This window comes from Lissotriton helveticus, chromosome 9, assembly GCF_964261635.1.
Source record: "Lissotriton helveticus chromosome 9, aLisHel1.1, whole genome shotgun sequence".
Taxonomy (NCBI): Eukaryota; Metazoa; Chordata; class Amphibia; order Caudata; family Salamandridae; genus Lissotriton; species Lissotriton helveticus.
The window spans coordinates 1108938522-1109010610 of record NC_136070.1 but is presented as its reverse complement, the minus strand read 5'-3'; positions in this window follow the sequence as shown (position 1 = coordinate 1109010610).

The window sequence follows — 72089 nt, the reverse complement described above, 5'->3', positions numbered from 1 at the left end:
AGAGTGTTTTCAAGGTCTGAGTGATTCCGCTCCCAACAGCGGTGCCTGTTGCTTTTTATATGCGGTGAGCGCTATGTATGGGGAACAAAAAGTAAATTTAAAATATTAAAAAGACAAACTTTTAAAAAACGCGCTGAGCGCCGCAAATTGCACAGCGAGCGTGCCTGTGAGCTCTTTGCTGCAAGGTTCAGATGCCTTTGTTCAAGGCCGATTGTGCAGGACTGCTCGCCTTAAATAGGGGCGTCAAGTCCTGACTGCGAGGCTAGGGCGCTGGCCGAAATGGCTCCGCAATGACTCCCTGCCTGACCCAAGATGGCGGTGAAAGTCGAGGAGAGTGTTTTCAAGGTCTGAGTGATTCCGCTCCCAACAGCGGTGCCTGTTGCTTTTTATATGCGGTGAGCGCTATGTATGGGGAACAAAAAGTAAATTTAAAATATTAAAAAGACAAACTTTTAAAAAACGCGCTGAGCGCCGCAAATTGCACAGCGAGCGTGCCTGTGAGCTCTTTGCTGCAAGGTTCAGATGCCTTTGTTCAAGGCCGATTGTGCAGGACTGCTCGCCTTAAATAGGGGCGTCAAGTCCTGACTGCGAGGCTAGGGCGCTGGCCGAAATGGCTCCGCAATGACTCCCTGCCTGACCCAAGATGGCGGTGAAAGTCGAGGAGAGTGTTTTCAAGGTCTGAGTGATTCCGCTCCCAACAGCGGTGCCTGTTGCTTTTTATATGCGGTGAGCGCTATGTATGGGGAACAAAAAGTAAATTTAAAATATTAAAAAGACAAACTTTTAAAAAACGCGCTGAGCGCCGCAAATTGCACAGCGAGCGTGCCTGTGAGCTCTTTGCTGCAAGGTTCAGATGCCTTTGTTCTTAATGGAAGGAACATCCATCTTTAATTTAAATACTTGTAAACATCCGTACAAGAAGGGCAAAGAGCAACAGTGGCATTTTTTTAAATATCACAGTGAAGTTTGAGTACAAGGTGGTAACATATGTTGACTGAAAAGAATGAAGTTTCTGATCCACCCATAACCCCTTGAGTGCTATGGCTTCCCCATACCTCCCTCTATGCTGAGCCCTTTTTTAAAAATATATTTGTGCCAGTTCATATATTTTTTATACAAGGTATCCAGAGCAAATTTGTATTCTTTTTCCCGCAAATTGGAGATTTTAAAGGTATCGAGGGTCTGTTTACTAGTGAAAGTAACTGACAAAATTGCTGAAATTAGAAACAAATAATTTTTGGGAAAATCAGGAAAATAGTGCTATGCAACAAAGTGCATGGTTGTTCCTAAATTATCTTCAGTAAGAGCATTTTTGTGCTATGATTACCCTCTTGCCAGCTTTCACTGACTGACTGAGTTGTCAAAACAAATATTTTTTACACCACAGTTTTTGCAGTTTGCTAAACTATAGTCAATATTTTTCATATTGCTGGTTTATTTTACTTGAAGTTTGTGGAGTAAAATAGGTCTTATGTTTCGTCAATTTATGTATCATCAAGGCAACCTTTTGACTGGCCCTCCTGTCTGGCAGATCCTTACGTGTGTGAGGAGCTTGGAATACATGTTTAAGCTTTTACATTCAGTAAAATATGTATTACTTCTAAATTATTGGCATCTCTATATGGTTCATAAGCTGTTCAGTCACATAGCTGGCTTAATGTTCCTAATGTTGTGTCATGGAAATAACTTTAATTGCCCAGTGATTATATGTAATTGTGGCCTAGAAAGTGCATTTGTACGGGTTGCCTTGTAGTTTTGAGTATTTGTCATGAGTAAAGCTGGACAACTGTACATTTCTGAAAAGCAGGCGAAGTTCAGTAATGGCTCATTTGTGCAGATGGTTCATAGTTTTCCCAATAAAAATAAGCTTTAAATTAAAAATACAATAAAAACAAGCTTAGAAAAAATGAAAAAGGTAACAGCATTTCCATCTGTAATTTTTTGCCACGATGAGAGGTTTGCTACAGTCACAGACTGTTACATCTGTCAGACTCTTCCAGTGTCAGGGATATATAGTGTTTGCAACTTTTTGAAAACATAAAGATTTTTCATTACGTAATGGTCATGCTTAATATGGCCGGGATACCCATCACCCCCTCTCAACACAATTCCCAAGAATGGGAAGACGGAAACAGTTCTTGAGCTTTTGGAAGGCGGGAGGGAGTTACCCTCCCGGCCGTATTTATTAAAGTATGAAACAAAATTAAAACATTAAAATAACAGTTTCATATCATGTACAATTTCATTTACACATTACGATGTTTATTGGCTAACCTTAACATATCTCTAATACAAAGGTTCTCCTAGCCGATTCTAAAACATCCTGTAAATGCATTTCTCAAAATTCAAATTGTACATCCTAACATTACGGGCCAACGGCAAGGTCGTAACCGGTGTCAGATCCCTAATACCAGAACTCCCCCCCTTACTTGTGAGGGGCGGGCGCACAGAGGACTGTACCTCTGTGCCAACTTCCAATTTCCCTTGTCTTAACGGGGGCCCCATATTTACTCGACGCCATCTTGGTGGTCGTCCGAGGACTCGTGTGAGGTGTCTAGAAGGTAGCGTAGACCCCCCTCCCACCCCACACTGCTTACCACATCCGCCGTCGCGGATGTCCTGGCCCCGGGAAATTCCCAGGAGGGGGCCCGTAGGCCCTCCTCCCCAGGGAGGGGCCTATGACCGCCTTCCCTTTTGGCGGCCCCATCCTTAGAGGGTCCCGCCTCCCCGTGTGAGGGGCCAATGGCCGCCTCCCCCCGGGCGCTCCCATCCATAATGGGTGGCGCCCCACCTCTAGGGATCTTCCAATTACTGCTCACCGATCATGACCTTACCGCCCGACCAAAAATAAATACGACATTTTTTAATCTAATGAGGACGGAATAAACAGTTATACTGGACATCTTAAAACATCTCACTATGCAATAACAAAAACCTCTCTGAACTCAGCTGCGATACTTCGCCTCACAAAGAGCAACCATTTTATTGTCACATAAAAAACAATCCAAACTTTATTCAAAACAACCTGAAAAGAGATAATATCCTTGTTAATCGACTTTATTGCAATACAAATCGCTGCCATCAGGGGCTGGTGGGTGGGTCAAAATTGGCTCTTTGTTCTGTCTCGGGCTCACGTGCAGCGAGGAGGTGCAGCTTCCAAGCACAGGAACAAGAGGATGCTTCCTTGGATTGTTGCTCCTTTTATTCTTCTTCGGGGGGGGGACGTGGACCCTCCTCCAACCGCCTACGGGGCGGTTCCAACGGTGTGGGTGTCTAGGGCCACCCCTCTTGGGCGGGAAAAAGGCGCGCCCCGGCCACGCCTCTACAGGCATACCAGCCGCGACGCGCCTCCCGCCCAAAATGGTTTTCCCGGGGGGATTGGGGCACCCAACCATACGTTCGGGGGGACCGAGTGGTTGGCTAACCTTAACATATCTCTAATACAAAGGTTCTCCTAGCCGATTCTAAAACATCCTGTAAATGCATTTCTCAAAATTCAAATTGTACATCCTAACATTACGGGACCCCTTTCCATATGGCCGGGATACCCATCACCCCCTCTCAACACAATCCCCAAGAATGGGAAGACGGAAACAGTTCTTGAGCTTTTGGAAGGCGGGAGGGAGTTACCGATCATGACCTTACCGCCACAGGCCGGATAGTTGACCGGCTATCCGGACCCCCACCAAAAACTCCTACTACAGGTCATGGCTACACAAACTTTTTAACCAAGCTATGAAGTCCCCTATGAGTAAGACATTTCCCTCCCGGGACAAATGGACCCCGTCTTCCCGGTACATATGGTCCCCCCGGATACATCCATGTGGAACACACTGCAATTTCCTTGTACGAAACAACCTACACAGTTTGTTATTTAGCTTCTTTACCGAATGATTCAAGGCTGACCCAGAGAGGGCCCCCCGCCACACCTTCCGAGGAATCATGTGTGACCATGCAATCGTGCACCCCGGAACCCTTCTCGCCAACCAACTTACTGAGGATAAGATTAACTCGAGAAGTACTCGCCGACCAATGGTCACCAAATCATTGCCCCCAAGATGCACTATGATTACAGACGGCGGTGACCTTGTCCGCCCTAACAGTCCCTCCATAAAACCTTGAAACTGGTCAATACAGAGCCCACCCCTTCCGTGGAAGGTCACCCTGTACCCGTATTCCCCAGCCACGTGAATCATGTCACCTGCCTTGAATACGTCTGCGGCGCGCCTCACGTATGAGTGGCCAACGACCCACACCACTCTTTCCACAGCCGGTGATCTTTGACCGCTGCTCCCCAGGTGTCGGGTCAACTGCACAGTCCGCCCCGCAAAGCCTGCTCGCGAAACTGAAAACCAAACAAAAAACAAGAAGCGTGAGTGCATGACATTGGCATCACAACATGTGCAACCGCACATACCTTTTATAACAATTCGAGGACCAACGCCCAATTGTTTCACATTTTCCACACTCAGACCCCTGGCTGTAGCCTCTGTAGCAGCCCCTATCCGGAAGGAATGGGTCCCAAAATCGCTCGGGTCCAAGCCTGCTGCTGCGATTGCCATTGTGAACACCCGCTGAAACTGAAACCTAGTCAGTGGGGTGGCGTCGGTGTGCCTCAGCAAGGTCCCCCCCCATGATGCCGCCCTCTGCGCTAAATACTCCTCCACACATTTTACCGGGCACATGGGAGACCCCGGGGTCCGCTGAACTACCACCCTATCCCTGATGGCTCCCTGATCGGTCTTGGACCTGGCTATTGTGACTACCATTGTGTCACCCTTGATCAGAATGTGTTCCCGACACAGACCTCCCCCCGTATCCTGCTTATTCCTCGCCACCAGCTCGCTTACCCGCAGAGCCCCATGAAATGCTAATGCAAAAGCGGCCCGGAACAGCACCGTCTCTGATTGAGATGAACAAGTCGCAGGGAGTACGGACATTAAAAGGGACAACCTTGCTAGATCTATCGGGTGCCTCTCATCCACTCTACGGCCCTCAAGGCGTTGCCAACCACGCAGTGCCTTTTTTACGAGAAAGGACGATGTGGGGTCCTGGATGCCATGCGCCTGCGCCATAAAGGCAATGGCGGCCCTGTGCCTGTTGGCTGTTGCCAGTGATCGGCCCGCCTGATGTAGTGCTACCAGAAATTTTAGGACATACTCCTCCTGTCCCCAATGCTCCCCCCTAGCTGAACCCAAAAATGACCAATAGGAACGGAACGCTCCTTCATATGCCTTCCTTGTCCTGGGCGCTAGACTCTCTCCCACGAGGTTTTGTAATCCGGGGCACCGAGAGACCAGAGAGCTTCGGGAAATGGTGCCGCCACCAAGTCCGCTGAGGGCAGAAAACCCCGGAAGGCCTGCATATGGGAACGAGAGAGTGCATCAGCTGCCTGGTTCAGTACCCCCGGCACGTGTCTTGCCCTAAAGTGGACGTTTAGTTTCATACATAGCAGGACAATTTCTTTCAGCAATCTCAAAATCCATTTGCAGCGTGCTGCCTGATTATTGATACATTCCACAACAGTCATATTATCCGACCAGAACACCACAGCGTGATCACGAAACCCCTCTGGCCATGTTTTCAAGGCCACCAGAATGGGGAACAGTTCAAGAAACCCAATGTTGCCTGTGAGCCCACTATCGTGCCACCACGCCGGCCATGTTCGTGCCGACCATCGATTACCAAAGATGGCGCCAAAACCCACACTTCCTGCCGAATCAGTCCACAACCCCAGCTCCTCAGAGGAAGCTGATGGTTTGTTCCACACGACGCGACCGTTGAAATCCGCCAGAAATGCCAGCCATATGCGCATATCCTGGCGAACCTCTGTTGACAGTCTTGTGCGGTGGTGCCCTTCCTTGAGGCCCACCATGGCCTGTGCGATAGAGCGGGAAAAGGGGCGAGCCATCGGTATCACTCTAAGGGCAAAGTTAAGCTGACCCACAGCTTGTTGCAACTGATGGAGAGTTACTTTTCTCTCGCCAAGGCATATTTCAAGTGAGGCCTTAAATTTCATTACCTTCTCCTTGGGCAAACGGAAGCACCCCTCTACTGAATCGAGCTCAATTCCCAGAAACTCGAGTGAAGTAGATGGCCCCACTGTCTTGCCTGGTGCCAATGGCACGCCAAATCTGTTTCATGAGATTACAGAATTTCATCAAAGCCTGTTCACATTCCGTGCCCCCGGCTGTCCCCAGAAACAGAAAATCATCAAGGTAATGCATAACCTGCGTGAAGCCTGTGGCTCTGGTGAACGCCCATTGCAAAAAAGTACTGAACTTCTCAAAATACGCACATGAGATGGAGCAACCCATCGGCATACATTTATCCATGTAGTAGCGTCCTTGAAACACAAAACCTAAGAGACGCTGATCCTGTGGGTGTACCGGGAGCAACCGGAACGCTGACTCGATATCTGATTTAGCCATCAGCGCTCCGGGCCCCAAGCGATTCAACATGGCAACGGCCTCATCAAAGGATGCGTACCGCACCGAACAAACTCCCGGGTCAATCGCATCGTTCACCGAAAGACCCCTAGGAGCGGACAAATTATGGAATAACCGAAACTCACCTGGGTCCTTCTTGGGGACTACTCCCAACGGTGAACAAACAAAGTTAACAACAGGCGGGTTCACATACGGTCCCGCAACCCGACCTCGGGCCACCTCTTTTGCAATCTTTGCCTGAACCACCGCCGTATTTCGTTGAACAGATAGTTGATTTTTACACTGTGCTTCCCCCCGAAAACCCCCCGCCGGGATGCGGAAACCATATGAGAAACCGTCTCGTAACACCCCAGCGGAGGCATGATCAGGGTATTCGCTTAGCCAAGGGATCAATGTCATGATGTCAACGGGAGTAGGTAACGGTGCCCCTCCGCCGATGTTAGACCTGTTTGGCCCCTCCTCTACCTCCTGTCTCACCATTCTTGTCTCTGCACAAACTCTCGGGGTGTGAAGACTGTCCACACCCTGCACACTCATGCCTGAACTTGCATGTCCTAGTGCACTTGCCCCCGTTAAAGCTCCAACACACCCCTTTCTTACCCGAGTTCCTATTATTCTTTGTGTGCTGATCCCCGTTGGCGCCTGCCCGAAAGGGCGCCGCCACATAAAGGCGGGAAGGCTCTGCACCATTCCCGCCAAGGGAAGACGACTTCGCCGTGTTCGGCATAACCTGCTTCTGCCAGGAAATGGAGTCGAAACAATCCCACGTCAGGGATGAGTCGTGCTCCTTGGCCTTACGAAATTTGTTATCATAACCCATCCATTGATTGCCTTCATATGATTCATAAAATTCCATAATACGTGTTTGGTAACAGGCTAATTCCGACAACACTTCAGGCCTACGTTCTCCCATGATTGCTGTGAACATTCCAAACGCCCTGGCCCAATTAGCGATTGTTTCATCTACTCTGAAACCCGCCATTTTTGCCCGCCATACACTCGGATGCAACAACTCCTTCTGATTTTTAACGTGCTCTATCTCATAGTGATCGGTCAACAGTGAAAACATGTTCACATATTTATCAGCCCAAATCCTTTCTTTCACATCCATCGGGATATGCTGAACCACCTTTTCCCTCCTCGAGGGTAACGATCCCTCCCCCGCTATTGGCAACGGCCGCTTACCAGAACCAGTAGCTGTATCTGTCGTTGCTGCTGTTCCAACGCTCAACACCTATTTTTCCGAGGAAACCTGCGGGGAGACAAGAGGACAAGGTGCCTTCGCAGCAACTCTCGATTGCCGCAATTGTTTCATTATTAACCTGGCCTCTTCAGCCGTGTCTCCTGGTGCCACAGCACTCTCGGCGTTCTTGCCTAACCACGCCGCCAACTGGGCGGCCAGTTCGGGAGGCATATTCCCCTCGCTAACGGGTGTAACTACCACAGGGATCGGCTGTCCCGTGTTCGGGATCGGAACTGGGGCCTCCACCGGACTGACCGGGCTCGCCGGAGGTGACTCGGGAACCGGAGACTCCCCCCCTGCCGCCCTATTCCTGGCCCTTTTACCTCTCCCGGCCGGGACAATTCCCAGCAATGCTGGTCTGATGACTTTCTTCGGTCTACCCGTGTCATTCATTGCCGCCATTTGCTTCTTTATGTTCGCCATGTCCTTCACCAGCATGCGAAGCATTTGTTCAGTCCCAACCTGCTTACCGACCTTCTTACCAGGCATCGTTCGCGGATATCCGATTCGAGGTCCTGGATCCAAAGCTTCGGACTCACTGAAAGAGAAACACAAAAATTACAAGTTCTCAAAATTGGCTCTTTGTTCTGTCTCGGGCTCACGTGCAGCGAGGAGGTGCAGCTTCCAAGCACAGGAACAAGAGGATGCTTCCTTGGATTGTTGCTCCTTTTATTCTTCTTCGGGGGGGGGACGTGGACCCTCCTCCAACCGCCTACGGGGCGGTTCCAACGGTGTGGGTGTCTAGGGCCACCCCTCTTGGGCGGGTAAAAGGCGCGCCCCGGCCACGCCTCTACGGGCATACCAGCCGCGACGCGCCTCCCGCCCAAAATGGTTTTCCCGGGGGGATTGGGGCACCCAACCATACGTTCGGGGGGACCGAGTGGTCGCCCCTTTCCAATCTATGAGGTAAAATCCATTGGATGAAAGATGGGGTATGAAAGAAAGCTATTAATTTTTCAACACCCCTAAGAATCTGAATTTAGGAATGATCATTTTTATCTTCTAAATTTAAGGTTCTCCATAATATCGTGTAATTCAGAGGCCTCTTTGCAAATGTACTCTTTCTTCCACACTGACTTACATTTGGATGCCAAAATAGTGTGAAATTCAAAACATAATAAAGCATGTACTACACTTCTGTGTGCCCACAATGTGGGTTAGAAATTCACTCGCAGCAGGAAAAGCTCCCAGCTGCATACAACCTAAACAAACATAAAGATTCTTCATTGGAATTTCAATATTTCTGTTAATGTGGGTATCACCTTTATTTGGTTCCAGGGCTTGTTGGCACCCAGATAGCCTGCCAAGTCAATTTCTGAAAAGTAGTGACCTGTGATTACACCGCTGTGACATAGCATACTTAGATTCCACCACTTTTCTTACCCAGAATTCACAGCAAGTATCAACCTTTGGCTAAAATGACAGATTGTCCGATCTCAGAGATGGAAAGTTCTGGAAACTGAACAAAAGTCATATCAAATCAAAACAATGTTTATTCAGTTGAGAACAAATTATAAAAGATGAACAGTTCATGCAAAGCTATTATCAGCAAATACATAATTAAAATCAATTTGCATCCACATATTAAACCTTCCTTCATAAAGTGCAATAACTTTAATATCTGGACATCCGGTCCCAAGACTATCAGCCTGATTCATGTACATGCCGTTTTGCTTGTCCCTAATAGCGAATCATAGCGATTCGCTATTGAGGACACGCAAAACGGCATTCATGTAGGAATTGCTACTTAAATAGCGATTCCTACATGTTCTTTATTTGCGAGTAGCAATTTGCTACTCGCAAATACTCCCCATTCATTCCTATGGGCCAAGAGGCCCATAGGAATGAATGGGGATTTGCGAGTAGCAATTTGCTACTCGCAACTAAGATAGCGATTTTAAGGGTGCCAGGGGTGTCCAAAGGACGCCCTGTAGCACCCCTAAAATGCACTTTTGGACAGGTGTTGCGCACACACATGTCCAAAGGACATGTGTGTGTGCTACATGCAACTTTGAAAAATGCTTTTAAAAGCATTTTTCTGAGTTTTTGCTATTTACCGACAGGTCTGACCTGTCGGTAAATAGCGGCCCCAAAAGTCCAAAATCGCTATTTTGTTTTGTGTCATGAATAGCATTTCAGGAATCTCTATTAGAGATTCCTTAAATGCCATTCCACGCAAATATGCGAATTCTTACATAGCGATTTTTGCATTTGGTATCATGAATACCAAATGCAAAAATCGCACTCGCAAAGGGCCAGATTCTCAGAATCTGGCCCTTTGCGAGTGCAATTTACCTACATGAATCAGGCTGTATGTGCCCAGCTCAACAAATAACTTAAATTATTAACCTTGAATTAACAACCCTATGTTGATTTCTTGCTGTTATCCGTTATTTAAAAAAAAGAACATACTCTGAAACACACACCCCAGTTTCCTAAATGCTAGAAATACAGTACAGCTTCGATACAATTCTTTAAAAGGGAGTCCTTTAGGATTGGTTTAAAGAATTGAGTAAAATATTTTCAATAGGATTTACAAAAATACAGAGACTGCTGCAAGACTTGGAAGAAGTCAAGGCATAAGGGCTGGTAGGCAATCTAGATTTCCATTGATAAATATCCTTCTGAAAACATCAAACTCTCCACACTGTGCCAACCCTAAAACAGAAAAGAAGTGATTTTTCCCATTTGTTCAGCTCCAGGGTGAGATACAACATTTGAACTAGCAATTCCAAGGTTATAACATAATACTTCACAGAGCAATTGGTACACTTTTGGTCCAGACTCTGATTTAGGATAAAATCCCTAATACTGTTTTTCACCAGTGATTTATCTGATTTTAACTAAAGTGAGAAGTGCATGGAAAAGGTTAGAAAGACTGTGATCATTAAAAGATCTATCGAGTTGGAGGCAATCAAAAATTACTTCCCCATTAAAACTGGCCTTAGTGTTGGTCCACATGCTAACCCATAGCAAGAGCAGGGCCAACCTGATTCTTTCAGAAATATACAGTAAATTCAATTCAGAGACTAGGATAAAACATGAGGCAGAGGGCGGAAGTTTAAAAAGGCACCTGCAGATATGGTTTTCTTCAATCTGCAGAACTGATCCCGGCATCATGCATGGCCACAGGGATGCACTGATGAATATACTTTAAAAAAAAAAAGGTATGTTGATTCCTTAAAGATTGGATGTGGAAATATGTGGGGATTGTATGACATGACTAAACATTATAAAGTTCACACATATTTGAAAAGACAATGAGTGCATTTTGCACTACTGCAAGAGATTCATCTCTCAGTAGCTGAAAGAGAAGAGTTACATAAGAGATGGCGGGGCCGGTTGTATGCCACAGCATAATCTGCATTTGATATGGGCTCACCATGGTGTGCCTTTTTCAAAAAACACATTAAATAATTGATCTGGAAGAAAGGAATGTGGTGGCATAGGGGCGTTTTGCTGGGCAGGATTTAATCATTGTGGGCTGTCTATGCTCTGAATATGAATCAGGGAGGGTTCCTGCAGGAGTTGGTGTGGAAATTAGCACTATATATGATGCATAGTATCCTCCTGCTTGGTGACTACAACAGTATCACTGATCCAGACTGTGATAGATCACATCCAGCCCTGATGGATTTCTCAGTGCATCATGTAGCTAGACAATTTAGAAATTGGAAACAAAGATGGGGGTTAGTGGAGGTGTTTGTATTCAGATATTAGAGACTACTCATACTTTACAGGTCTACGTGATCTTCATGTGTGATTGGATACTTTTTTTGTGGCGGCCTGTAGTATTGGTGAGGTCAGAAATTTGGAGTGCTCATGCAGGATAACCTCTGACTATAATCCTGTGCTACTTTCACTGGGGTGGAATAGGGAGCGGGTGCAAATACCGGACAGGTGTTTGAGAGTTGAGGCATATGAAGACCCTGTGTTTTGTAATGTTGTAGAAGTGGCAGTTGGAACTCCTTCAAGGATAATGTTTTGTTGAATGTCCTGTTGTTTAAAATAATGTATAACTGTTGGTATGTGTACCTAATCTAGATTAAGATTTGCATGGAGTGAGGTTACTGAAGAGAGATTGTAAGGAGCTGTAGGGCTTAGACTACAAAACGAAGTGGGAAGAGGATAGGGGAGAAGATGTCGGGGGTCACAAAGGCAGTGACAAAACTGCGTAATAAACAGTCTAAAGCTGGGACGGAAAAGGATTTTTTGAAAAACAGTCAATCACCACCTACACCAGTCCTAGCGTCCAAAGGTGATAGGGGAGGGAGAAGAAATGCCCAGCAAAGAATGGACTTAAAGGCTAAAGTGCTGACATTAGCTGAAAAGAATAAACTGCTTGGACAGAATGATTTTGATAAAACATTGGAGGAAGAGGTTGAGGAAGAGGAGACTCTGTCAGACCTCTCAGCCGATTTAAGCACGTTGGCTTTGGGTGGGGAAGAAGGAGACGGTGAAGGAGGAGGAGGAGGAGAAGGGGATGGGGTAGGGGATACATTTAATGGTGAGGATGACCGCTCAGTAAAGCCCAAACAGTATCCCCTCTTCAGTAAACTTCTCGCAATACATGGGAAACCTACTAGTACACCACAACCAAATAGGGAAGAGCAAAAGGCGGAAGATGAAACATGCCTGCAGAACATGCAAGGCCAGGATATACTATCTCCCCGGCTCATGCCCATGCCCTCCCAGTCCTGCCGGCCAAGCTACAAACCCACAGCCCATATCGAAATTTCACTTAGGACCAGAGCCCCTAGAGGCAAGTACAGCTACAGCTATAGTTACAACTATATATGGGGGATTACCAACTAGCCAGCCACTGGTCAAAGCAGCTCAAGCGCCTGCACAGATATTGCAAAAAGAAGTTGGGAAAGAAATATTGACAGATGAGTTGGACTCTGTGTCTGAAACAGAATTTGAGTCAGAAAAGAAAAAAGAAAAGGAAAAGGAGACACTACTCACTTCAAGAAACAACAAAATTCTGGGTAATAACAGCTCTGACCAAGACACCTCAATACAAGAAATGCTCACAACTATATTGCAGGAATTACAAGACCTGAATACTTCACAAGCACTCGAAATATCACAGTTGCATAATAGATTGACAAAGATGGAGGAAAGTCTAGCCAAAGGAGTTAAAGAAGTAGAGGCTCGTGTCTCAGCCCTGGAAGATAACATCATCACCATGCAAAAGGACCTCCAGGTGTCGAACAAGAACAAGAGCCAGATGGAATCAAAGTTGCAAGATTTGGAGAATTATAACAGAAGATCCAATCTTCGCCTTGTGGGAATATCGGAGGGTCTGGAAACCGCGGAGATGGTGAAATGGACTGAGTCTCTGTTGAAAAAGGCAATACCGGAATTGCAAGGAGACCTCACAATTACGAGAGCCCATTAGGTGCCTGCGCATAAACACGCAAATTCTAAATACCCACGAACCATCCTAATAAACTTTTCTGACTATAGAATTAAAGAGAAAATCCTAAATCTGGCAATATCAAGGAGATCATTTACCGCCAATGAAATCAAAAACTTTAAAATCTTCTCTGATATGCCGGCAACCTCTGCCAATAGACGTAAGGATTTAGTCAAAATGATTGATTCTTTTAAAGCTAAAGGGGCACAGGCGATGATTTTGCAGCAATCTAAATTAAACGTCATTGCAAAAGGAATTTTTATTATTTTCACAGAGATACCGGAAGCCCAAATTTTTTTGGATGCTCTCATAGCTGTATAAAGGAAAAAGAGACTCTGTGATTATAAGGTGGATGTAAGGCAAATCAGGGGACGCCACAAGATGCAACAAGATGGCATCCAGTACAAAGTGGGAGGAAGAGAGAAGGACAGTGGGACACGTTGGGAATTTCCTTCTTTCACGGAGGGTGGGTGGTGGGTGGTGATGGGGGTGAAGTAGTTAGAAAAAGAGAGCTCACAGTCAGAAATATGTTTCTTCTTTTGAATAAGATAAGGAAAGGAATACGGAATGCTGCCAAGGAAAGATATTGTCTTACATAATTGATTTATTGCACGTATTGCATATATTGCACATAGAACATTGCACTTCAATGCATAATTGCTATAATTGTACTGTATTACATTGGTCTGATTGGTCTAATAGCTGCTTGATTTTGTACTTTAAATAGCTTTTTGCACAATTGATACAAATAGTACTGTAGCATACTGGGCTAAATGTGTGTCTCGTATTCTTGGTTATAATTTGCACAAAGGTTATACTGGGTATGGCAGACTTGGGCAATCGGTACAACTTAATGTCAAGTATTGAGAGAAAAGGTTTGATAAAGCAAGTTTTCATATATCTATGCAATTTGCACATTTGCACAAGTTGCACTTTAGAAACGCATTTTGCACGTATAGCACAAGCTGCACTTTAGAACGGATGTCCGGGGGTATGAATAAAGCAGGCCATATTTCTCTATTTTTAGTTATATTATGAATAGAAGTAAACTGTCAATCCTGTCTCTGAATGTTAACGGGTTGAACAATAGGAGTAAAACTTGCGCAATAGAAAGCTGGTTAAAAGGTCACCATCCAGATGTGATCTTTTTGCAGGAGACGCATCTACAAGCCTTAGCACATGCTAGTAAAATGTTTAAAAAATGGGCGGGTTTCCATTGCTCCGCTGTGTCAGGGACAGCCCAGAGGAGTGTGAGCTTCTATATTGGCAAGCATGTCCAATTGCAGGTTGAAGCATCTCACTCAGATATGAGGGGCAGATGGACATTCCTACATGGGAAAATAAACCACATAAATGTAATACTTTCTACAATCTATGCACCAGTTGTGGACGACCCGCTCCCCATTTTACAGTTAAAACAAGCGCTGTCAGGTATACCTGGTCAGATCATATGGGGAGGCGATTTCAATTTCTTGCAAAATCCAGTGGTTGATTCTACAAAAAAAAGACAGAAGACAAAATAAGCCCCAAGTAGCCATAGCACTCTTGAGTTGTAAGACAGACTTAGATATTTTAGATAACTGGCGGCTTAACAATCCGACCAAACGTGAGTATTCTTGCTATTCGGCAAAATATGACTCGTCATCAAGACTAGACTTTTTCCTAACCTCCCATAATTTGGAAGTCCGCCAGATCATTCCTTGCAAGATTGTGACCCAGCTCAACCCCCCTCTTTTTGCTGAGGTCCTCATAGTTATTAAGATCCTTGGTTTCCAGATCCTCTGAACATATTCTGAACTTAGCTTTAAAAGAACCATAAACAATGTACTTTGAATGTGCTGCAACGTTGGCCAGAGTTGTTTCCAAATTACTTAAAAAGCAGGACAGTTCTCTAAAATAGACACAAGTAGAGTTAGAAAAATAAATATTATAAATATGAATCAAATTGAAAGAAAAAGATTATCCTTTATATGTAAAACTTGGAAGGAAACGCTACCAGAGTCAATCATTGTCACTTTAAGGTTAAGGCTCAATTTAGGCCAAATTGAGTGTCCTCCCCTGGCTCTACCATGCATAGAAGGAGCAACAGGGCTAGACTAAAAAGCAACACCCTAGCATGAAGGAGGTGAGATGTCCCATGTCTCCTGGAAGGCTGTGATATCATAGTCTGCTATGAAGTTGAGCCAGTCTGGGTCAGCGCCTTTCCCTTTAAACCTGCACCATTCCTGCTCATGGGTATGTAGGGACACCTGCCACCAACTGATGCCCTAAAGCCTGTCTTTTAAGAAGCAGATGTTCCCTTATTGGTCTCTCTTGCCGGGGGCAATAAAGGCCTTTTTCGAGGTCAATCAATATCCGACAGGGCATCAAACCAATTTGTAACTGGCACCCAGTACTGGAACCTTGAATAATCTAGTTCATTATGAGACAACCCAACTTGCTTTGAGGATAAATCATTAAAGATGGGTTTTGTGAAGGGTTGAAGCCCCCTTTATTGGGCTTAGTTACCTGGTGGGACTGAAGTAGCATCATAAGCAAACAGTGCTTATAAAAGATTCTGGGGCATATTACAAACAAGTAGTGATATTTATCGCTAAATAGGCTTAGCGACGATTTTTTAATCGCTGCCTATCACTGGATATGTAGCGGAGAAAACATGCTGTTAGCAACGTTTTTCTCCATTGTGCTAAAATATCCAGCGATAGTGGCGAAATGCGGGAATATCGCTGAAAATACAGTGATATTCACGCATTAGCGACGAAATGCTCTTAGCCATGTTATCCACCTCCCATTGGATAACATGGCTAAGAACTGGTCTGAGCAGGCGTTGGTTTTTGGCGATAGCAGGAATATTTCCATCGCTACGCCTGCCTTGCTAATAGGCGATAGCAACGTTAGCGACTGCTTTTAGTCGCTAACCGGTTGGGTACGCCCACTTTGCATGTCATTAGCGATAAATATTGCTGACATGCAAAGCGGGCCCCAAACCGCTCGTTATCGCCTAAAAGCTGTCGCTAACATCAGTTAGCGGCAGCTTGCTAATAGAGCAATAGAATTATCGCCGCTTAGCGGCCGAAAACGGCCGCTAATCGGGCGATAATTGCCTATCGCCACCCTTGGTAATATGCCCCTCTGAGTGGTAGCACAATATTGGAGCACCTCCTATGAACTTTACTCAGCTCGCCAAACAAAAAGCTCTGCACCAGCTGCAGGGATCTGAAATTGACAATGACAGAGTCCCCACCGGTTTGTGCACAGGCTTGGCAAAACCAGCCAATCTTACCGATCATCAAGATTTCTTCAACCAGATAAAATGGGAAACCACAATGGCAAACAAACCAGACTAAGACTATGTTAAATAAGAGTCCACCTTGTTTTCTCATAGTGGGTGTACTCCAACGAGCACACACACATTTGGGCAGGCTACGAGTGGGAGGTTGATATGGAGTTGGCTCAGAATATATGAACTCTTTCCTCCTGAGCCAGCCCTATCCTGCAGTCCTTAAAACTGCCCCAGCTTTGATGGATTGCTACTAGATTGTTGCATGTCAGTGCAACTAGTTGTGGTTGAGCCAACCCCTTGAATAGACACCAAGTCGCCCTTTTTCCCATCACTGTTAATTAAACTACCCAGGTTGGATTGGGATTCCGAATTTCCATGAAAGGCAGTAGGAACTCCAGCCAGCCTCATAACTCTGGGAAAGGGAAACCTCAGTGTCAGCAAAGAGCAAACTCTGATTCTATAGCCTCTAAACAATGACACAAAGGAGATAGTTTGCTCTGCAGCAGTTCTTTCATTTTTAAGAAGCAACTCTCCATAAACTGCATTCTCTCACTGCATTTTGTCTGCATGCTAGCTCCCTTTGTGTTGGACTCAATGTGTTGATTTAGTCTTTTACTTTTATCTACCTTAGCAGGGCTACTTGAGGTGGCCAGTAATAAGACTCTTGTTAATGTTGTAGCCATCTTTAATATACTCACTGAAATACCAGGGATGACAATGTCAAAGGTGAGGGTGCAAGCTCCTCTGCAGGCAATATGTCTAAATGTAAACTAGAATTCAGGGAGAGTCTTTTCTCCATGACTACAAGTCTCAGTCAAATAACGTCATCTGCCTTTTGCAATATTCTGTTGATAGAGGAACTCTTGAGTGCCCAAAAAGGGAGCAGGTAACACCATGTTAAACTTCTTTTCCCCATCTTGATTTAGGAGCGAAAAATTCAGGTAAATTCTCTACTCACTAAAACTCCAAGCAGTCCGCACAATCATCATTGGGACTTTCAATATGCTAGACAGAGAAACAGATTGGGAGATTATTATCTTTCAAGAAGAATTTAAAAAGAAAGGAGCCCAGTCTCTTTCGGGCTCTGATGGGCATAGGCAGACCTGTCCTTGGCCTGTGCTTTACCCGTGTATGACCAGAGCTGGGGGGCTCTGGTTAGAACTATAAGCACTTGAGGAGTCGTTCTGCTCCAGGTCCAAGGGCAGACTGGAAAGGTAGTTCCTGCTCAAAGTAAATGTTTTATTTTATCGTTTATTACCCTGATTGCCCTTCAAATATCAAAGTTTACTTAAATCACAGAAGATCCTCATATTTCTGCAAACAAATGTTTTGGAGTCTGGGGATTTAAAAGCCATATCATTAAATTCACACAATTCTTCCGAGAAATAAGTACCCCACTTGCTTGGGTGGACCAGGAATAAGACAAACCATGAACCATGGAAAGGTAATACAGGGCCAATCAGATCATGACATGATTGCTGTTTTTGTAAGTTCTTATAACCAGCGTTAGGTCCATCCACACATGAAGGGCAATGTTTCAGAAGTGAGAGTTGTGGGAACACACAGACGCAAGACTTTGGCCATAAGCTGTCTAAGTCTTCTGTCACATAAATATTGGAAAAAGTTTATTTTCCCCATATTGACTGATGTTTGAGAATAATTCAATGTACGATAACTTGTGGGGATCGATGCACCACTTCACCTTGAATTCTCTTGGGATTCTAAGTTTCAGAAGTGGCCAGGATTAGTAGAGTTCGCTCAATGCTGACTGTGCCCATTCAAGATTGTTACAGCAATTCCCTAGGGAAAGATAATGGAAAATGGACGTTTACTTATGTTAATAACATTTACGCAACATTCTCTGTAAGAAGATATCCTGGAATTCATGCAAACCAAAACACACTGGATTTTCCTGAGTCTCTAGGTTTCTGAAATGCTCAGGTTTGGTTGACAGCTGACCCAGAATACTGCAGCCAATCCCCATGACGTGAGAGAATATTGGGATTCCTTTGGGTGTAGTTTTGACATACGGGTAAGTAGGGAGGGGATGAACCATGTTTCTGCTTCCCCTGGGGGCAGGTATACTGTCTGGTGCCCAGGGGTGGGATGGGGCTAAGGAGAGCACATTGGTAAACGATAGGGCTACAGGCTGAAACTGTGTCTCTTTCTTTAGTCAGACCAGCCTAACTTTGAGGTTTGGGATGCTTGGGTGTTCCTTTGATCACTGTGTATTCTCCCAAATAGGCACCATTTGGGGAAACATTTGCTATGTGCCTCCAAGCAGGTTATTGCCTTTATGCCCATGTCTTTCATACAGTGCGGGTACAAAGGTAAAGTCCTCGGAGGGTGCTTTCTGCTTCCATAAAGGTCAGATTTTGGTCAAGTAGACTGTTTGCAATATATAGAATTGTGGGAAAAGCAATCTGTAAATAGTATAGTGACCCTGGTTTCGCACTTTTACAATGAAAGAAAGTAATATCCACACAATTAGCTGTGATCAAGATGAAGTTCTTTATTTTTCTCCTAATGTGAAATAGGGATACAGCCAACATGTTTAATCTCGAAGACAGCAGGACTTCTTCAGAGCTGATAAAAATATATTAACATGGCAAAAAGATATAAAAATCACATATATTGAAATGCTGTTACAGTTAAAACCTATTGACACATACAACTACAAAACACAAATAGACACATGAGAAGACCAAGACATGTGCCCCATAATATCTAAAACCCATGCAGCATACATATGTATATAAGGTGTGTATTACAGGATTCAGTACAACTTGAACATACAATTCATATTGGCATTCTCCTTATACAATATTATTTCGGTATGCAAGTCTCAGTTTCAACTCTATTCTCTTACATAATATTAACTAAATCCTAATGGGAGAGATGACCAACCCATGTTACTAAGACAACTCATATTCGTGCACATACATGTATATTATGATTATGAATTACCATAAATCACTGATTCATTCAAAAAAAGATGTTCCCAAACCCTCATCAATTTGCACGATCTGAGTTTTCATTGGAATTTATTAAACAAGATGCACAGAATCATTCTAAATGTATATAATAGTAAAAAACGAATTTCATTCTAATCAAACGATAATTCACATCCCTGGGTGGATATTTTCCCCCAAAACCCCTTACTTAGATTACTAATTCTGCAGACAGATGTGCTATATCTATGCCCCATCCAGCTTCAATATTCGATTGCGTCATAGATTGCTGTCGCAGTCCCTTTTTTAAATAAGCAATACCATAGAAACGTATTTCATTCAATTCAAACATACATTTTTCATTATAAGGAAGATGATAGTCATCGTCCACAAAGATATCAGTCACCCAGCCATCATTTTAAATTCGCGAAAATGAAGTGCATGTATTTCCATATTTTAAAAAAAAAACAGTGTCCACACACGTTGAAGGCATCAGTACTGAAGCCAGTGTCCCAAGCCATCATTCAACAACAAAATTCATCATAGAGCCGACATTTTAAAACAGGAGCTATCAAGTTGTTCAGCAAGTGAAGTACTGGATATTCCAAAAACCTAGCTCTCCTTTGTAGCACCATCTTGAAATAGTAGATATCACATGGCTCAGCAAATGAAAAGCTGGGGAATCCAAAAAGCAGGCACTGTTATATAACAAATAAAATCAGGCCCACATCTAACTTCAACAAACTAACTTTAAATGTAAGTGTTTTTAACAGCTAACGAACAATTTAAATATATCTATCTAGGTGGAAAACAAAGTTAAATTTAACTTTTAAACGTTTGAATTAAGGATTGTCATGGAAGACGGGGAACATCCTTTACAACGCAACTTTTACCACGCAGTGCCTTTACAATGCAACTATTACAACACATGTTATTACAACGCATAGCACTGGAGGGCGCTCTAGGATAGGGAATAGATTTAATTTACTATCCAACACCTTCCCTACTATCCACGGGGACTGGAGTTGGAATAGTAAATTAAACTATTCACTATCCAGCACCCCTTAACGTTATGCGTTGTAACAGCATGCGTTGTAAAAACTGCGATGTAAAGGCATGCGTGGTAAAACCACGCGTTGTAATGTCATACATCCTGGAAGACTGTGTACTCTAGGGAGGGAGGTAATTGCCCGTAGATATGGTGGGTAGACCCCCATCCCTGTCTATTTTGTAAAATGCAATCCCTGGTGTTTAATACTCTTTCTGCCCCACGTTTGGGGTAGAAAACGTAATAGTCGCTAAAGGTTAGGGATGCGCCCCAATATTAGGACACATTTTAAAAAAAAATGAAAAGGCTATCCCTAGTGCATCTGTGCATTCTGCCCCATGGGATGGAGTAACCCCACCCATCTGCCTCGATGGGACACAAATCTGTATGGGCACTATGGGTGAGAGATGCTGCCTGATGTACAGATGGGCTAGTACCCTCTCCATCCTTTTTTAATCTACAGCACACATGCAGTGCTTGCCCTATTTTCGGTAAATAAACACATTTTAAAATGTTAACAAATGCTTCAAGGAGGCATTCATTTTTGACAAAAAGCTTGGCTGGTTACCTTAGTACATTGGGCTTGGCGTCAAACCCATCAATAGCTTCAAAAACTGCCACCAATAGGCCCCCTACAATGCCTTCTTGACTCAATGTGACACATAACAGAACAAAGGTATTTTTGCACTAAGAAAAGGGCTCCTTTCCAACGCAAAACACCTTTCACGCTGGATAACAATTATTCTTGTGAGCCTTTTCATCGCTTTGTGTAATTTAGCATTGTTTTTGGTTGGTGCAAAGCTTTAGTCAACCTAGGCCTTTGTATCATGAATCCAACACTCCTTCCCAGAGCCAGAATGCATAATTAGCGTGCTATCAACTTTGGCTATTTAATTTTGTATCAACTATTGTTCCAAATTCCCAGTGGTGGCTGTCTCAGATCGGTGGTCGTGGGGTGAGGGGGGAATGAATGAAAAAAGAAAAAGTACTTTCCCTTCGCCTCTCTTCCATCCTCTTCATCTGCACTGGCCGCACCAAAAGCAGACTCTCCCAGCCAATCATGACTCTGCATGAACAGCATCGTGATTGGTCTGAGTGGTCTGTTTGGCCATCTAGGCACTGCCTGGGAGGCTCAACATATTCCCCATTGAGTTGTGCAACACAGCCAGGTGGAGAACATGGTAAATACGCATGAATGTTTGGCCAGCTCAAGAGGGCCAGCCAAACATTCATGCACACTTAGGGAGTGCAAACCACTCTTCACTGTGCTCAGCCCTGCCCACCCCTACTTAGTTCCAGTCCAGCACAGAAAAATTAAAATGATAATAACGTCTTGTTTTTTTATGTTTGCAATGCTCAAATAGCAGTGGGGAGACACTCCTACCCCTTAGCGGAGGAGCCGCGACTGCAAATTCCTACATTGTTTTAAACAATTGGCAATAAATTCAACTTTCAAACATACATTTCAAAATTTCATTTCAAAACAAAGTAGCAACATATGTACACGCTAGCATTTTAAGAAAGATGATTGTGGAAATTTCACAATATTTTACAATTTCATTAATTTCAAGCTTGTTTATTATATCCTTCAGAGGGGTCTGAAACCTGATTGATCATGTGCTTAATTCAGTAAGACCTTGCTCCCAAACTTTATCACAAGATGAACATTTCTTTTTTTAATTGTTTGTGTTCTAGCACATATCAATTACAAATTAAATGAAGGACATTTAACATATTAAGACCTTGTGGCATGTTATGGAAATCATCAAAATCCTTTGTTTTACATTTACTCCTTACATGCAATTTTCTACTTTCAACCTGATATGCAAATTATCTGGATGACAATTATGTCAAAAATGTACCATATGAAACTTATTTCATTCACATTCTGCATTATCGTCTTCATTTTATAAATTGTTGTGCCTCTTAATTTTTCGCAAACACATCACTTGAACATATAGACCATAGAAACGTCGCAGTTGTTAAAAGGTGGGTTCTAACCCACCACCCTTCTAGCCCCAATTCTTTTTCTTTTGGATTTTTGGAACCGCTAGGTTTTTAATTTCAGCTGTAAGTGTCAGTCCTCTAATGGATTTTCACCATCTGCAAGCTTCTGTGTAAGTGGTTTTGAGCTGTACCCATCAGTGACAGCCTAATCAAAGAAGGTATGCTGTTGTGCAGCTATGGTCAGAAGGCCTGCACTGTTATATGTGAGTGTATGTGCACACACATTTCCATACAAGTGAGGCTGCTTGAGCAAGAACATTATCTGATTCAGTTTAGTATCTGAGCACAGGTAGCACTGTCACAGACAGGGCCCAGATTGGCTTGGGCCTGTGTAGGATTTTTAATTTAGTCGGAAATCCTAAAAGAAATGACACCTTTCTTTTTTAAGCTGGCCAGATGGCTGCTCAGTGTCCTCCTGGAAAATAGGTCTATCTGGGAAGGTCTTGCCTTCACCCCGAAAGAGAAAAACAGAGATGAATTGGCAGAGGTTGACCAGCTGACACACTCTTCGAAGCCTGAGCATGTTTTCTCACAGGATCAATGTTGGAACAGGAGAACTCTGGCAGCAATCACACTTTGGTTCCTCTTTAAAGTATTGAAAGGAAGACATGCTAGTTTTGCAGTATGCAGTTGGATAGAGCTAAGCTCAGAACAGAGGTCTTGAAGACCACCACTAGACTCTACTATCCTGAAAAGTCTCACAAGGCTATGCAAGGTGGGTGGACCATCCTATGAGCTGCTCTCAAGAAATGTCATAAGGAGTGAAAAGTTATATGGAATCTATGAAATGGGTCGAAACGCCTGTCTTGTACAGCTGCCACACTAAATTATTAAATACCTGCACAGGGATAGATACTTAAGAGAAATTGAAACTGCTGAAGAGAAAGTACAGGCTGCTGCCTGGAGTGGGACACAATGCTCTTGTAATTCTTGGCCTCTGTTGGGCTATGCATGGTCTCTCGATCCAATACATTTTAAATGTATTGGTACACAGAGGCCGACAGTAAGAGCTTGCTGGAACCCATATAGTACATTACAACATTTGCATATTCATGGCATGCTGCTCCCTGGGGGACAGCGATCATGACAAGACAATGTTGAGGTTCTAGGGGCTGCCAAAATTGTGGAAGGCCCCCACCAGAGTCCCTGGTTTATTTCCAAATTGTCACCCTAAGCATCTTACAGCATTAATGCAACCCCAGTAGAATATTTTTCTTATGAGCAATCACTTCTGAAGAGGTTTTTAGATGCATGTAGCTTTTCTGTTAGATTCCTTTTGGATGTGTTATAACCTGGGTAGAAATAGAAATGAGACTTATGTTAATATTAAAAAAAGTTGATGTCAATATGAATAGTAATACATTCATCATGTATAAAAACTTTAAAGAATTTGCATCTTTATTGATGAATTTGCCCGTTGTGAGCTCCAGGTCAACCCCAACTCATAAATACATGGCTAGGCAGGCTCTAAGAGCCAGGGCCAATGTCACTGATTGACAGGTCACAGGTGAGGTGGCATGTAGCCAGCAGACAAAACGGCCAAATCATAAAATCTCGGATCAATCCCAGAGATAGGTGCAGCGACACCATAATGATCCAGGGAGATTCGTCCTAATAAAGCAACATGGCTGGAGGTGTGCGTGCATTCCCAAAAAGTCAGATGCCACATAAAGGTAGGAAAACATAGACAATCAGGACACAGCAAACACAGTACATGCAGTGATCAGGCACTCCCCAGGCTGGACATCTGGACATGTTACCCACTAGCCGCAAAATTTCCAGGCAAAGTCAAGGCCAACTTGGATTCCTCATCCAATACCTTAATTTATGACTACAAAAACAGAGTTTCACATTACATAACAAAAAGGATCACCAGAACTATTTTATTGCATGCAATGAACTGTATAAAAACACATATTAGACCAATTGTAAATTGAGACAGTCATCAGACCCTCTGCCTGTGACTGTGCTCTGGGACTCATTGTTTAATTATACAACCTGTTCCTGTTTAGATAATAGCTTCTTGTCTTTTGTTTTTTCGATGTATTTCATGTTCAACCAGCACTTATGAATGAAATGTTTTCTGTTTACAAAATGCTATGTTGCGGTGAAAGTCTATGTTTCAGGTAACATCAGAAATATCCATGGTTAATATTAGGCCTGGGCGGTAAATGTCAATCCGCTCGCGGAATTTGTGGAATTTGGGTAATTTCGCGTTCCACAGGGAACGCGAAATTGCCCGAAATTCTGTGTTCTGCATCTTCGGGAAATGTTTTGCTTGTTCGCGTTCTCAAATGCGTGCTCGTGAGATATTTCCCCACGAGCATGCAAACAGCAATTGCGAACAGTAAAAAAGCATAGTGAACAAGCGATTCCGCGTGTACGTGGAGATTTTTTACCGTTTCGCGGAGATTTGCGTAACGCGATTCCGCAAATTCCGCCCACCCCTAGTTAATATGTTTCTTTATATTTAAGGCTGGTGTCCTGTTATTGAATTATACTATGATACACCGACAAAGTCGTTAGGCCTAATGTTTTATTGATGTAACTCTTATTGATGTGTTAGGCACATACTTGTAATTAGTTTCTATGTGTTAAGTCACTCTAGTGTGAAAACTGTTAGAGATGTCCCCGGCATAGAAAGTTTAGACCACACTTAAGGCATTACAAGCCATGTGTAATATTTAATTGTTGAATGCCCTTGTAGATTAGGTGGCCCTTTAAAGGTTGTCCTATTCGTGTTTTCCACCAATGAGCTTCTATATATGTGTGAACTCAAGCATAGCATTTGGTAGTGTGCGCAATACCATAATTTTCATTTTTTTTTAATGCACTGACTGGACACAGATTTATTAAAAATTGTTGAGTGGGATGTTGAATTCTGAGTCTCTAGCTTACAGCACCTCCTCTGAGTAAGCCTTAGCTTACTCTGCCTCTCTACTGTGAGGGGCATTATGGATTTCCATTTTGTTGTTCCACAGAACAGGGGTGCCAGGCCACCAGAAGAAAAAAACCTTGTTTCTGAATTTGAAATGTCTGACTATACTGTGACCCTTTTGCACAATAAATTGTTCTTTCCTAATGTGTAATGCGTGTATTCAGTCTGCTATGTCTTAAGCAAATATGACTCTTAGAGTCTGCTATTTGTGCCTCTATGTTTGTGAGGCAGGATCATGTTTCATATTTATTGAATAAGGAATTATGCAGTTTTTCTTTGTACATAAATTTACCAACAATTAAAATACTTTTGGTATGGGGCACACCTATATGTTAATAAATCTGCTCAAAGAGACAAGTTGTGAGTGTTGCAGAGTGGGAAGCCTGCAAAGGGTGGTGTACTCTCAAAAACCTCAATTAATCAATCAGGCAGTAGATTTGTAGAGCGCTTCTTATCACCCATGAGGGTATTCAGGGACTGGCAGGGTCCCGCTAATTAGCCACATGGCCAGTTCTTAAGTGACTTTCGGAAACTCTTGAAGAGATAGGTATGTCCATAGATGAAAGAGTAGCTTGTTCCACGTCTTTGCTGCTAGGCAGGAGAAGAAGCGACCTCCGCATATGCTACATCAAATGAATGGGGTGAGGGTTAGAGAAGGGAACGCGTAGCAGAGGTGTCTGTTGGTTTGATGGCAGTTCAGCAGGGGTTCAAGTAAGCAGGTCTGTGGTTATGTAGGGTGTTCTATGCATGGGTCAGTAGCTAGAACTGGCACATTTTCTCTACAGGGAGATAGTGTAGTTCCCTGAGGTAGGGGGAGATGTGATTTTGTCTAGGGAGGTCCAGGATGAGTCTGGCTCTGGTGTTCTGTATGGTTTGCAGTCGTCATGGGAGGTGAGCTGAGATCCCTGCATCGAAAGCATTGCCATAATACAGTCTGCTGGAGATGAATGCCTGAGTGATGGTGCGTCCTGAGCTTTGGGTTAGCCATTTCAATATCCTACAAAGCATGCAGTGGATGAAGAATCAGGAGGAGGAGATGGAGTTGACCTGAGTCGTCATGGTTAGCATGTTGTCCAGGATGATGCCTAGGTTCCTAGTATGGCCAGTGGGGGTAGGAGGAGGTCCAAGTACGGAGGGTCACCAAGCTGTGTCCAAGAGGAGCTTTTGTTTCTCAAAATCAATACCTCTGTGTTGTCCGTTTTTAACTTCAGGCAGTTGTCCTTGATCCAGTTGGCAGTGTCTCTCATGCAGGTTTTAAAGTTGTTGTTGGTGTTGGTGGTGTCTTCAGAGAGCGTGAGGATGAGATATGTGTTGTCAAAGTAGGATATGATGTTGAGTCCATGGGTTTAGCCAATACTGTCCAGAGATGTCTATATGTATTGAAGAGGGTCGGGCTGAGCAAGGATCCTTGGCTTACTCCACAGATGATTTCCTTGGGCTCAGAGGTGAAGGTGAACTTTTTTAATTTCTTCATGTGAGGAAATAGGTGATCCATCTGAGATCGGCTCCTTTTATGCCTATATTGTACAGCCCTGTGATGAGTGTGTGGTGAGAGACCTTATGGAAGGCTGCTGAGAGACCTAGGATGATCAGAGTACCAGTCTCTCTTTGGTCAAGGAGGGCTGCAATGTTGTACATAGCCGCAATGAGCGCTGCCTCCTGAACCTAGTGTACAGATATTTTTTTCCAGAAAATTTACATCACATATACACATATGTCGACTTATGCCCTGTGAAGAGCATGAGGACAATTGTCTCAGAGTTAGAAAGTGAAAGGGAAAAGAACACACAAACATTGTTGGAGGTGAAGAGGCATATATTTCACAATGTAAAATAAATTTATTTTCAATTAAAAGATTTAAGGAACAATAGAAATAATATGTTCAAATGCTATTGAGCGTGGCATTTCTATATACGGAAATGTGGACCTACTACATCTACAGTATGTTAAAGAAATGGTTGTGGTTGTTCCTTTCTAATTTATATGTATTTAGGCAGACATTAAAACAATTCACCACAAAAACGTCTGATTTGGTTCAAGAGAAAGGACATTTAAATTCCATAAATAACACAGTCATTAAATGCAATTGTAAAGCAAAGCATTAATGGTTCGATATAAAAATAGATTGAAAACATTCATAGTGCATATGAAATTTACAGTGCTCTCAATGCGACAAGAAGAAAGAAGGGGGGATTGGGTAATGGTAGTGAATTGGTGAGTGAGGGACAGGGTAAAGGTATAGTGACATGGACACAATAACTAATATGTACAAGAAGACCTTTCCAGCCTATTATAGGTCAATTCCCTTATATACATAGCTCATAGATACATGTTTGAATAGGTTATTCTCATCCTATGAGCTTGTAGGTATGCAATAGATGGTCTACGTTTCAAACCCTGGGATATGGAGGGTGATCGGTTCCTCGCATTGGGGTCTTCGTCAGGACTGGATTGGGTTAGAGCACCTAGAAGTAATTAAAATGGTTCAGTGTAGTTGCATGTTGAGTATCTGTGGTGAATGATCATAATGGTGATCGGAAAAGCACCAACTTGTAGGGGGAAGGACGGACAATGTACAATTCCAAATGGGCTCTCAAATGGCTCCTGAAAATGTAAACAGAGACACATGGTCTAAGAATCAGCATGTAGAATGGGAATTCTACGTACAACAAGTATCAAGAGAGAGGTCAAGAACTCACTCTGCTTTAGTACTCGCATGCGGGGTAGTGTAACTCCTGATGCAATTCTATTGAATGTTTACTAATCGAGTGCCCTAACATGAATGAGCCGGACACTCTTTCTTACACAGAAGATGATATCAGGAGTCTGATAGAGGGAGAATCAGGGTTGACATTCTTATCATCTAACACTCCCAATATTGACTTTTCATTAAATGAAAAAATAAACAATTTGGAACGTTTGGAAAAGAAACTGGTACGCACCAGACTACACAGACATTTATTAACACAGTATCTCCAAGCAAATATCATACCCACTGGCCTACAAGTCCGCATTGAACCTGTGATATTTGTAGACAACCCTAAATTCAAGGAAGGATTAAGCTTTGTAGCTAGCAACTGTTCATGCCACTGGATGGTGTTGGGGGTTGAAACAGCACTGGAACAAGTCGAGAAGCTAACTAAGGAAATTAGGGAACTCAGGCGAGAGATAAGCGGCGACTCCGCAATTGCTAATGCCAAATAGAGGTTAGAGAGGTTGGACAAGACATTGAAGGACTTTGATGTAGATGCAGCACAGGCCAAGAAATTGGACACATTGGCAAAGGATGTACGCTACTACGATAAGAAGAACACATACCCTTACCTGCAGGAAGACTATTTTAAGCAGGATAATCAGGGAAATTTCTTCAACAGAGGAAGAGGATACCAAGGTGGGAGGAGATTTACCAACTTCTAAGACTCATCTTACATCACAGGAAGAGACAGAGAACAAGCGGGCCCCAGCAGTGGATACCAGTATCAGGATCCATGGTACCAACCACCCCAAGATCGGCACACTGGTCCACAACCTTTTTTAGAGGAAACCAACTGGCGACCACCAAGAGGCAGAGGCGGCTCCTGGAACAGACATCCACACCATGGACAAAACGAACAGAACTGGGACACGGGACGCCAACAGGGGCAGAATCCCAAGCAGGTGAGATTCCAGCCCGAGAACCACAGGGAGATCACCACCAGGTGACCGACTTACAGATGGTGAACAAAAGGAACCCTGTCAACAACCTATCAACCCATGAATAAGGGTCTGTCTTTTGTGCCAACTTCCCATGTGAACCGTTTCAATATTAAGGCTGAACTGTACAGATCCTTCTGCAAGATTCGACTGAGGCATTTCTTTAAACATGCGTTACCAATGTCATCGTCATCATTCACAGGGATGCATCCACCTTTGACGTTCATGCCTCAGGCACACTCGGTATCTCAAAATATTCTAACATATGAGAGCGTGGTACTACGTGACTCCATGAAGATTTGTACTAAAAGACCATATGCGAAACACAACATCACCAAAGGGGAACGAGAAACCCTGAATACCCTGAAGAATAACAGAGCAATTGTTATCAAACCGACGGACACAGGGGGAGCTATTGTCATGCAAGATGTTCAGGATTACAAAGCAGAGATCTACTCCCAACTTAAAGATGCGATCAGCTACACATCCATTAGCGGTGATCCTACTAAAGAAATTCTGATGAAAATCAAAAGTATAATTTAAAGAGGAAAATAAGCGGGATTCATCTCCAAACGGAGTATGAATATCTCAATGTGAACCAACCTCGTATTCCCACCATCTACACGTTACCTGAAGTACACAAGGACCCACTCAAACCTCCTGGACGACCAATCATCTCCAGATGTGGATCGCTCCTTGAACCGGTCTGCAAATACGTGGACTTCTTCCTCAAACCACTCGCTGAGACAACTAAAACATACTTGTGAGACACTATGGAAGTCATTAATCTGGTGGATGACATGGGATTTGACAAGAATAAACAGCTATTGGTAACCATGGACATTGTCTCGCTCTACACCAGCATTCCCAAATCACCAGCCTTGGAATCTATGACAAGAGCCCTCGACAAAAGACCGCTACCCACTAACGTCCCCACTGAATTCATAGTAGAACTGCTGGAAGTGGCAATGACTAAAAACTTTTTTGTGTTCCAAATTGAATTCTTTATTCAAAGCAGGGTTGTGGCGATGGGGGCAGCCTTCGCCCCAGACCTAGTGATCCTCTTCATGGATAACATTGAGCAAAATCATATCCTATCACCAGACAACCCATTCAGGAACAACATCACTAAATGGAGAAGATATATAGATGACTTTCTCCTCATATGGACCGGTGAAGAGGATGAACTAACAAACTTCTTCATTTGGCTAAACTCACGGTATGATGACATCAAGTTCACAATGCACTTTGACAGGCATACCATCGATTTCCTGGACATTAGCATACAAGTTAGAAATCTGCTATTAAGATACACAAGTCACCACACAAGAGGACTCCGAGATAACCTCCCTTTCGGCCAGTTTCTCCGTATTTGGAGGAACTGTTCACTGAAAGAAGATTTTTTTTTAAAGAATTAGACAACCTGATCACCTGCCTTATGGAAAGAGGATATCCCAGGAGGCTGGTAACAAGAGCCAAGAAGTGAGCTTAGTACAACGATGGAGACACCCTACTAACGCCCAAACAACGTACCACAGGCCAAGACAGAATGATATGTTTAACTGCACACTGCACACAGAGCAACAACATCAAAAGGATAATTAAGGGCCATTGGGAATTAATCTCAGATACCATAGAAATAATGGAGCCTCCCATGCATGCTTTTAGGACCAAGGACTTCTAGACATGCCAACAAGTCCAACGATTCAGACAATGTGGAACTTACCAGAAGTGGTAGGACATTACAAATGCACAAAATGCAAGGCATGCTCAATGTGTATTGAAACCAAAATATTTAGCTACAAAAAGCATACCATTAACCTGAAAGCACACCCAAACTGCAATACCTCTGACGTAATCTATGCCATCCTTTGCCCCCGTGACCAATTATACGTGGGCCAAATTAGGCAGAAAGTGGAAACGCAAATCCTACAGCATTGTAGCAGAATTAGATGCAAAACAGTGGGGCCCCCCTTGTGGAACATTTCACTAACCATATGCACACTCCTGAATCTATCAAATGGTTTGTGCTGGGAGAAGGTGTCCCTAGGCCAACGGGGTGGTGACCTATGCCCCATCCTTAACATCAGGGAATGCAAGTGGATGCATTCACTAGATACAGTAATAAATGGCCTCAATGAGCAAGATGCCATCTATGCCCAAATGTTGGTCTACAAGCAGAATAGGAATGTTCACACTGACCATTGTATCCTTTTTGAGAAATGTGCACACAGGAATAGATGCATGTGGTATTCACTTCCCATACCCAATTCATTGGTTCGCCTTCTGTGAAATATTCAAGGTTTTGTATAAACAATCATGGCACCAGATGAGAACTTCTCTCTGTTGTACAATGTTAGATCCGTACTGTTAGGCCACAACTAATTTCGCATTGGAGGGTTTTGAATGCACAGCATATTGTATGAACTTTTTTCCTTTTTTTGCCTTGGTTACCATTGTGACCAACCATGTAAATATTATGACTGTGCCTAAGCATTTATAGTATTTCCTGTGAAGAACATTCCTATGCCAACACTGCAAATAACTTGTTCAACCATATGTTTGTACTAACTGTCTCTGACCGATAATGTTCATATTGTGACTGTACCTAGCATTGATAGCTTTGTCTGTGGAAAACATGCCTAGGCTTCACTTTTACCAACTCTGTAAATGACTTTCCAAACTGTATGCCTGTATTAACTGTTTCTAAATGACATACACACAGTTAGCGTTGTATACACGGTTTCTGGCCACGGATACTCATCAGAAGTAATGATGCTTTTGGGTTCTATCATTGTATTTTTCAGATTCCGGCAACCCGTTTTTATGGCCACATCCGTTGAATATAAGTGATGCATGCACACAATATTCATTTACAAACCTCCATGACTAGCGCTTACAGCCAAATACCCAATAGATACGTCACCCAGGGAACGTGCCAAGTCTTACTGAAACCGTGAACCAACCCTCTTTTTTCATTGGCCGCACGTACGGCGAGCCCCTGGGAACCATCGAGCAGCTGCACCTCGCGGTGCACGCACGCTGACCTTTTTCCTTCATCTAGTGTGAGCTCTTTTGAGCCGACTGATCGACAGAGCCACATAGCCTGTTTGAAGAGTTGAGTCTTAGGACATTTTCTTACACCGACAGCATGAATGGTTTGTAAAGACCTAACCCAGTTTTGGCTAGTGCTTCTACGCCAACTTTATTCATTACATGTCAGCCAAGTGTTATTATCCATTTTGTGTCTAATTTTAAAACGCTATGAAGAATCAAGCTTTGATCAGTGCACCTGAGATCCTTTCACCATTTGTCAGACAGCGCTCGACTATTGTGTGTCAGCGCCAGTTTCCTTTCCGGTTTATTCATTACATGTCAGCCAGGGTAAAAGTGTTATTATCAATTTTGTGTCCCCTTTTTTTAAACACTATGGAGATTCAAGCTTTGAGCATTGCACCTGCGATCCTTTCACCACATGTTAGACAGCGCTCGACTAGTGCATGTCAGCGCCAGTTTCTTTTCCGTGTCCGCAAACAACTTGTTTTTTTTTATAACGCTATTGATGTCCTCTTTTTAGAATTGATGCAAATGCGTTCATATTGTCAAACTTTTGTAAATTATGTCCGAGCTTGACGATTCAGTTTCTTTGGAGACGTGTCCTGTTTTGACCTATATCAGGCTTCTCAGCATCCCAATGCGCACACTTGTGAGAATGTGGCCAACACAGCACACCACTTCTCTCCTATGACTTTTGAGTTTATTTGACAGGCACGCTGATCGATGATGCCACACATTCTTTACCTTTTTGAGAGGTTGTACCCATGCAAACCCCCCCGTGTTTCTCCTCTACAGACCCTGTCCATGATTGACTCAACTTTGCATTGGGGGATTCACTACCCCGCATGTCAGCACTAAAGCAGAGTGAGTTCTTGACCTCTCTCTTGATACTTGTTGTACGTAGAATTCCCATTCTTCATGCTGATACTTAGACCATGTGTCTCTGTTTAGATTTTCAGGAGCCATTTGAGAGCCCATTTGGGATTGTATGTTGTCCGTCCCTCCCCCTACAAGTAGGTGCTTTTCCGATCACCACTATGATCATTCACCACCGATACTCAACATGCAGCTACACTGAACCGTTTTAATTACTTCTAGGTGCTCTAACCCAATCCTGTCCTGACGAAAACCCCAACGCGAGAAACCAATCACCCTCCATATCCCAGGGGTCGAAACATAGACCATCTATCGCATACCTACAAGCTCATGGGATGAGAATAACCTATTCAAACATGTATCCATGAGATATGTATATACGGGAGCAATTGACCTGTAATAGGCTGGAAAGGTCTTCTTTTACATAATAGTTATTGTGTCTATGTCACTATACCTTTACCCTGTCCCACACTCACCAATTCACTACCATTACCCATTCTTTCTTCTTGTCACATTGAGAGCACTGTAAATATCATATGCACTTCGAATGTTTTCAAGCTATTTTCATTTCAAACCATTAATGCTTTGATTTACAATTGCATTTAATGACTGTGTTATTTATGGAGATTAAATGTCCTTTCTCTTGAACCAAATCAGAAGTTTTTGTGGTGAATTGTTTTCATGTCTCCCTAAATACATATAAATTAGAAAGGAACTACCACAACCATTTCTTTAACGTGCCGTACCACTGACCCAGGCCGGGTACAGATATACAATTTGCTATGCATTTGAGTACTCCTGGAAGTCAGTACAGTTCACATATTTTCAGGTCTGCTTCAGGAATATTTTGAGAATTCTGGTAGTCATATATTTCCTGCAAAAGAAAGAGTAGTCCTATGGAACAATTTGCTCACAATACATCAAGAAAAGCTTAAATTTGCTGATCACCTGAATGTTGTTATTGAATATGAAAGTACATCATGTTTGGATATTGTCCTCCCAGCTTTTCCTAGCTTTACAAACTATGGGCCATATGAATGATTTCTGACCGAAATGCTATCACAAAATATTCACATTTTACCATCTGTTTTAAGTAGGTGGTAACTCATTTGCAAATGTGAAGGGGTCTGTTGGGGTCCCAAAAGGACCACTTCCTCTTTGGGAATGATAGCTGAAACATTTCCACTGCCTGCTCTAAAAAACATGAAAAGAATACTTTTCAATTTTCTTTTGTTAAGGAAAAGAGGATGCATCAAAAAAAAGTTGCATTATGTAAAAGCAATCACATACATAGTGGTCGCTGACACCAGCAGGCCAACATTCCCTTGATTTTAGTATTTCCCAATTTGTCGCAAATTGCAACCTACCTCACTATTATTCATGAGGTAGGTCGATTTGCGACCAATTACGAATTCCTAAATTTAGGAATAGCGATTACCTAATTGTGATTCACAGAAAATCGCAATTAGGTAATCGCTATTTCCGATATGGATACATGTGGCCCCATGTGTGTAACTCTGATAAACCATGTCACAGCTAGTATGCTCCCCCTTTAAAATACATGCTCTCTGTTGGTCTAACTTAATTAGCATATTAAGCCTTTCTGTAGGGCCGTGGTAGATAATGCAAAATGTACCAGAGGTGTCAAATGTGAGTTGAAGTTTGCCTTTACATCATCCTCATATATGGCATGTATGACAAAAGTACATGACATCAGAGAGCACCATTGTGGTCTGGTTGAACTGCAGAATAATAATATTGCAATTTCACGACAAAAGGAGAAGATTTTATGCCATTTATTTAAACATATCTTTATATATTTCTAAGTCACGTTAAAGTGTTCCTTGTAAAACCATTGTACTATGCAGCCACGGTCAGTAGTGGGAGTACCTGCCGGGTGGTGACGTGGGGAGGGGCAGGGTGGGGGGTTGTAAACTATGGATTACGGAGGTATACAGGTAAGTAAACATATACATAAATAAAACGAATTTCGTTGCATGCACTGCATCCCCAAATGCGGTGCAGTGCGCGCAACGAAATTCGTTTTATGTATCTGTATGTTTACTTACCTGTATACCTCTGTAATCCATAGTTTACTATCCCCCACCCTGCCCCTTCCCCTCCCCACGTCACCACCCGGCAGTTACTCCCACTACCGACTGCGGCTGGTACTATGCAATTAGTATTGGGCAGAAGGCATGTTCGATTGTAAGGTAAAGTATGTGTCCACAGCGAACAATTACACAAAGCTGTCATTTGGTTGGTAGGTCTGAATTTTCTATGAACAGTATATGTTACGATCAAAATCCACTTTATTATTTTCATTGTAACTGATTCACCTCACGATTTTGCTCCAGCTAGAGATGTTTGTTTCTACCTAACTAGTTGGTCATTTCATAAATGTCAGAAGGGGGATAGATGTAATTCATCTAGTGGTGTTCGAACCTTTTACAATGGGGTAAAACACATATCTATGGAATGAAAGTATAAATCACCAAACCACCAGAGGCCAGAAAATTTAACATTTTCAAATCATCTATGTGGTACTCCTACATGTGGTTAAGGTGCAACTCACTCGAGGATGCAGAAAATAGGGAAACATAATTATTTGTATTATAAGAAGTAAACACTCCACAGTTATAATGATTAGTTAATAATATCACATTCTGAAACATAATAATAAAGGATTAAAGACCAAATGAAAGGAAAATCAAAAGCCCTAAAGTACTATATAAAACAATACAGCCATGAGTCTAATCTATTTAATCCAGACTGTGAAATTGTGTAGGTCCGAGGGTGTTTAGAAACAATCCAAGCTTGGACAAGAGGATGGCTTGGTCAAAGCAGGTGGGTTTGGGCGTGGCTTGCGCGCCACTAAAGATGGCGGCGTAGCTGCGGAGCTCCTCTGCCAACCTCCTCTCTCGCATTGATTTCGGCAGCATTTTCGGGTGTTTCCTGATGGCGGAACGAAATTCTCTTGTCTAAAGATGAGGTGAGCCCAGCGCTTTGTTTCTCAACTCATTTTGACATCTCCTGCACCTCAATTCCAGCGCAACTCGGTGCGCCCGATTTCGACCACCATTTCTTATTCCGTTTCGCGCTTCTCCTGCCTCAAGCGCAATGCTTTGTGGAAAGACTCTCTCCTTCTCATAACTGGCCCTCACTGCCTATTTTAATGAAGCAACGCTCCATTGTTCAGTTCTATTTCTCCCTTCAAATGCTTTTTAACTAATTCTTGCGCAATTTCCTCCTCATAATAATGCTCTCTCTTTTTTGACTCTTGTGCTGCTGCATGTTTGCATACCCTCAATGTCCTTACTTCTTACAAATAACTTCCAAAAAACTGGCATTGAGTTGTAGTTTGAGTCTTGTTTTGGAGAGCCTCTTCCATACAATTTTATATGCTTCTTTATGGGGGAACTGTGAAACCGTAAGCTCTCTGCCTCTGCCAAGCCTATTTGTTCTAACTCTGACTCCAATTTACACAACATGGAGGACATCCCAACGCAGGAAACTGATTCTCTCTCAGGAGCAATTTCTAAAACGCAAGTTTAAGGTAAACTTCCAACAATGGCAGCGTCTTCCAAACGCTTAAAGAAAGACCCTCCTTCGCCAGGCTCTTCTTCGACCTCGACCTCTATTGACCTAATTCTAGAGGAGATTTGCGCTCTCAAACCGTTCATGGAAGAAACCACTAAAACTTTGCAATTTTTACATGACAAATGGTCCTCACGGGAATCTCGTATTCTTATTGTGGAACAATCTACAGAATCTCTTCAGTCCTCGTGCTCTCGCATCTCTTCTATGGAGGCGGATTTTTTGCAACTCAAGAGGCAAACACAGGATTAGGAAAATTGGAATCGTGGGAATAATCTTCAACTTTATGGACTTCTAGAACATTCTGAAGGATCCAATCCTACTGCCTTTTTTTCAAAAATTCTGGACTTACCTGCTTCTTCCTCCTTCAACATTCAAAGAACCCCTAGACTTGGACCTAAGTTATCTAACAAACCCTGAGTTGTCATTATACTGTTCCTACAATATATTGATCTCCTACAAGTCCTATCAGCCACCAAATCTAAAAAGCAGATCACGTGGGAGGGTCATCGTCTCCTTCACTCACAGGACGTGGCTAATGCAACAGCTGATTGTCGGAAAAAGTTTCTGGATTGCGTCCACAGCTAAGAGCTCTTAACGCCAGATATGGTTTGCTTCATCCTTGCCTCTTCAAGGTTACCAATAAGTACAAGACTACCACATTTGAAGATTCAGTGGCATTAGAAGAGTTCCTTCGTCATCATGAAGCGGATGTTATGGACACTTCAAGACTTGTTTAATCTGTTCCCTATGGCTTTGGTCTTTTAGCTGTTTTCTTGTCATGTTTGTTTTTATTGATTGTCGATCTATGCAATTTTGTTCAATTGCACTTATTAAGGTTTTTATGTATTCCTTTTTTCCCATGTTTCCTTTCCACAATTATTAACTTTCTTCTTTCTTTGTACAGGTGTTGCGCTCCCTCTTCCTCTCCCGATGTGTCCATTATGTTATCTGAAGTTCTGATGCTCTTGCAGCGGTTGTTCAGTGATGTTTGCTCTCGCTGTTGTCGTCGTCATCCTATTGCGCCATCACCCTCGTTTTCATTTTGTATTTGTAGGTATGTCAATCAGTCGTCTGTATTTGAAATGTACTGTCTTCTCTTTCATTACCTTTTTCTCTTCGTTCTTGTTTTCTCAACTTTTCTCCTCATTCTACTTTCTTTGTTGTTACTTTCTCTTCTCTTTTATTCTATCTTTTTCTCCTTACAATTTATCTCTACAACTTTTCTTGGTTGCTCTAGTAAGCATATTTTATGTTCATACTTTCTTAATGATTTACATTCCGAGTTACTACCTGGAACGTTAAAGGTTTAAATAACCCAATTAAAAGGCAGCGGGTATTGTCTCATTTAGCCAAGCTTAAAACTGATGTTGCCCTACTCCAAGAATCCCATCTTTCCGAGAATGAGGCCTCGATACTTAAACGATGTTGGGTGGGACATGTATTTAAATTCCCTGCTATGGGTAAGAAAAATGGCGTGATTTTGTGTCATTAAAAAGTTAAATGTTTCTACTGTTTCTCATGACTGTGATATTGATGGTCATTGGGTATTTGTTAAACTCCTTATAGATAAGATTCCTATAGTTTTCTTTAATGTCTACGCACCTGCAGGTGTTGATAAATCTTTTTGGCCTAAAATCTCTGAAAAATTGTACTAACTTAATGATGATTATATTATTTTTGGTGGTGACTGTAACCAAGTCCTTGACCCCATATTAGATAGAAATTCCAAAGTTAAATTCTGTACAACCAAAATGCATTCTGAAATTACTACTTCCATCCATCATAAAGCTTTAGTAGACATTTGGAGATTAAGCCATCCAGACCTTAGAGAATATATTTTCTATTCTCCTTCCCATCATTCCCAATCCCATATTGATTACCTTTTTCTCAGTAAGTCATTAGCCCAACATGCCACTTCCTCCAACAATGGTTCCATTTTAATTTCAGATCAGTTCTTGATCCTATTTTTTCTACCATATTCACCGCTTTTGCCAATGAGTTTTTTATGATCAATCATTCCCCAGACTCCTCTTTGTTATGGTTTGGGATTCTTTCAATGTGGCTGCTAGGGGTTTTATTATCAATTTTGTCTCACTGAAGAAAAAGCTTATGGAAGTTAAATCGACTCAACTTCTTGATAAAATCAAATTCCTTGAATATACATATTATCATTCCAATACTGAATCCTCTCTTAAGGACCTTATTGACGCCAAATTTACTTTTAATAAATTAAACACAGATGCAGCCTCCTATTTCTAATTAAAATGTATTTCCCGCTATTATGGAGGACAAAATAAAATGGGAAAATTACTAGCCAATTATCTGAAAGTAAGAAAAGAACGAACAAAAATTGAATCTATTCAAAGTCCTACAGGTGTTTCCGTAATCAAAGACAAAGATGTTCCAAATAAATTTGTTGACTTCTACAAAAATCTCTATACTCCTGAAACTACTCCAGATCTGGTTGATCTTCTTTCTTATTTCTAATCTATACCCTCACCTCCCTCCACACATGTGGATTTTGGACCCTTGGAATTGGACATCTCGCTTGCTGAAATCTCCCATGCGGTATCGGTCTTACGTCGTGGAAAAGCACCCGGTCCGGATGGTTTTAACATTGAATTTTATAACCATTTTGCTTCATTTCTCTAACCAAATCTTTTACTTTTATTTCAATCCTTTCTTGATTCAGGTTCTTCACGAGGCACGTTTCAAGAAGCCTTGATTTGGTTAATTCCCTAAAGAAGATAAGGATCATTCTTTATGCAAGAACTATCGCTCTATTTCTTTGGTAAATACTGACTATCAGATTTTTGCAAACATTTTGGCTCTTAGGATGGATCCACTTTTACCTGACTTAATTGGCCCTGAACAATCAGGTTTTGTCAAAGGAAGACTTTCTTCTGATAATTCACGATCTTTTTCAATGTTCTAAGTAAAGCTTCTTCGCTCAATATTCCTTTGGCTGCTATCTCTTTTGACGCAGAGAAAGCATTTGATAGGATTAGCTGGGATTTTATGTTTAATGCTCCTAAATGGGCTGGTTTCCCGCCTAAATTTATCTCTTATATCTCCTTACTTTATTCCGGTCCTCAAGCATCGATATTTGCTATTGGTATGGCTTCTGATAATTTTTCTTTGCACAGAGGTGTTAGGCAAGGTTGTCCATTGTCACCTCAATATTTGTATTGGCTTTTAGAACCTTTTATCACTAACATTCAACTTGACGATAATATCTCTGGTTTCCATTTTGGTTCTCAACAAGTTAAGCTTTCAGTTTATGCAGATGATATTCTTTTATACTGTTCTGATCCTCAGTCCTCTCTTTCTTTCTTCCTTCAACAGGTTTCTACTTTCTCTAAAGTTTCTGGGTATCGTCTTAATGTTGACAAATGTGAAATCCTACCTTTAAACCACATGCCAAAAACATATTTTCGAAAATTCTGGTTTCTCTTGGCAACCTTCTAAGATTAAATACTTGGGAATTTGGTTCACTCCTCTCTTGTCTGACACTCTTAAATTACATTTTGATTCTATAACCAAAAAATCGAATAATGTCATTACCCTTTCATTTCCCACTCTCGTAATCTTCTTATCCCTTTTTTGTCCTCGTCTTACCCCTCGATTACTTCTATTAATTTAAAGCCTATTTGGCATAATAAACATCTTCGGATCCGTAATCGTTCCATATACTGGAAGTTTTGGTACTCCAAAAGTCTACGATGGATTTCCCAACTTCTTACCAACAGCCAATCTCTTCCCTTCTCTGATCAACAATCTCAATTTTCCTTATCTTCTTCATCTGGTTTACAGTATAATTTGCTTTGTCCCATCCTTCTTCAATACCTCCAATCTTTACCCATCACCAATGATATCCCCACTGCATCTCAAACTGTATCTTCTGCGTTAGACCACTCTCCCTCTGCATCTTTTCAATATAAATCCCTTCAACTTTTATTGGACAGATCTAAAACTAAAATTGAATTGGCTTGCGAAAAAGATCTTTCTCAGGATTGGCCTGTTCCTCTTTGGGATAGGATATGGTTAAAGATTCATAAGACCTCTCGAGCCGCTAATACCATCCAAACCCTTTTTTTCAATTATAATCGGATTTTATTTACCCCATTGATTTTGTCCACTCTTTTATCTAACACTCCCTCTACTTGTTGGTCTTGCTCATGCTCTGCTGCTGATTTAAAGCATATGCTATTTGAATGTCCTCCTATACTCCAATTCTGGAAACTTATTTGGTCCCAAATTCAAACAATTTTTAATGTCCAAATTTCTTATTCCATTACTCATATTTTCCTGGGTACTCTTTCCCCTCTTTGGCCCCAATCTTCACAACAATATAAGCTCCTCGACCTTTTGATTGCTATTGTTTTACATCTCATCACCTCCAATTGAAACAGGCAAATAATGTCACCTTTCGCTCTTGGTGGAATGCAGCTTGTTTCCATCATCGCCTACATACTAATTATGTTTCTCCCATTTCCCTGGCTATCAAAAGAGATCTCCTCTGGCTTCCCCTAACCAATTACTTATCTTTAGTGTCTTCTTCGTCCACTACGTCTAAATTTAATTCAGATGACGTACAGAAACCACCTTGTATTTCCCCGCTGCCTTTTACCACTTTTGTTAGCTAATTACCAATTGTCTTTTGATTGCTGTTTTAATTGATTATTCTTATTTTTAGATATTGTTATGTTTACGATGATATTTCTATTGGTACATTTTGATTGATTTTCTTCTTTGCACGTCTATATTTTGAATTGCATTTGCCAGTTTATAGTTTCCTTTATCGTACAATATGCATGGATGTAACATTTTAACTGTTTTCTTCATTTCTGCTCTGTTTGTTTTTCAATGAACTTAAACTTTAAAAAAAGCAGGTGGGTTAAAAATGGAGTAGAATAGCATGATTAGAAAAGTGTTAAAATGCAATATAAGAAATTTCAGAATAAGGAGAATGAGAACATGTGATTTTCTAGAACATACTGTTTCTTGGGAATTGAACACTTAGACTAACCCTGGGCGTAGTGGGGCGTAGTGGGGCTCCGCGGAGCTACGCGGAGAGGGCGAGAAGCTACGCCCACTCCCACACTCCGCGTAGCCCCACTACGCACCTCCCTCCTGCTCTCCCCTACATACTTTATTTAAGCAATTACACGGATTAAAACAACTTTAAAGCACTTACCTTGTCCGGGGCTCGTCCGGGTCTCCCTCTTTGAATAGCGTCCTTTTCCTGGATACCAATGCGCATGCGCGGGCGGCCGCGCATGCGCATTTCTCCCGAGAAATGCGCATGCGCGGCCGCCCGCGCATGCGCATTGGTATCCAGGAAAAGGACGCTATTCAAAGAGGGAGACCCGGACGAGCCCCGGACAAGGAAAGTGCTTTAAAATTGTTTTAATCCGTGTAATTGCTTAAATAAAGTATCTAGTGGAGGGCGGGAGGGGGGCGGGTGGCGGCCGACTCGGCTACGCTCACGGAGTGGGCGTAGTGTTGCCGGCTACGCTGTCTACGCAAAATGCGTAGAAGGCAACACTACGCCTACTCCGTGGGCGTAGCCGATTCGGACGCCCACCCTTAACTTAGACGTCCTTAGACGTCCTGAGAGAATTCCGTAACTAATCTTTAAGCACTTGTTTCCTAATTCGCCTTCATGTCATGTAATTTTCTATGCACATCTGTTTTATTGATGCTTTTAAAATATATATTATGAATATCGTATTGCTGTTATACAGTACCCAAACATGTACATTCACTCTTCATTTTTTGTTTGAATATCTTTTATTGCTTTTTTTATGTTGCACATAATACAGATCATAATATCTGTAATGGAACTACAGCATTGCATGACATAACCATGTATAAACAGTCAGTCAATAGTGGCGATATAACAACAGTAATGATTCTTCAGTCCGCCGCAGCATTGATGTACCTTCACTCTTCATGAAGGGTTTTTGCTTCGGAGCAGCAGATTCTTTCACCTCTCATAATTGCTCATGCGGGATGGGGTATTTCAAATTATGTGGCAAGCCTTTACTCAAGTGCATGTTCCTAATGAAATTGTGTCTCCTTAACATACATGAACAAATCAATATTTCAGCTAAAGCAAATCTTGATACCCTTCCCCGCTTTTATGTTAACTTCCAGTAAAATCTCTCTAACTTGTCTGCTTTTTCATGGCTTTTTAGGTCCAGATGAATGTACAATGGATTTGATAATAGAGGTCCCATTTTGTGCCCAAATTTTACTGAATGCACTGGTATTTTGCGAACCAACACACGTACTGAAAGGTCGGTTCACAAAACCGAATCCTACTGGTGTGCAATTTGATCGACTTTAATAATGTTAATGAGATCGGTCGCAAATTGCGATTTAGTAGGCTTCAATGCCATTTCAGTGATGGTGGCCTTGAGGGGTCAGCAGTTTACAATGTCTGCGATTGTTCCTAAATTAACCATATTTTGTTTAATTCAGAGCGTTTTATTTTTTGCTTTACTGAAAAAATTAACATTGTTACCAATATTTTTGATGACCAAGCAGTTTTCCCATCGATCACTGCTTACTACTAAAAAATGTGTTTGTCATCTTTCACAAAGGGTAATGGGTCCCTCTTTTGACTTCAGTTGCAAAACATTAATACATACTATAAGGAATCAGGGATACCCTAAACATGCCCCTTTTTAATACCATTTTGCTATGACTTCCTAAAACCATTACATGATTTGGAAAAGTTTTTCAGAATCTTTAAATGGATTAAGCACATTTGAAAAAGGGTTTTAGTATTCCAAGCTATCTGATTTACTGAATCAGAGAGTCTGTGAAAGCTAAAACTCCTTGTAAATCTGGCCAATATATTTATTTTATTTTTCATAGTTTTTCAAATGCAGTTATATTTTATTTTTGTGCTGACATTGCCACATGATGCTAGCCTACACAACATTTGTATGTGCAAAATATGTTCATTTTGTGATCCCCTATATCAGCCCATGCTTCTAGTGAAATGTTATTTCATGAGTAAACCAGCCTTACAATCAGCCTAATGAAGCCATGTCTGGTGCAGCTCTTAATCTTCCCTTACTTATGAATTTTAACTTACATAATGTTTTTTAATTTGAGAGTTCATTCTGCAACATTTTTTGTTGTCCATGAAGTCTTCCAGGGTCTTGGTCTAGTGCACTCCTTTGATAACCCTGGATGTGTACTTCCTTTTGTATCATGTGGAATGTGTATTATATTTCTAACAACTCCATAGACCTACATATAATTTTCCTTTATGTTTATACAACACCATCCAAGTAAAAATTAACAAATGGAGCAGTGAAGAGGCTACACACCAGGTGTACAACAACAATCACTTTTATTGAAGGGTTGTAGGAAGGTAGGATCTGCTTCTATGATTACCCCCATTTTTTGCTTAATGTAATGCTGTTTCGGACTAGCCTGCATTTAGTGAATACCTTTTAGTTATGGGCACAAACATGTTAAATCATAAAAGTATACATATAACATTTCACACTATTTGAAGTAGAGCAGGAATAAAGAGAGAAAAATAAATTACATTTACACAGGAAATCCTACTTACTCTTGCAGATTTCTCCAGTATGGAGAAGTCCACGCAACAGAAATAGGAACCAGCTTAAAAAGTCAGCTGACATTCCCTTGGGTATGTCTATAAACATTTTCGCTGGTCCAGCTTTCCAGGTATACCACTAACAATGTTGATTAAGGGTGGGCGTAGTTCGCGAAGTAGCACTACGCGAAGCTACGCGAAGTGCACTTCGCAATACGCAAACTTCACGTAGCACTACGTGAACTGCGGAGTAGCATGTTCGCACTGTGCAAGATGCGTTTTCAATGATTGCACAGTGCGGACAAGCATCTGGCACTGTGCAATCATTGAAAACAGCATCTTACACAGCGCGAGCTGTAGTTTTCTGCTGTACGAGTAGATTTTTACTCAAACGGCAGCTTTCTCAACGCGGACTGGTAGTTTCTCATCGCAAGCGGTCGCGAGCATGCACGACCACTTGCAATGAGAAATCTGACCTCCCCGCATTGAGAATCTCGCTGGGATGTCATTTTGCTTGCTCGCGGTCGTGAACATGATGTTGAGGACCGCAAGCAAGCAAAGAATGACCGCTGCACTACGCTACGCTGCGCTACGCGTGTTCGCACTGTGCTACGTGCAGCTCGCGTAGGGCGAAGTTGCGCAAACTTCGCAAACTACGCGAGCGTAGCGTAGTGCTTCGCCCAGGGTTGATGCATACGACAAACTATGAAAGGTACCTCAGCAGAAGACCAGTTGGGCCTGGTCCACTTTCTTTTCATCAGGCTAAGTATTGGTAAGTAACAACACAGTTCACTAAGCATGACTCCTAATAGCTATGGCACAAGCAGCTGGCAATATCCCAGAGAAAGGTAGGATTGGTTCAAGCAGTACGGAATTATAATAATGTTAAAGCCACCACAAAATCCTAAATCGATAGATAACCAAAATCAGAGAAAAACATTATAAGTGAATATAACACAAAAATGGTTACTATGATTTAGAGAGGCCAGTGATATGTGTGTTAAAGTTTAAAGGCAAAAAACATCCTGAAATGGCAAAGCAAAAATTATTGCGAATGGTCAAGATAGATAGAGACCTACGTGCATTCTCTAGCTGATGTCGTATATTTCTCTGGAAGCTTTTGTTCCTTGTCCAAGTCCTCCAGAACCTATGAAAGGAAAGAGTTCGAATTTGTTATTATTCTGGAAAAATCCCTCTCAGGTGCTCAGAACATGCTACTAAGGTTCAGGTCTTTCTGTAGTCAGGGCTCCCACTGGGTCTTGTATATTGTGTGGTCTTAAGTTGGCGAAACAAGGATAAATGCTTGATTTCTCCTCGTTTTTGCTTTTTCCATGTATGCTGACCCTTCCTGCACATAAACAATCTTTAAAAAAAATGACATTTTGTGAGTTCCATGTGTGCTGCACTAAGCAGCACACATAGAAGTGATACATAGAAGTGATACAATGTAATTTAAAGATTGCTTAGGTACAAGAAGGGGAACCTTCCTGTACATAAACAATCGTTTCCCTACACGCAGACACCCATGCACTATGGTGCACTGGTGCTAGACTGCTAAGTTCAGCACCAGTGCAGGTGGAAACCCAAGGCTGCACCATATATTCACGTATATATGGTGCAGCCTTGCATTTCTGATGTGGCGGAGTGAGGCGTTAAGCCTTGATGGCTAACGTCTCACTCCGTCACTTCAGTTTTCCATATCCCCCTCTGTTTCATCAGTTTCCGGTTTGCTCAGGTGTATCTTTCTCATAGGCATGTATTCAAGCTGGGATATGTCATGATCCTCCTAAGAGATCTAAGCCTTCTCTTATATCCACCGCTATAAAAATCATGAAATATTTTTCCTAACCTGGGAAAAGCGAGAAATAAAAGTCCCAAGAGCTCTATGAATAGATATTTCTGTCATTAAGTCCTCCTTATGGCAGTGTCATGTGAATAGGAAGGCTGGTGCTGTGATCTTCTGTTCCTATCCTCTACCAAACAGCCAACCTGAGCTAAGTGCTCAGTGTTCGCAACAGAACAATCTTTCTGGCTTCTGGAATCAGTGGATAAGTTCCTTGGAAGACCACAATTGAGGCCTCATTTGAAATGCTATTTGCAGCCACTATTAAGAATAAGCAACCAAAATGTTTTAAATCCTGCTTGACTTTCAGCTTCAAATGTTACTTTTCTACTGCATATAAGGAACAAAATTGGTCACTGTCAAACTAATTCTTGTTAAATTGTTAAACATAACTTTTAACCACTCATTTTCCCAGGTTTTTTCAATAAGGCTCTTTAGAAAAATGTACATTTGAGTACAAAGCAACAAACAGATTTTGGTAATAATTCATTGTTAAAACATATGTGTTTTATAATGTTTATCATATCCCAATGTTATCTAGTTGGTTGAAATACCGGACATACTTAAGAGTGGTTCAGCTGATGTTCAAAAAATGTTTTTTCCAAAATAGCAGAATACTTTTCTCTGGTATGTTTTACTCGCATTTTCAAAATTGCTGCCCGTTAAAAAGCAATGGTGTTTCTCAAGCCATACATATTACTAATAAAGAGGGCTCGATAAGTAAAATCTGAAACCAGCATCTGAGATTTTCATTCCAATACACTGGAGCAATTTCTGTGCACCATTACTATGACCATAATAGAAAATAAAATAGCCCTGTAGCTTGTAACCAATTTTTCATTGTGTTATGTTCAAAAGGCAACTTTTCTTCAAAACCTATGTGACAACTTACAAGAAAAGCATCAAGACAATGCTAGTGCCACTACCAAAACACACATAATGACAAATGATTTACAAACAGTAGAGACACTTGCCATGAAATAAACAGCATACAAATCTATGGTTATTTCCACTTTCATTTACCAGGTGATGGATTTTCCACATCCTAGCACCAACAGACAACATAAACCTAAGAGATACTGGGGCATATGTGCTAACATTTCACACAGCTCTGGGCAGCAAGCATTGTTTTGTGAAAGAGAGACAGTAGAAATGCGGCATATGGGTGTCTGCATTACAGGCAGGATTGCTTTTGTGAAGGAAGGGACACCTTTATGAAAAACAATTCTTAGAAGCAGATTTACTCAACTTTTTAAAGTTTGGGATTGTGTCATGGCTGGATGTGTAGAAACACCCATGCATCTCCCATGGAAGCCCTCTCTGATGCAAAGTGATGCAAAGCTGTGCCATGCACTGTTTTGCGTTACTTTGGGGTCTATTGCGATGTCGGCCAGACCTGAGGTCCTCCTCCTGTTATGTATTATGTTAGGACCCTATTGTAAGTTTCCCGATTTATGCCCTTATATAGGGATAAATCAACATATCCTTATATAGGCATAGAAATCATAACCATATTTAGGCATAGCTCATGCAGTCCAAATACGGCAGGGCTTGTTCCACTTGTTCCAAAAATCCACAATGATTTCTTGGAAAACTCAGCTTCAGCAGCCAGGGACTTCCCCTTGCTTGCATATTGATTTGTCCAAGAACTCATGGAGTTTTCAAAGAACTGAGACTCTTTGATGACGTTATTATGTCCAACTGTATGTCAAACTCGGCACCTTCACTGTATAAATATGCCCACACTGGCCCAAGCAAATACACAGTGGTTTTGAGCAGTTCGACTATCTACTTGCCCGACACGCCCTGCTACAGCAAGTGCCGAAGGAAGCCGACCATCCAGCAGACGCACTGAGAGAGATGCTGTCTTTTCTCCTGCCGAGAAATCCAGCTCCAGTGTTTCCAAGCTACCCTTGCCATTCTTATCCCTAGGGCGAAAAGAGCTTCCATTGAGATTACTGGCCCCTTTCTGAATGGCATACGGGCTCTCGGAACCCTGTCGTAAACCATTCAGAAATCCTGTGTGGATTCATTTCTGACCGACTCCATCGAAATGGGTCGGTCAGAAATTAATCCTAAAAGGAGATTACGATGCCGTAGGAACGGCTCCGACTGAGGGTCAGAGCTCTTTCCTAAGGGCATCGTAATCGGTCCCTTTCCATTTACTAAATCATGCAAAGCCACACAATGTAGTTTTGTCTGGTTTGAAAAAGCCCAAAAGGATTTTGCATTGGCCTGCACCACAAAAGTGACTCAATCTCAGTGCCAAACCGTAATAAATCTGGACCCCTATTCCTAAGCATCTATGCTTCTCTCTACCCTAGTCAATAAATCCGTTTTCCATATCTGCTCTATCCCACCCATCCACACGCAGCCTTAACACCAACAGAAGACTCTGGCAGGTGTATAGAAGCACCTATCAATGACTTCTCGTGTGCTGCGTGTTCCCTCAGGAGGTGGAAGTGATAGCAAATGTTGTACAGATGTCCTATGACCAAAATCATTTCATTTGAAAATCATGGGCTCTCTCTGTCTTTCTATCATGATGGGTAAGGCCTTAAAGAAGTACCAAATCTTTTATTGCCTTCTTGCATTTGCATGTCTTTCAACATCGAAGACAATTAGGTTCCTGCACCAAGAAGTTGCTCAGACATAAATGATACATTTGAATCATGATACCTTACTCATTTTAGTGATTTTGAATCTCAAGGTTCCTTTCAATGTACTCAATGTGTGACGTATGTGCTTCAGTTTAAAAGTGTGCATTTTTTTTTTACTCTGGAATCCTCCGAGATTTAAGCTTGGACCTCCAGTCATAATCCACCCTAAAATGTGTTGCAGAAGAATCCAAATATTGCAGGAAACAGAAAATAGTAGTGTGCAAGACAAATGATTTCCAGAAGGATTTGTGGACTCACTCTCAAGAAATGGGTCATGTATTTCATGCTGCAGCACACTTTTTCAAATAGATTGTCTGCAAGAGAGTTTATTATTAACTGGGATGGATGCTTGTCCAACACAATTAAAAACATCTCTAACCTTTTAAATCTAGACAAAGGTTTCAGTAATTTAAACCTGAGCTCCACTTATGATACCTATACCAAAGAGAAGACAGGCTTAACTTACATAAAATGTGCAAAACATTTAGAAATACCAAAACAGTTACAAATTCAAAATCATAACATAATACAAATCTCACTCTTATTTATAACAAAAGAGAAAAGTGTAATAAACAAAATAACACAAAAATTTCCAAAATACAAAAGGGGAACACCTCATTGGATTTTTTCAAAATTTAAGAGAAAAAGCATTGTAAGAAACTGTATTATTGTTTTGGCTGGGCGCATGCCCACCTCAAGGACTAATCACAAGTCTTGTCAGTATGAACCCACAGGGTCACTAAATTAACCTAAGCTCAACCCCCTGGAAGCTGTGGCACAGAGGAGATAGGTTAAAGTCAAGTCAATGTGTAAAGTATTTCTGCAGTAACACAACAATAATGTAGTCAAAACAATAAAAACTAAAATCTCAAACCAAATTATAAATATCAGTAGAATTTAGTGAACACACATGAGACCAAAACAAAGAAAATGCTGTATGTACATGTAGCACCAGAAATTGTAAAGAACGAATGATAGTCTGAGGGAGCAGTAGACGGGAACCTAGGAGTGATTTGAGGTAGAGATTGAGCTGCTGTCTAATACAACAAGATCAACCTAAATGGAGGTCTCAAGACTCCAAGGAGTGCGACTTATGTGGTGCGGGGAAACAAGACTTCATTCATCTGATTTGCATCTGTCCCGCACTGGCCCAGGAACGCCTGAACAGGTTAAAAGCGAAGTTCAAGGAATATGGAATTCGCACATGTCGTTCCGCGATCATCCAAGTCCTGTGCTCGACCGACCCCCAACTTATATGTAGGGCAGTCACATTCATCACTAATTTCGAGAAAAAAAGAGGAACTACTGAAAAGATCTAAAACGACAAACACAGAATCTTCTTCTTTTGTGTGACTGTTCCTACTGTATTTGTCCCTGCCTTTTTAAGCTCTAAGGACATTTCTACCCTAGGTTTTTTTTTGTTTTTTTAATGTATATATTCCTTTACCAGTTTTCTAAATATTATTGTATTTTAACTTTTTGTAATGGTTTTTATTAACTATACAATAAAAGAATGTGTTTCCTCATTTTAATACAACAAGTGGATTGGCCCTAGTAAAAGCCTGGAAGTCTAAAAGTTTGAAAAATGATGAAGTCCTAATGAAGCAAGAAACTTTGTAAATGTTTTAGAATAAAAAATCATCCTTGAGTGAGTCATAACTGAAATTGTAGCCACTGCCTTAGACCTGAAAGCCAGATACTTAAAGCAGGTTGGCCCCACTGTATCTATAGAGCTTTGGGGACTTCTTGTGGAAAACTTTCCATGTTCCAATGCAGGTTTTTAGAGCCTTCAGAGTATCAAAGTCTAATTCATTCTCACACAGTGGAACTGCCAAACCAGATACTTTTGTGGCAGCTCCCCCAGGAGCTAGTGAGCAAAAGTTTTTCAAAGTTTCCAAGTTTTCTTCCAGTGGCCCAACTGCCATTGGATTGCACTCATAAGGATCCAAGGGCTTCAGGGGAAGGCAATAGAGGCTCTCAGGGTGTCAAGGAAAGACCAACAGCAAAGTCCAGTCCAAGTTGAGCTACCACTATTAAGCTACTTTAAGAAACACGCCTCTTGAAGTTGGTTGTATCCCTGAAGACACACAGGTTAGCCAACTGAACCTTGGAATCCCCCTCTTTGTCCAGGGTAAAAGAGAGAGCAAGACCAGTCCTTCAGGGCTCGTCTTAGGTCACAGAGTGCAAGCCCAGTCCTCTTCTGTTCTTCCACAGATCCAGAAAGTATTCTCTAGATTGTACATTGGGGTAACTCATTTATGGTTTGCACCAGCTAGTAGGCAGGGGTGTATCCTGGGCACTCTCGAAACAATGTATTAAAACTTCTCAATGGCAATCATACCCATATGTTCAGTTGTTCTGGTTTGCTTTACTGTAGCAGGCCCAAGATGCTTTTTTCCAAGCCATTTTCAGGTGGTGAAAGTCTTCAGCCACAGTAAAATTGAGACCTGAGGGCTGGGGCTATGTGAGTGCCATGGGGTATCCACCACCATTCTCCCACATCTAACGCTAAAAATCCATTTCAATCAGACCCCGTACTCTCATCCAACCAGGAGACAGAAATCTGGTAAGACACAAGAAGGGTCCTGCAGCACCCAGACTATGGGATACACAAGAATTGTCCTGACATGTTATTTGCTTCTTTTCTTTTCAAGTGCGCCAAAGCTTTACCTGTAAAAACAAGAAAGGGTTTGGCCCCTAATCAGTAAGGCCGGACCAAAATATCAATAACCAATACCACACTGCCAATACTGAAACCCATTCACAATTTACAATTATACTGATAACTAAAAAACGACCTAAACACTCTGGTTGGAAAAAATTTAAAATTGTGTTTTTCTTCATGAAATATTTTTTTCTTTCTTATTTCTTATTTTTGTATTTAAAAACAATTATTTTTTTAAAGAATACAACAATACAAATAAAGTACATTTATAGACATACACTGATGACACAGTACTTAATACAAAAAGACACCTACATGTAATCCAAATAAAGTATGAATCTCAAACAATACACCAATACTATGTACAGCTCTTGTTCTCTACAAACTTTAACCTTCACGTTCTTGAATAAACAATACCTCCGATTCTTTTTGGTTGCATACTTGACATTTTTGTTTTTGTTTTATAATTCAGAGGCCAAAACCAAAAGGTGGACCTACTGAGCTGACTGATATTTTCTAATATATATACACCTATATATAAACCTAGGGTCAGATGTATCAAAGGGTTTTACCCATTCTGTGTCTAGGGAAAAATGTGTTCATACATATGGCCCTTAGTCACTAGTGAACACTATGTGGTCTACCCATCTTGTGGGTACCTACTTGGTTAAAAATGCAAACAATCAAACAGTCGACGCGTTTCAAACCCTTAGGACATAAATGTTTGGTTCTCCTCAGGATGTTGAACATCAAGCTAAAAACAAAAAAACTAAAACTCAACTGTTAGAAACATTCACACATTTTAATTCATACTTCTTATACTCAAAAAATCCTTCCACTCCCTTTACCTCAATCTTGTCTTAAAAGGACGCCAATCTCCTTATTCACCAGCCAGTGATATATATAAGTCAGTGAAAGCAACATTATATACAGATATGTTATTATCAAAACCTTCTAGTGAATCTCTATTCATTCTTGGTCAATTCCAAAGCTGTTATTGCTTACTTGTGTGAATTGAAGATAGTGCGCCTTCTTACATGCACTTGTTTTATCTCGGTGCTATTTTTCGATGAAACTTTATTGACAAAAGATGACATTTCTTGTTTATCCCATATAAAAACAGGGGGGAACAGGATATCTATAACCAACAAAATGAAAATGTTCATGGGGGGGCGTGTCGCAAGTGATTGACATGATCAATAGCAACTTGTGATTCTAGCAATACGATGCCGAAACATATCAGAAAATTTTCACTGAATGATGTCTTTATTCCGACTTAGGGGCCGATTATGATGGCGGACCTGAGTCCGTCCGCCACCCTAGAGTAGGAGGGACCGTCCGCATGGGCAGCGGCGGTCCCTCCGTGCAAATTAGGATGTGACCGCCACCCTGGCGGTCACATCCTGTATTTTTAACATTGCGGCGGGTGCTGCTTGAAGCAGCACCCGCCGCAATGTTAAAAATGAAAGTTGTGCATTTGCATGGACAAAGCGGCAGGCACCGCGCGGTGCCTGCTGCTTTGTGCACACAAATGGTACCCCCGATGTGCATCCCCACCCCCCCCTTCACCCAGGGGGCCCGCAACGGACCCCGAAGTGAAGGTCCGTATGCTTTTCCACGGCGGAAAAGCCGCCGCAGGAAAAGCATACATCTAACACCATCCTATTATGGCTGGCGGTGTCTGATAGACACCGCCAGCCATGTTAAAGTTTTTCCGCCGCGGTCGGAAGGCGACCGCGGCGGAAAAGCTGCTGACAGATTGCAAGACCCACCGCCATCCTAATATGGCGGTGGGTCTTTTGAGGCTCCGCAGCGGTTTTCCCGCATCCTCCGGGCCGGCGGTGGCTTCCGCCGGCCCAGAGGATGAGGGAAAACCGCGATCCTAATCTCCCTCTTAGAGTTTATACATGACTCTATTTGCACGGGCAGGGGGTATTATTTTCCAGATGCAATTTGGAAGTTATAAGTCAGTGATGTCCAATCACCGAACATTGGCAGAGGTTTCAAATGGATGTTTTTCAAGATGCACATGCATTATTTCAAGTGGACACATGTAGCAGGAATTTGCAGGGTACTCCGTTTGTTAATTTAGTCCATCTTGGGCTGTATTGAATTCAACCATTAGGATTGCCTCCCGTTGGTTCAGTTTTCTCTCTAAATCACCTCCTTATTCACCGACTTCTATTGAGGACATCACTGTCCATCTCAAATCTGTTTCCAGATGTTTATGTTCTAGCCAATGAGTAACCAAAGGTGCTGTGACTATATGTTTCCGTATTCGTGATTTATGCTGACAGATTCTTTGTCATACCTCTTGATTTGTCTTCCTGATATAATGTTTTCTACAGGGGCAGACTATACCACATACAATATTTTTAGTTTTACAATTTGTGAAAGTGTTATGATTCCAGTTGATTGACCCATGAGAAAATTAATTTCCTTCTATTGTTTGACTGCAGCATACACAAGATCCACAATTCCGATGGTTTTGGATGGGTGGTTGTCTCAGGAATCCCCCCATATCCATTCCTGATATTTATGATTGACGGAAGGCTCTAACCAATAGATTTTTGTAGGCTACTTTATTTTTTAAATGCAAATAGGGGCTGTTTAAAGGAGTTATACCAATTTGCAATTAGATGCCAATTCTGATAGATGATTTTCTTGAATTCGTTAGATTTAGTACAGAAGGTGGAAACACAGACTTATTAATCCAATTGTGTTTTACTCTTTTTCTTTAGCAACTCTTCATGGGGTGTTCACCATGCTCTTTTCATTGATCTCTTCAAGAGTCTTTTAGGATATCCACATTCCTTTAGTTTGCAAATCAGATTCTCTGCATGTCCTTGGAATTCCTCTTTGTCTGTACAATTTCATCGAATCCTTAAAAACTGAACATATGGGTGATTTCCCTTAAGCTCCGTGGATGATGACTTTGAAAATGCAAGGCATTGTTCCTGTCTGTCGGTTTTACAAATAGTGTGGTTTTCAGTTTGCTTCCTGATGCGTAAACTTTCACTTCCAAACCTGTGATACATTTGTTATCTTGGTGGATGGTAACATTTAATATCTGGTGTACGGTAATTCAACCAATTGTAAAACATTAATAACATATCTTTAGTACCAGTCCAGAGAAAAAATATGTCATCAATGTAACGGACCCACCTTGAAATATGTTGGGAAAATGGGTTGTTGTTAAACACAATTTTTTTTAATACTTGGCAATATAGAGTACAGCAAATTCAGGAGCGAAAGGAAAACCCATTGCAGTACCTTTCACTTGGCAAAAATAGTTGTCACCAAATTTGAAATAGTTTCTTTTTAGGCAGATTTGAGCCAAATTCACAATGAAGCTAGTGTTTCCGTTAAATATGACATGGTTGAGTCAACAGGGGGCTCAGAACCCTAACCTAAACTTTCTGCCAAGCTCATCCATTCAGATCGATCTATCAAACAACTTGATAGATTGTGTAGCTTCTGGGAGGAATTTCATTACTCATTAACACCTCATTAGGACCAAATACACGTCAGGAGTTGGCAGAATGAAATGCTATTTAGCCTTCTGAAAATCTAGGGCAGGTAAAAGGAAACTTCCTAAAAGCTAAATTTCTAATATATTTAATAAAAGCTGATGTATGTAGCTATTCAATATCCAATATTTACAGATTAAAGTATACTTTGACTTTCTCTTTGTGCCATTTACAGCCTGACCTGTGAGAATGTTATATTGAACTAGACACTAGGTGAACCTCACATTTTTACTGCTTCATATGTTCCACTCCTAAATATTATGCATTCTGTCTTGTGGTCAACATGTTGCACATAGAATTATCTTATTAAGCATTTTACATTTTAAGTTTTCTTCCAGGTTAAAAGGGTGATATTTGCAAGTCTGTAGAGCAGGCTCAAGTTGCTGTCATCAGGCTACACATGGTAAGCATGAAATCAACTTTTCAGTGCCACAGTAGTGGATAGCACAATGGTGCTGCAGCCCACAAGTGCTTTTAGCTTTCCAAGCAATAGTTACATGTGTCTACCGTATGAAATGGCCTTACAGGAAAGTTAAATGTGCCAATCAGGGTTAGGTCAATTTAAACATTTTTGAAAGTGAGCACAGTCACTTTATTGCTGTTTCACAGGAGTAACAGTAACCAGAGTTCTAAGTCCAACAAAAGTAGTATCCAGAAAAACATGACAAATCTGAGATGGCCACACAGAAAATGGAGATGTCCAACAAGTGCTATGAAAAATTAAAGCAACAATAGAAAGTACTGTTTGCATGTGACCAAGACCTATGCAGGATTTCAGACTGACATCGATGAAGCGTGAGTCGGATATGTCAAGCAGTGTTTACCGTCAGAATCCTCAAGTGGGGCAAGGCAGTAAGCTCTATCTGGTAAACTCCCTTTGAGACTAGATAAGTGCTGAGAGAGATTCTAATGAAACTATTGTTTTTTGTAGAAAAAAGCTCAGAATGGTAAAAGTCACATTTCATGCCCAAGGAAGTCCTCTCTTCAGCTGGATACTTTTGGTGCATTCACCCATTTAACATTGCAACCTTTGGACTTTCTTTTCTGTGTTTCATATTCCTCCAGCAAGACAAGACTGCAGGCTGTATTCAGGACTTCAGAGCATTGAACTGAAGTCCGATACATTTGCAGTGAGGTATGAACTGGATATTTGCGTCACTGGTACTGCTCCTCCAGAGGTCTAAGTCGATATTTTTCAAAGATTCCAGACTTTTGTACTTCTGGATATCATTAAGGCTCACAGAACATTAAGGACAGAACTTAAAGGTCAAGATTCATCCAAGAAGAGGCCACCAGCTTGGTCCAGTCGTCTTCAAGTTGCAACTGGCCACTGGCCACTCCAAGAAAAGGGCACATTACAGCTTTTGATGTGCAGGTCAGCCAAATGATCGATGGAAACCACAACTTTCTTCTGGGTACATGTGGGAGCAAGTCCAGCCTTCAGGTCTTCTCACATATCAGAAACAGCAGGTGCTCTTTGGACTATTCTAAGACAGCCAAGGCCTTCTGTCCCTGAAGGATTCCTATGGGCCTGCCATTTGCAATACTAAACTGTTTCTGGGACCAGTTCCCCCTCCTATTAGAGTGATACATATTTGGCCTCAGAAGGCCTAACGTTCAAAGGCTTTCCTTTTTATGCTTCCCCTTACAATTGACTGTGAATTGATAGGTCTCATCCCTGTCCCTTTGAAGTAAATAAAAATTCTGAACTATCTCAGCTGCTGTTCTCAGTCCAACAGGTGTCACATAGTTCGTGCCCTGACTATCCTGTCACCAGGCATAAAATATAGTCCCTTCCATGAGAAGGTCATGCACTGGCAGGGGCTATAGCTGGTAGACTAATGCAAATTAGCATGCAGGACCTTTAGGCAGGGAGAAAAATAAGACAACTTTCTAAAAGTTACTTTTCCTAAATATGTATCAAAATTCCAAACTCGAAATTGAGTTTGATGTTTAATAAATAACAAGAATAATGGTTGACCAATTTCTTTAGCTTGTCCCACACCTAATTGAACAACATTAATATATTAATCTGCACTCTAGTTTTTATCATAGGACAGCCAGTGCCTTCCACAGTGAAAATAGGTTTTGGGCGCTTGTAAATGTAGTGCCATGGTAACTTTACATTTCTATATTTCCCACTTTTAAATAATATATACCTTACCTTGTGGGTGCAAGGCCTTCGTAAGGGCTACGTATTAATATTTGATAAAAAGGTTTTTCCCTTGTCAAAATTATTGTTTTGACCAAGCAGTCTGCAGGTTTAAACTTCAGCATTCAGGCTACATTACTAGGTTGAAAGTCATGCTTTTCTTGTCAAACTAGTTTATGGCATGTTAAGCGATGTAGTTCACAAGTGATATTTTTGTTTTATGCCATGGGTGTAGTTTCTAAGCCTATGCTTTAGCCGTACAGGAAACGTAAAGCTAAGGCTGGGCTTGGCCATTAATATATACAAGAGCTGGTCTCCTTGTATATTCCCTCTCGTAATTTGAGAAATGCTCACCAGGGACAATATCGTTGATCAAGAATGCATCGGGTATGTTCATGCTGGCGCTCTTTTTTTATATCTAGGTCCAAAACTGTGGAATGCCTTGCTTCAGTATATGAGGAATTGTATCTCCCTACTGCAGTTTGCAAATTCTTGAAAACATGGGTCATTTAATGGTAGTGTCTTCAGTAATGTCACTGTAGTAGTGCTTAGCGCCAGGAAACCCAAGGGTAGCTGCGTGCTTTACAAATGACAAATATAAAAAAAAATGCGGATCTATTGCTTTATTGATGTAGTCAATCAATTATTCTTGACATACCTATCATTTTCAGGGTCAAATGTACTAAGGTTCTCGTTTGCATTTCTTAAATAGCGACTCAGTAGGAATCGCTATTTAAGAAATGCAAAACAATATGTACAAAATTTGCGATTCTCTAATAGCGATTCCTGCAGATTAGGAATCACTATTAGGGAATTGCAAATAGGAAATGGCATTGCATTCCCGCCTATGGGCGAAATACGAAATGGTTTGCATATTCTAAATTGCAATTTCCTAATAGTAAATCGCAATTTAAGCCCTGCGCTGCAAGGCCTTTTCCCATCCTGTGCTAAGCCTTTTTTTGGCTATTTGGGGTAGTGCGCGCTTAGGTCCTTAAACTTTTTGACCACATAAGCTATCCACGCCAATTTTGTGTCCTATTCTTCCAACATCATGGGGATTCCAAAGGTACCCAGGGTTTGTGGATTACCTTAGAGGGGTCTCAGAAATTAGCCAAAATACAGCAAAATTTAGTTTTGTTCGGAAAATGGGAAAAACGGACTACAAATGAAAGCATCTGGGTTTCTCCCTGAAAATGTTATCAAAAAAGGGATTGTGGGGCTGAAGTCACCATTTTCCCAGCTTTTAGGAAATGACAGACCTTTGTCAGAAAACCAACATTTTTTACACAGTTTTGGCATTTTTCTGGGACATAGCTTATTTTTGCTATTTGTTGTGCTTTCAACCTCCTTCCAGATAATGGTAAAAATGAGTGTGAAAGCAATAATGGATCCTGAAAAGCTATACATTTTAGAAACGTATACACAATTCTAAATTGAGCAAGGGGTCATTTGTGTAGATCCATCGAGGATTCTTTATAGAAACTAACAGTTAAATATTGTAAAAATTGAAAATTAGTTTAAAAAACTGCCTTTTTTTCACCTGTAACTTCTTGTAATTATGACAGCTCTTTGAAAGCAATATACTGTTACATCCGCTGCACCTTCCTGGTTGTGGGGATATATATGACTTGTAAGTTCACCAAGAACCAGACGAACCCAGAGTCAAAAACTGAGCAGCAATTTGCAATAGATTTTTATTCTGTACCGGGTATATAGCAATTATTGTGGGAAAATGTATACATGGAATAATCGGTATGAAAGACACCTATGTATTTCAGAAATGGGAACAAATTATACAGTTTAGAAACAGTGCATGTTTGCACATTTTCCTAATTGGGAATACTCATACTACCATGAGAATTATCGGTCATTTTTCAAAATGACTTCTTTTTTACACAATGTCTTTCATTTGGAAAGCAGAAATGCATCAAAAATCAATAGGTAATAAAATTTGCTTTACAAATATGATTTATCCTGAGTCTCCCGATAAAAATATTACCTCACTTGTGTGGGTAGGCATGTTGCCCATGACAGGAAATGGCTCAAAACTCAACGTGAACACACCACATTTTCACAATTAATTTTTTGCGAAGTGTCTAGCTATAGTTTTTTAACACTAGCTCAGCCGGAACCTAGGGAAATCTAGCAAACCTATACATTTATGAAAACTAGACACGCAGGGAAATTTAGTACGGGGTGACTTGACTGCCTCCCACCAGGTTCTGTTACCCATAATTCCTTGCAAACCTAAAACATTGCCAAAAAACCCACATTTTACCCACATTTCTGCGGTGAAAAGTCCTGGAATCTGCGTGAATCCACAAATTTCCACCCACCCCTCGTCCCCCAAAGTCTTACGAAAAAAATGGTACCTCACTTGTGCGGGTCAACGTAGAGGCCTGTGACAGGGAACTGCGCAAAACTCAACGTGGTCACACTCAATTTCGCAGTGAAAAATGACCCTTTTTTGGCAAAGTGCTTAGCTATTGTTTTTTAACCCTAGCTCTGCCGGCACCTATAGAAACCTAGAATACCCATACCTATACCTTTTTGAAAACTAGACACGCAAGGGAATCCAGGATGGGGTGACTTGACTGCCTCCCACCAGGTTCGGTTACAGAGAATTTCTTGAAAACCTATAAAATTGTCAAAAAAAAACATTTTCCCCACATTTATGTGGTGGAAAGTTCTGGAATCTGTGTGGGCGGGTGGGGGGGATGTAAGCCCAACATCAGGAGTACTTCCTGTTGTCTTCCTTAAAGTAATTGGGATGCAATGATGGTTGGAATGCTTGAATTATTAATCTCATCCACTGGCAATCACTTTAGCTGCATCCCAATCCATTGTTTTCCCCCCCAAAAGAGTGCCTGGTCCCAAACCCTTATTTATGGCAGCTGCTGCTTTCAGTAGCTTTTGATACAGGGACCCGCTCTGAGAAAATGGAACACTGAGTTTGGCCTGTCGTAATCACTATCATTAGCATTATTTTTACACTAAAAAGGAGGGCTCCTTATGAGTGGCTTCACCGACCCAGAGTGACGCATGCAGGTGCAGGACTATGCGACTCAGTACCTGAGCAAAGGCTTTGCGCAGGCCTATGCGGAGAAATCTATGTGCCTGGCTTCAGAACTCATTCACCGCTAGCAAGAGAGGAGCTGGAGTGAATTAGGGCAGGCAGCTACATGGAATCCAAAAATAATCTGTCAAACGTTGTGTGCATGCAGATGAGTGTGTGTTTGAAAGTGAGCGAGAGACAGGATTGAGTGACTGCTATTGTGACTTAGAACGAGTGAGACTGAGAAGGAGGGCAAGGGAGAGAAAGTGATAGTGCATTGCACTGAATCAGTGTGAGTATGAAGTGAGAAAGAGTGTGAGTGAGTGAGTTTGAAATGAGTATGAGTTTGAGCGTTTTTGTAAGTGTGCTGTAGAGCTTGCGAGTCTAGTGCTGACCCTTGCATTCGTGGCGTCAACTTTAATTGTGTTTCAAGCATCTGCTACTTTAATGGTGATGTGCAGTGACACTCCCCATGTAAAGGCTAATAGGTTCTGATCAGACTAATCCAAATTAAAGTCTTCTTCCTACACCCAGACATGGTTCGGAATAAATCACAATCACATTCAGACCAAGAGGATAATTCCAAAAACATAGCGTACTCCAAAGGTATTCTACATCACCCAGACGTGGAAATATCGTAAGCCATCCCGTGTGGGCAGTTCCAATACCAATCACACTCAGACCTTGCGGCGCTAACTAGAATACTGAGCGTTAGGCTGGCTACTTACTACTTAAACTTGACCTCACTCAACCGCTATGTCAATGCTTGTTGAAATTAGCTTTAGCCACTTTGCAAAATATTCCCACTGCTGCAGGGCTACAAAACGTTGACAAAGCAAATAACTCTGATACAAAAGAGCTATTGGCTTTGTCAATGCTTGTTACTGATGTCTGCTCCACCTGCAACAATAAATAATTGTTTTTCAAGTGTTACTTTCCTTTGGGACCAGGGGTCGCAAGTACAGCTGCGACCCCTGGCAACCCGTAAATTACTTCTGAATCCCTCTCTTGGCTTTCCGCTATTCCTTCCTCTGTCTAAGGGCCTGTCTCTCCCTTTATTTGGACCCCACCCTCCCTATGTGACCCTGTACCTTACCTCTGTATAGCCCTATCCCTCGTCTCACTATCCCCCCTCCGTGGACTTGTCTCTTCCCGGCTTCCTGCCCTCTGATATTTATGGCAGAATGGAGAGTACAGGTCCTGTTCCTGCCAAAATGAAGAGCGGGCCTGGAAAGAATCAAGAGGGAAAGCTGACCCAAGCCAAGAGCTTCCCTCCAGGTCCCAGGCACCCCCACCCCTTTCACACGAGCCTCTCTAATCTCGACCCCTTTCAGAGACTTTATCTCACCTCTTCCCTTTCTACGCGCTCATAGAATGGGCTCCAGTCCTTCTTCTCGCCCCTTTCCTTGCTGTTCACTTTTTTACTTCTTTTTCCATATCTCCAAACCATCCCTCCCAATCTTCTTCTATTTTCCCTTTCTCTCCTTTATCCCATATTTTTTCTACATATAATGTTCTCCTTCTCACTGTCCCTTCCTATCTTGTCCCATTATTTAATTTCCCTGTCAGGTGCTACACCTCTCTGTGTCTCTGTTTCTCTGTTTGTCATACTCTCTAGTTCTCTCAATTCCTCCCACCCTTATGCTGTGTTTTAGTGTCTATTTCTCACCTGTTCTATCCCTCTTTTCCTTTGCTTCTTTTGACCTTTCGCTCTCTTCATATCTATATATGTTCATCGCTTTTGTCTCTGTTTTTCCATTTATCGCCTTCTCTCTTCGAAGACTTTCTCTCTCACACTATCTGCTTTTGTCCTGATCTCTCTGTTTTTCTGTGTCGTTGTCTCTCTCTCTGTCACTCTTACCTATCTCTTGGTGCCTTTGTCTTTCTATTTTCCATCTCTCTCTCTCTCCTTCTTATTCGCTCTCTCTCACAGTCTCACGTTATGTGTGTGTCTCACTCCCACACACTTCCTTTTTTTTGCCTTTCTCTTCCCTCCGTCTTCTCGACTGGGTTCCATTCAGTCTGTGGCTGGCGCGTGTTCTGTTGGCATTTCCTATTATCACACGGATTGCCAAAGTGTTCTAAGTGTTATGGGTTCCTCTCTGCTCTTCTATTTTAGTCTTCTCTCGCCCTCCTGCGCCCCCTCTCCTTTCTGCCCCTTCCTGGCTCTTAACTTCTCGTAACATTTATCTGAAGATTTAAAGTTTTGGAAGTTTCTCCCAAGCAGTGGCAGACCCCTCCTGCCTCCCGACCCTGGATGTCTGAGTCTTCCAGCCATACCTCCAACAGACGCTCCCTCCATGTACTCACTCATGCTCTGACCACAAGTTACACAGCATTAAGCATTAAATTGTGTCCAAGCCGTGCCCGCCGAATGACGAACGGCTGAGGGCCGTTGGTAGCAATTTCCCACATTGTGTGCATGGCACCCTGGCACCTCATTACGGCGCACCGGGGTGCCGTGGCGCACAGTTTTGGAACCACTGCCCTAGGAGCATGTGAGCGCTTCATGTCACAATAAAAAAGAAGCATTTTTAATCAATTTTTTTATTTTGCACATGGGCTTTGGTAATTGCATTTCCTAAAAGCCCGGGGCCTCATTTATGAGGCCTTGCGTGAGTTTTGCGCTTCCGATGCGTCACTTTTTGTGACGCATCGGCGGCGTAAATCATGCCTCCTGATGCGCACTATTTACAAAGTGACACATCTAAGCAGATGCGTGCGTCACTTTGTAAACCCCTGCGCTACATTATACCTGCGTCAGGTATAATGTATGCAGAGGGGGCGTTCACCCGCAAAAAGCCTCGTAATAGTGACGCAGTGAAATCTATGAGATTTCACTGCGTCACTTTTAGGATGCTGTTCCGTCAAAATCTTGCGCCTGCCTCACAGCAGGCGTAAGACTGACGCAAGCCCTTTCACATGGGGCTTTCCCCATGTGAAAGGAAGCATTGCTGGAGTTGCGTCACTTTTGTGACACACTCCAGCAATGCGTCACTTTTGCGCCTACAGATACGTCAGAAATACTGACGTATCTGTAACTCCTTGCGACATGATGCGTCATATTATAAATATGACGTATCAATCATGTCGCAGGGAGAGCGCAGTGAAAAGTGACGCATCGCTGTTTTCACGCAGCGATGCGTCACTTTTCATAAATGAGGCCCAATTCGCATTTAGGAAATACTTTGTACATGTGCTTTAGGAATCGCAAATAGGCATCCAAACTTAAATCACGATTTTGGTCCTTTGTACATCTGAAAAGTTGGTTTAGTATTTCTTAACGTGCCGAAATATCGATATGGCCCATTAAGAAATGCTAAATGGCTTCCTACAGCTGAGCCTTAATGGTATAACCGTCTCCTTTCTTTAATCTCGTATGAAACCCGACTCATAGTTATAGGATGAAAATATGTTCATTTACAAATTTGTTGGCATTCATACTGCTCTCGCCTCAACCTGAATCCAAATCGAAAGATTTGATCTGCTTTACTAAAATGAGAAATGTATGAATGTATTCAATATATAATACTATGTTAGTACATGCATGACTAGTATTTGTCTATACTCGTGAGACAAAAGTCACCTTTTTTTCAAATGGTTTCAGCAATACCATAGAAAAATAGAAAAATGATAACTTTTGGAACATTTTGCAGGATATGTGCCAAGTCAAACACATACTTTTAATCTTGTCATACACTCATAGAGATGTCTTATTTTCCTTTAACACGCGAGTAAATTGCTCTATTTGTCTACATTTTGTTTAATGTTATATATTATTTAACATTTTGCAAAACATTACAGAAATATTAAGAGGGAGCTGCAAATATACAGCGAGATCAAGAGCATTCTGTTTCATTGCATGCAGTGCATTTTATGCCCAGAATTAATAACTGTACTTTGAGTTTGCTGATTCTGTTGGAAAAAAACTAATTGGTATTTCATTCTGCCAAGCAGTATGATAATTTGTAAAATGAATATACTGAGAATTCTTTCTAAAATAAGGAAATGATCTTGCCTGAGGCAAAACGCTACAATGGTTCCAAGCTTATAATTTTAAACTTTCTTTATCAAACCTTGCAAAAGGCAGCTATTTTATGACAGGTTTTACTCAAACACTACAAACGCATTTTGCTGAAACGAGGACAATTCTCAGACACATTTAGAATACTAAAATAACGCCAATCAACCTTCCATTTATGCAGAAGTTCTACCAACAGACACTGTTGGAATAAAAAACCAAGCCAACGTGCTTGATACATAACAATATATATAGTTGTGACTACATAGTCACAAAAGACTACAATTTATAGCAAGGGAAAACCAGTATAGCTCACAAATGCGTTCATTTATAGTTATGCACTAAATCTTGCGATCTATCTAGCTCTTTGTTTTATTGTGAGTATTGCACTGTATTATTCATAGACGTAGGCCTTAGTGCGCATAAGAAAGGAATAAGGTGCACTTACAATGTTACCATGTCCGTCTCAAAATTATTTCAAATTTGGTAATATCAGAGCCTATTCACCCAAAAAATGTATAGGTACGTAAAGTAATACTCCTGTATTGCTGCATCAAAATATAAATAAATGCTGTTACCAAACTGCCAGACCGATATATCCGCCCCTCATCATCATGAATGACGATATTTCGGCACACAGAAGTCTCTGTTTTAGTGTTGAATTTGTAAGGGGCAAGGGTGAGTAATTGGAGAACGTGGATTATTTACTTCAAAATGGGAGGGAGGGACGTTGGGACATTTAAGGAGGAGTTTAAGTTTGAGCATGAAACAAACACACCTAAATTAATAGGAACATTGTAATTCATAAAAGTAATACCAATATCTACTACAGTGCTACTACTGACCCAACAATTACGTTTTGGAGAAAGTCGCTGGTACTGCAACACCATTTCAACAAAATCAAGGCAGCCAGTGAAATAATGCTAACATCACATTCTGAATAATATAAAATAATGTATCTAAAATGCAAATGTTTTTTAAATAAATCTTAATGGTAACAATATTGTCTTATTTTTAAGTTAAAAAAAGAATTTTATTAATCAAGTAAAAGGTGTCAATATAATAGAAAAAACTAATACAAAAGAGGAATAATAATCAAATAAAGCAGTGCATCAACATTAGGAAGTAAAATGAATTTCAGAAAAACAAGTGAATTTTGGTAATCTGTAGGAAGCAATCATAAACAATAATAGAACATAATAAGAAGCGAAGAAAAAAGAAACGTTAAGGCCAGTTAAGGGGGTTTTGGGACTTGTTGAGTTGGGCACAATCGAAATGAACGTTGAGCACATACATCAAGATATAACGTAATTGGAAGCCATAGATCCAAATGTTTTGTTGCCAAATGAATAGGAAATACAAAAGCAGTGTCTAGTCTGTGATTATGACACACATTGTACCACCATGCTCTAAAAGAAATATTTGAGAAACTTTTCCAGTTAGCTGTGATCTGTTGGAATGCGACAGCTATCAATAAATCAACATTCTTAACATTCAGTTCAACATCATCCCAACATGTAGAGAGACTTCCCCAAAAAATATGAGTAAAAGAAAAGGGGCTGTGAGTATGAAAAATTGCATTAATTTGGAGCCAAATTTGTTTCCAAAAATCAAGAACAACCACACAAGAAAAAAACATATGAAATAAAGTGGCATGTGGTGAAGAGCAAGACCAACAACGATCTGGAACAGAAGAAAACTGTTTGCTTAAAGTACGCGGAGTGAAGAGAAGTCTGTTATAAATAAAGAAAAGGGTTTGAGTTATATTAGCTGCTCTAGATGATTTACGCAGTTTGGTCCACAATTTATCCCACAGAAATGTGGGCCAGGAAGTAACAAAATCAGATTCCCATTGTTCTTCCACCTTAGATTTAGGTCGGATGGAGACTGTAGTGTGGAGATATTGATAAATAGAAGATGCTTTGGGTGTGGAGCGTAAAAAATAGTGGAGCTGTAAAGTGGGGTTAAGAGAAGGAGGGTGAGCAAGGGAGTGTGTAAGGTTGGTATACTGCAGCAGCGCCGCCTCTTGAAGGATATGGTGCTTGCGAGCGAAAGATGCAGGCAGATTAAATGAATGACTCAGTGTCGAGAAGGGTAGGATGGTGGAATTAGAAAAAAGCTGGGAAATCCAAATTAGGCCCTTCTGCCTCCAAGATTTCCAATAGAAGGGTTTATTATTAATTAACAAAGTTTTATTATGCCAAATGGTAGAGTTATGAAAATCAGTGACTGTATTAGGAGGATTAGGTGAAGAAGATAAGAGAAACCTAGTAGTAAACGTGTGTATAGGAGTAGATAGTGTGTGTGGTTTGCAGGAAAAAGAAAGATATTCAGTAAAGGAGAAGGGGGAAAGGGAGAAACGTTCAAGCATCACACATAGACAACAGGTGTCGTCAGGGTTTTGTAACCATAAGGAGGCCTGTCGCAAGAGGAATGCCTTGTGATACGTTGGAAAATCCAGAAAGTTGACACCTCTGTCTGATTTGGGACGTATTAGTCTGAGAAGGGACATGCAAGGTCTCTTATCACCCCAAAGAAAAGTAGAAAGAAGTGAGTTGATTTTCCTAAAAAACTTCGAGGGGATGAGGACTGGGATGTTAGATATCGTGTAAAGACCTATAGGAGACAACATCATCTTAATCGTGTCAAGGCGACCCCACCAGGAAAGGTATAGAGGATGCCATCTAGTAGTCAAATCAGAAAGTTTCTGAATGCATTTATTAAGACAAAGCGAGACTGTGTCCGTTATTGTGGGAGTAATATGCAAACCTAAGTATTTAATATGAGAAGGACTCCAAGTAAAAGTAGAAGCAATGAAATCAGGTTGAAAGGTAAATTTTGTTAAGGGTAGGATTTCGCATTTTTCATTGTTCAATTTATAACCGGAAATCTGAGAATAGTCACTGACCTCTGCAAGGAAAGCAGGTATGGAATCCGTAGGATTGGACAAAAAAAGTAAAATGTCATCCGCATACGCAGCAAGTTTGACATGGCAATACGGTGTCTGGAAACCAGATACATTAGGATTTTGGCGGAGTTTGGAAAGGAAGGGTTCTAAAGCTAAATTAAAGAGAAACGGGGAAAGAGGGCATCCCTGACAAACTTCTCTGACTTAATTAAAAAAGGAGGAAATTAAACCATTAGTACAAACAGCCGCCCTCGGATTAGAATAAAGGGAGGAAATTAAAGAGATAAATTTAGGGCCAAAACCAAACCATTGAAGGGTATAGAAGAGATAAGTCCATTCAACCCTTTCAAATGCTTTTTCAGCATCTAATTCAATTGCTGCTAGATAATGTTGGAAACGTGGAGATTTGGATGGGACATTAAATAAAAGCCTAGTGTTGTCAGTGATAAAATGCCCTTTGACAAATCCAGATTGTTCCGGGCCTAATAGGTCTGGTAAAAAGGGATCCAATCTCGCCGCAATTGCCTTAGCATATCATTTATAATCTATGTTAACCAATTAAATGGGCGTATAATTCTTGCAATATCTGGCATCTTTCCCTTCTTTAGGTATGAGACAAATGTAAGCGTCAGAAAAGGTACCTGAAGATCTACCCATAGTGACAAATGAATCTATAAGGGAGTGTAACTTAGGCAAGAGAAGGTTGGAGAATTGGAGATAAAATTCAACCGTGAAACCATCCGGTCAAGGGGTCTTGCCTTTTTTAAGATGCTGCAGTGCCGTGAATAATTCTTGTTGGGAAATGTCAGATTCCAAAGAGGTGAGGTCAAGAGGAAAATTGTGAGATATATGTATATCAGCAAAAAAAGTGGATAAGGACTGAACAGTGGGATGAGTATCAGAGGAATAGAAAGTGGTGTAGAAACGAGAAAATTCAGTCAGAATGTCATCATCCTTATGCTTGAGATCAGAGTTATCGTCAAAAACAGCTTCAATGTTTAACTTATTGTGTTTAACCTTCAGGTAGTTAGCCAGAATTTTCCCCGCTTTATTTTTACCCCCATAAAATTTTGCACTGGATTTTAACCAGTATAAAGAAGCATCTTCCGTAGATTGTTTGTTAAATTATAACTTAGAGTTGATGAGAGCTGTCAGACTGTCTTGTGAATGAGAGGTATAATAGGAGTGTTCCAGTCTCTTAATGTGTTGAAGGAGATCCCCAGTAAATTTTCGAGTGCTTTTCCGCTTTTTGGCAACACAACCAATTATGAAGTCCCTTGCCGCCATTTTAAAAGCGTCCCAAATAGTGTGTTTAGGGATAGTAGGGGTATCATTAATCTCAAAAAAATTGTTAAAGAAATTAGAGAAGGAAGTATTGAATTTGGGGTCTAAAAGAAGGGCATTATTAAAGCGCCATCTTCGAGGTCCCACAACTTTTGGTAGAATGTCAATATTGATCGAGACGGGAGCATGATCATATAGCAAAATAGGGCCAATTTCTGCGCTAGTGAGAGTTTGGGAGATATCTTGAGAAACAAAAATATAATCAATCCGGGATTGCGAGTGATGAGAAGGGGAATAAAAAGTGAACTCTTTAGTCACCAGATTACACAAGCGTCAAGCATCAATAAGCTTATGTTGTGAAATTGCCCGAGCAAAAAGCTTGTGAGGCTTGTTAGGGACAAAGGTAACTTTGGATTGTCTATCCAGAAAGGGATCAAGAGGCTGGTTACAGTCTCCTGCCAAGATGTAATTGTCATCCATAAATCTAGTAATGCAGGAGGCCATCCTATGCCAAAAGAGAGGATCACCCCCTGTAGGGGCATAGACATTAAAGAGGGAGAGTGGAACACCCCTTAAAGAGAGTTTGACACATAACCATCTACCTTCAGCATCTGATTCAGTAGCAACTAAGGAATAAGAAAGAGACCTGCGACATAAAATTACTACACCATTACGTTTACCATCACCAGGAGCATAAAAAACCTCACCCACCCAGCCCCTTTTGAGTTTGGCGGACTCAACCTCAGACAAATGAGTTTCCTGTAAAAAAAGCAAAATCGACATTCAATTTGGCAAGATGGGATACAATCCTTTGTCTCTTGATGGGAGAAAGAAGACCTTTAACGATCCATGAAACAATTCGTACAGACATCAGACATAATAAAAAATATGACAAGCACAAACTATCAGATCAAATGTGAGGATAAGAGAGAGTACAGAAGCCAAAATGAATAAAACTGAATACTGGAAGAGTAATACAAGGGGAAAAAAAATATGAAAGAACGCACCGCAAATTGAGAAAAAATATGAAAGAGAACAAGTAAGGTAGAAAAGATGTCAGAATTATGAAATTGAAAAGAAAACAAAACAAAGACCATATCATCAATAAAAACATTAGATGACAAGCTAAAGATAGTAGTGGAGAAAAGAAAAAGATGAAATACAGAATGACACCTAGTAAGAAGAAGAAATGAAATGAAAAAAAGGAGAAAGGGGTAACAAGTAATGGAAGAATGTAATAGAACAAGGAAAGAGAAAACGTACCTACAAACGAGGGAAGGCGAGGAATGACAACCAGCAACAAAACCAGGAATGGAGGGAGGGAGGGGTGGAACCACATCAAGCAGGCATGACCTCCGAGGTCAGCGAGACGCACAATCAGGGGAACGCATGGAACAAGGTGATGAATCTGCGGAGAACATGTGGAGACAACATGAGTTAGAAATCCAAGGTGGGAAAAAGAGAGATGACAACAACTTAGCTAATAAAGAAGTGGAAAAAAAACAAGAAAAAGTCCAGTGATACAGTAATAAATGCAACATTAGAAGAATTAAGAGACAAGCAAGAGGAGAACAGGGAAGAAAAAAGTCATAAGAATAAGGAAGTAGGAACAAAAAGTTCAGGGAGGAATGGAGGAAGAAGACTGAGAGAGATCCATAGCAGTTGATCTGCATGAGTTCAGGAAGCTGCGAAGGCGAACTGGATCATCATAAGTTGTCGTTTTGTTGTTTTATGTGACTTTAAAAAGACATGGGTGAAAGAGACCGTATCTAGCCCCAATGGATCGAAGATCAGCTCGCATATCCAGAAGAGCCTTGCGTCGAGTTGCTGTAGCCCTGGCGTAGTCCTGCGCAAAGAACAGAGAAGAACCAGACCAAGTGAGCCTAGGAGAAGCTCTAGCTGCTGAAAGGACTTTCAAAAGGTCTGTGTATTCTAGGAAATACATGATGACTCCTCTTGGTCTTGAAGCAGTTGATGACGAAGAAGGAGGCCTACCAAGTCTGTGTGCACGCTGAATATTGAGCAAAATACCTTCTGGCAGATGTAGTAGCTTTGGAAGAAAAGACTTGAAGAAGGCAATTGGGTCATTCCCCTCACATCCCTCCACCAGGCCGTAAATACGCAAATTATTGCGTCAATTTCGATTTTCAAGCTCCTCCACTTGCCGCTGAAGAGAGGATACTTGCGAAGACAATTGTGAGACTTTGGTGGAGGATTCTTGAAGTGAGGAAACACTTTGCTCCACGGAAGTGACCCTTGCCTCCATTTGCGACCAATTATCGGTTAGCACTTGCAATTTAGCGTTGGTTTCCTCCATGAAGGGTCGCAGAGCCCTGATCTCTTCCAATAAAAGTTCCACAGAAACAGAGGATAAGGGCTTAGGTGGAGATGGAGGTTCTTTTTTTAACCTCCTTGAAGTAGCTTTCCCTGAAACGGGTAAAGATGATTCCATTGCGGAATGCGCGTCCTGAACAGGAGATGAGTGAGATGCCTCAAACTTAGCAAACTCGGAGAATAGCTTAGAAACCAAGTGCAACCTGTTTCTGCCCATAGAATAGGACCAGTCTGCAAAGTAGCAAAACATAGGGCTATAGGGCGAGGCCAAGGCAAGAGCAAACCAACAAATGAACAAAGGAGCAAGGTTTCGTGCTTTAAATCCACAAATCTGCGGAAAAGTATTAACAGGCAAGATGGCGTCCATGCTGGACGCATGAGCAAGCTGCTCCTGCCGGACCCCACGGACATGGTGCTGCCGAGATAGGTGCAGGCGGGGCGGCGGAGGGTCACTGTATTGAGGAATACGCTTAAAGGACTTACACGGTTTACTTTTTTGCTGAAAGGGAAAGCTTTTCTCGAAGCGTAAATGTGCTCTTTCCTCGCTGTAGCTTTGACCGGACCTCGAGTACGGAGTCTGCAGTGGAGGTTGTGGGCGGGCCATACGAGGAGGTTCACCTGGTTCACCCGTGCTCCTACTGGCGTTTTGGCAGTCTCGGCTGTTTCGACATTTGGAAAGGCTGTGAGCTGGTCAGTAGTGGAGGGGGTGATGGCTCCTACAGGTCGGAGAGGGCGCGGGCAGGGACCTGCTGGCTCGGAGGTACAGGGTGAACTTGCGGTAGTAACGACGGCTCCAACTACGATAAGCTCTGCTTCAGCCCCAGCCCCAAGCGCAACAAAGATTACAGCCTGTGGGGAGTCACGCGCCAAAGAGCCGGACAGGGCAGGGAAGGCGGTATCCCGAGTGAAGGAGAACGCTGAGCCGGAGGTAGCGAAGCCCGTTAAAGGTATACCAGAGCTATTTCTTACCATGAAAAATAAAGAAGCTGCTAAGTCTGTTTTGGCTAAAGATTCTGTTAAAGACTCTGCTCCCATTGAAACTGTGGAGGCATTGATTGAGCGGGTAGAAGACGGGTTGAGGATGGAAGCTCTTATAGACTGTCCGGAAGAAAGGAGACAAGGGGCTGACATTATGAATGGATTGGATATTGCAAATGGGTCTGCTGGGGAGGCATTGACTGGCACTCACCTGATTGAAGAAGAGACTGAGGGGGATAGGGAGAGTGCGCAGGAAAAAGAGCCAGAAACAGCAATGACTTTAAATGCGAATTTAATCACTACCCAGGTCAAGAATATAGAGAGTACAGAGAGTCTTAGGAAGAAGGGACCACAAGGGGGGGCTTCACATTACCCCACGGGCTCCAATATTATTGAATCAGACTCCGCTGATTTTTACTTCTTGTCAGAACACTCAGTGTCATCCGCTGAGGATCTTGCGCAACAGTATGCCACATATATGAGTATGGAAGAAGAGAGCCTCCATAGTAGTTT